The 71,582-nt window shown below is 46.7% G+C and overlaps 1 protein-coding gene across 1 annotated transcript; it reads left to right on the forward strand.

Moving 5' to 3' along the window:
• The first annotated feature begins 232 nt into the window (after positions 1-232).
• Positions 233-40,472, forward strand: LOC131092221 (heparan sulfate glucosamine 3-O-sulfotransferase 3A1-like). The gene is made up of 3 exons (XM_058038842.1): positions 233-252; positions 7,486-8,037; positions 39,854-40,472. The coding sequence occupies exons 1-3, from the start codon at positions 233-235 to the stop codon at positions 40,470-40,472; spliced, it is 1,191 nt and encodes a 396-aa protein (XP_057894825.1).
• Positions 40,473-71,582: the final 31,110 nt, after the last annotated feature.

The following is a 71,582-nucleotide window of genomic DNA, read 5'->3' on the forward strand; positions in this document are numbered from 1 at the left end:
ATCCCCTTCCCGTCCTCAGTTTATAAAGTGGTTTTTGATGGTGCTTAGGCAGTTTACAGCAGCTGTGTGGACAGGCTGGAAAAGCTGACTGCATGCTCCAAGTATTCCGTGTCTGCTCTTGGGGAGCAGCAGTGATGAGGTGCCCTGGCAGGTTTTGTTGATATTAGCAGTCAGAAAGAAGTAAAATCCATTGAGGCAAAGAGACGGGCAGCTGGAAAGCACAGCTGACCTGATGGCACCTCCCTGTCCACTGCATTGCTCAGGGCAGGGCTTGGGGAAACCAGGATGAGGGGAAAAAAACCCAGAGGTGTGGTGGTGTTCATAGGGGTCCCAGGATGAGGGAAGAGACGAGAATGTTGACTCCATGTTTCAGAATATATATATATATATAAATTAATATATATATAATAAATGTTTCAGAATATATATATAAAATATTATTATACATAATATATATTTATTATATTTAATATATATAATATATATTTATATATTATTATATATAATAATATATATTTATAATATTTATATAATATTTAATATGTATGATTATATTATATATAATATATTATAATAATATATAATCGTTATTATATATTATAAATCACAAATTTATTATTTATTTATATATATATGTTATTGAAACTATACTAAAAAATAGAAGAAAGGAATTCAACAGAAGGCTTGAAAGAAAAGGAAAGGAATGGATGATAATAAAATCTTGTGACCGACCAGAGAGTCTGAGACAGCCAGACTGTGATTGGCCATTAATTAGAAACAACCAACATGGACCAATCACAGATGCACCTGTTGCATTCTACAGCAGCAGATAATTATTGTTTATATTTTCCTCTGAGGCTTCTCAGCTTCTCAGGAGAAAAATCTTGGCAAAGGGATTTTTCAGAAAATATCATGGCTACACAGAGGGACACAGTGTGTGGTGATCTCCATCCTCTCTGAGATGTTCTTCATCATGGAGCTGTAGTCACTGAGGTGCCCACTCAGATATTGATGTGCTTTAAATGAGTGTGAGGCTCTTTTTCTGAGAATATCCATGCAGAGAAAGCCTTGAAGAAGCAGAGCCCTCAGTGAGAACCTGCCTGATGTGCTCAGAGCTCACACAGTGCAAGCACATGGGTGTCCCCCACAGCAAAACACACACCCACACCCCTGCCTGTGCTCTGAGTGCTTTGGAACACAAATATTTACACAGAGAGAGGAGAATCCCTTGGCAGCACAGTCCCATCCTGATCTGCCCTTTTCCCTTCTGTGTCCAACCTGCTGGCAAGGGTTTTACACCCAGACCATTGGTGCATCCCTGGCTGTTTTTTCCAGCCTTTTGGAGGCCTGGTTCAGCCCTCAGTGCTCTCTAAGCATGGCCTGATACCAAATTAAGTCCACTTAAAGACTGCCCTTATTTTCAGAGCTGCTTGGTTGAGGTTTCACAGAGAGACAAAGCATTTTATGGAGGAACAAAGTCAAGCTGGGAGTGAGCAACTCTCACCCCATGTAGGGCATCCCTTTCCAGTTGTTGGGGTCATTTTTTCCAGCTGGAATGTCCATCCTGGACTGGGGAAACCCTACCAAATATATATCCTCATCCAAGCCAACCCCTGTCCACAAAACACACCACTTTGCCCAAAAGCACATTTTTAACAGAACCAAACCATTTTATCAGCAGTTAGTAGCCAGCCTTCCCTGTGTGTTTAATGAAGAACCATAAATGCAGATTTAGGGTTTAATTTTCCTTGTATTGTTTTCATTGCCTGATTTTTTTTTAATTTTTTTTAATGGAGAATAATATTAAAAAGCACAAAAGGCCTGGAAGGTATTGATTGTTGTTCCACTCACAAGTGTATCAAAGCCAGAGCAAGGCAGCACGCAGAGCACAAATAAAACGAGGCACAAACAAAGGTAATAAAAGAGACAAGTATCTGTTTCCAGAGCACTGGAAGAGCAGCAGGAGTGTAACTACTTCATGTTCCAGCTAATATAGCTGTCTGCAGTGATCCTCAGGAAGCTCCACCAGGCAGCACTTTATAGGTTCCCCTTGGAGAGCTCCTGTAAATATTTGCCTGCAGTGGCCGAGGGCTGTTGGGAACATCCCAGGCTGCCAGCCCCACAACAACCCCACAGATTGGGGTGGCCAGAGCACCCCCAGCACCCTGTGGGTGTGGATTCAGACCTTACCAGGATATTCAGCATCTTCCCAGTCTGATGGATTTATTTTCACTGGATGAAAGAAAGAGAGGAGACTTTGGGTACCAGAGGGCTGCTTAAAGCATCACCCTCAGCATGGATATGGAGTATTGGACTCTTGCAGCTGCTTTATTTCTGAGCAGGGAGGATTTCTTGAAGGAAAAGGAGCTGGGGCAGTGGAGGGGATGGAGCTGTTTATATATATATATATATATATATATATATATATAAAGTTCAGGCAAGAGGGGAGAACATGGTCCTGCTGGCCCCAGGGCTCCATAGCCCTCTCCAGCCTTTGGGAAACACTGCTGCTGGCATGGCAGGCTGAGCCATCAGCCAGGCTCTGCCCTCCTGCATGGCACAGGCATCCCCTGAGCAGGATGGGCACTTTGGGAAGGGCAGGACCCCATTCACAGCAGCCAGGCACCGTGGAGCTCCTGCCATGGCTCAATTCAGCCTCCTCCTCTTTCTGGCTCTTATTAATTCATGCTCCTGCTCTGAGGTCTCCCAGATGTCCCCATGCCTTGTGCCAGCTCTCTAATCAAGTTGGCCCCATCCCAGCTGGGCAGGAGCTATCAGGACAAGGTGCATTCACTCTGTGCCATGGCCAGGCAGCAGGGACAGGGATCTGTGGCCTCCAGCCCCAGCCAAAGCAGGACTCAGATTTCACTGGCTTTCTGCTCACAGCTCTGCTTGCTTTTGGGCACAGGCAGTGCAAATTAGACAGCAGACCAAGTCATCCTGTCAGGTTAGGAGAGTGCAGAGTGAAAACAGTCTCTCAAAACTTTTCATTTTTCCTTTTTTCCCTGGTCTACATGGTATTTCCTGTGAGTATTTTTGTCCTTCAAAAAGAAAAAAAAAATATTAAAAACCAAAGCCAAATCTCATCCCTACATTTTTAGTGTCTCTGGCTCAGTATTTCAAGACATCTTTTCAACAAAACTACCAGGACTGGAGTTGATGATCAGCTCTCCATCACCTGTCCCATCTGCTTGGACTCTGTGGATGCTCCCTGGGGATACAGCTCCTGTTCCCAGTGTCCTCATGGCCTTGCTGCTGCCCTGAACACCCTGGGATGTGGCAGGGCACAGCAGGAGCAGCTCCCTGGGCTGGGACATGGCAGGGCACAGCTCCTCCAGGGCTGGGACATGGCAGGGCACAGCAGGAGCAGCTCCCTGGGCTGGGACATGGCAGGGCACAGCAGCAGCTCCTCCCTGGCCTCTCAGCCTGCCCCAGGCTCTCCCTGCACACCTCAGTGGCTTCCAGAACAATGCCTGTTCCTACAATCTGAAAGCAAAAAGCCCTTGAACTTTCTGTCTGTTTTCAAGGGGGGGAAAGCCCAGGAGATTATTGGGATCAATGGAGGATTTGGGTAGAACAGGAGCTGTCATTGCCTCCTCCCTCTGCCCTGGCTCTCAGATCCTTGCCCACTGCTGGTCTGTCCCCATTAGCCATTGTTCCTATTCATTTTAGATGAAGGGGCTTTTGTTGTGGGAGCCGATGTGGGGTCACATCACCCCCTGGTTATCAATCTGCTTCCCTCTGCTCTGTCCCATACTCCATCTCCCCAGCACAAAGGGATGTTTTCTTCAGCAGCAGCTTCCTGACAGGCAGGGCTTCCCTTTCCCTTCAGACCTTATAATCACTTGTTAAGTTGCTCTAGCCCCGGGCTCCCGGGCCCTTTTCCACCACAGTCCCAGTTTAACCCCTGATCCCATCTGTGCCACGGGTCACTGGGAAAGGGGAAAAAATACAGCAATCCCAGTGGGGCTGGCACGGGCTGCTCAGAGCCTCCGAGGTGTGAGCCTTCCCCTTGCCCAGCTGTGTGGAAGCACCTGGAAATATCAGATGGTGGAAGCAAAGCCTTCAGCTCTGCTTTGCCAAGGGGACAGATAATTTTGGTTTAAGCCAGAGGTCTCTCCTGATGAGCAGGTGTGTTTTTTTCAGTGAGGAGCATCCCAAATCAGCCCGTTTGGAGAGGGAAGCCTTGCTGCTGAAAGGAGGATTTTGGCACCAGGCAATGCCAGGAGAGGAGCCCCACTCACCCCCTCAACACCCCAAAATGACTGGAGCAGGGTGGAGGCATTCCTGGGGGGGAGGCAGGAGTGCAGCAAGCACTGTAATAAATAATAAAACTGCAGATAAAAGTTTAAAAAAATAATAATAAAAACGTAAATAGATAAAAGGAGAAAGGAACGGGGAGCAAATGCAAGCAGGAGCACAGAGGAGAGGGAGCCTGCCATGCCAGCAGCATCCCATGCCAGCAGCAGGGCTGGTGCCAGGGAGCTGTGAGTCACAGCCATGGGCACAGCCACACTCCCCTCCACCCTGTCCCACTCTGGGGACATGAGCAGTGCCCATGGGGCCAGCACAGGCTGCAGAGCCGCCCTGGGATCCCCCCCAGGCTGGGTCTGTGATGGGTGCAGTGAACAGCTCTGAGATGGGCAGACAGAAATTTAAGGGGCAAAGAAAGAGCCTGCTCTGAAAATGTTAACTCAGTTGTGCAAGGGACTGAGTGAAATGAAAAGCAACTTTTGCTGCAAGCTCTAAGTTGTTAAAAACCCCTGAAGTTATCCCTGAGAAGGGTTATTTTTGCAGCAGGGCTAAAATAGATAAGAGGAGTAAGTTCTCAGCGCTCGATGTCATGATCTCAGCCACATAATTTCTCTGGCTTTATAGTACACTGTTCATCAAATGCTCTATGTAGCAAGAAAAACTCATCCAGAAATAAGGTCCAGAGCAGTCTGCTGCTAGTAAAGAATCTCAGATTTGCAGCTGTACTAACAGAGCCCACAGCAATACGGGTGGAACCATTTCCCTGTATTGCCCTTTCTAAAGCATTAAGACACCTTCCTTCTTGGAGAGCTGCTCCTGGCTGCAGAATTACTGGTGCCTTCAGCCCCAGGAGGCAGAAACCATGAGTCAGGGGCTGTAAAAATATCACAAGTTTGCCTTAAATATCGTTGGGCTCTTTTAAATATAGATATATTTAGCTTATTGCTTTCTAGACACTGAAACTTTTTATACAGGCTCTGGTCATATTTTCCCCAGTCAGCCAGTGACTCTTTAAAGGAAAGCTCAGATTCACACAAATATTTCCAGGAAAAATGCTGCAAACATAAGTCTTGCAATGCAATCCCAGCAGATACATGCTCTAAGCTCTTTCACACCAATTTCCCTTATCTTTTCTGGTTTTCTCCATTTGAAATTACCATTTTTTTTTTCAAACAGAAAGTGTAGCACTGTTCTAAGTGTCTAGGAAAAAAGTATCATAATGAGAATAATAAGAAGTGAAATCACTTTTTCCCTTCTGCAGGGCCCAGTCCAAAGCCCATTGATGTCAGCAAAGTCTTTTCATTGACTTCAATGAGCTGGATCAGAGCACAGATTTATAAAGGCATTTAGGTTCCTAATGATGGAAGTAGTTGCCTAGAGGTGTTGGTGGCCTAACCTGCTTACAGCATTTTGTAAATCTATTTATATTTTGGAGCATTGAAATACCTGAAATGCTACAGTATCTTACAACAAAATCTAGTAGAGTAATTCGCTGCAAATAGCATTTGTTATTAATTTTGCTCTGTTTACTATTTGGAAACACATTTTTATTAGCCAGCCAGCTCTGCAGATGGCTGATTATAATTCAATGCAATATTTTCTCCCCTCCTTTCATTGCATAATTTGTGGATACACCAGCTTTATTTCCAAGTAGTTGAAGTTTAAGTCCTCAGCTAGGTCCACACCAAACAGAAGGAAAAAAAAAAGGATCTAAGTCAAGTGTTTCATGTGCGAGTTTGTTTGAAAATTCTATAATCTATGACAAACATTTCAAATTAAGAGGGCATTCCCACAGGCAATGAAATAACGAAGCCCTTAGAATCAGGCAGCCACGGAGCTGAGAGCTATTTCCACATTTTATGTACTCTCAGAGGAGAAGAGCAAATTCCAACAGCAATATCGTGTTGCTTTTGTAGATATTTCTTACCGATCATGGGCCAGATTCTGCAGCCAGCCCGGGGGCAGCTTGTGCAAATTAGGGGGGAAAAGTCTGATTTTGGGTGTTTCTGTGCTGTGTTCTGTACGGAGCTCGGCGGAACTGTTGGTTGTGATACCATGAGTGTGTTTTACACCCACCAGAGCTTTAGGGGGTCTGCTCTTCCGTGCAAAGGTATTTGTGTGTGCCAGGGTGGATTATTGGGCACACCAGGAATTTGTTCTTGGGTCCGGAGGGATCCGGGGGGGGCTCAATTAAAACCCTGAGTGGCCGGACAGGCAGGTGGACAGGGTGGCCAGCCAAACACCGGGGTCTCATTGCACCACACACGTGCTGGACGGAAAAGTCCTGCGGGGTTCGGCTGCCGAAAGAGGCAGCCCGTGGGCAGCAGGATGTCCCTGTCAGCACCGAGAGGAAAGCTAGCAGAGAGTTCCCAGCTCTCCTCCCTGCCCCGCGGGATGGACTCAGGGCATCCCTGCTCCCTCCACAACAGATTCTGGGGCATCTCCGCGCCTCCCGGCACAGCCTGCGGGCATCCCTGCATCAGAGTACCTCTGAACAGCCTCCTGGCCACTCAGGGCATCCCCGCACCATCCGTGACAGCTTCTGGGGCATCCCTGCACGTCCCAGCAGAACCTCCGGGGCATCCCTGCATCCCTGTACCTCCGGAACAGGCTCCCGGCCATTCAGGGCATCCCCGCACCATCCGTGAGAGCCTCTGGGCACCTCAGCACCTCCCGGCACAGCCTCCGGGGCATCCCTGCATCCGAATACCTCCGCAACAGCCTCCCGGCCACCCACGCATCCCCCGGCACGGCCTCCCGAGGGGTTCCCGCATCCCCCGGAGCATCCCCCGGAGCATCCCCCGGAGCATCCCCGCATCCCCCGGCACGGCCTCCCGGACCCCCCCGCTCCCCCCTAAAGGGCTCAGCAGCGCTTTCCCGGCGGGTCCGCCCGCTCCGGGCTTGGCTTGGCCCCCCGCCCCCGCCGCGCCATTGGCCCCGCCGCCGGCCGCGCTCCGCCCCGCTGCCGGTGATGCCTCGGCCGAAGTTTTCCGCGGCGGGCTCCGCACGTGGGAGCCCCGCTCCCGCATCCCCGCCGAGCCCCCCGCCGCCAGCCGCGCTGTCCCCGCGGGGGATGCCGCCCTGAGCGCGCCGGGGATGCGGCGGCGGCAGCGCGGAGGAGCCGCCCGGCCCCGCGGAGCGCAGCGCGGAGGGGCCGCGCCGGGCGGCGGCCGCGGAGCAGGAGCATGGCCCGGGCTCCCCGCAGCCCTCTCGGGGTAGCATGGCCCTGAGCGCGGCGGCCGCCCCCGCCGCCGAGCCGCTGCCCCGCAGCATCTTCAAGAAGTTCCTGGTGATGCTCTGCTCGCTCCTCATGTCCCTCTACGTCTTCTACTGCCTGGCCGACCGCTGCCAGACGCTGCCCGGACCCATCATCGCCGCCGGTGCCGCCGCGTCGGAGGAGGACGAGGGCGGCGGCGGGGAGCTCCTGGGCGGCTCGGCCGAGCTGCCCCCCTGGCAGGCGGCGGCGGCGCGGCGCAAGCGGCTCCTGCAGCGCCTGAAGCAGCGGCGGCGGCGGCAGGAGGCGGCTCCGGGCGCCGAGGAGCCGGCCGGGGGCGGCGGGAGCCGGGCCGGGGGCTCGGGCGGCGGGGCGGGCACGGCCGGCACCCTGGCGCTGCTGCTGGGCGAGGGCAGCAAGCGGCTGCCGCAGGCCATCATCATCGGAGTGAAGAAGGGCGGGACGCGGGCGCTGCTGGAGTTCCTGCGGGTGCACCCCGACGTGCGCGCCGTGGGCGCCGAGCCGCACTTCTTCGACCGCAACTACGAGCGGGGACTCGCCTGGTACAGGTACGGGACGGGGATGGGACGGGGATGGGATGGGGATCGGGACAGGGACGGGGATGGGGATGCAGCCGTGGCCGAGCCGCCAGTGCCCCCCGCTGGCCGCCGCTCCTCGCTCCCGAGCCGCCGCCGAGCCTTTCTCAGCCCCGCGTTCGTGCCTCCGCTCATGGAGCTCTCTTCCCCGCAGCCTCTCGCTCCACCCGTTCTTCCGTCCCTGCTCTCAAACCCTCCAGCCCTCCTCTCCCGGCTGTCCCCAGGACCCTCCTGTCCCCGCATCCCTCCCCCGGGCTGTGTCCATTCCTCGGTGCCCGCATCCCTCTCCCGGCTGTCCCCATTCCAGAGTGCCCCAGGACCACCAGCGCTCCCGGGGTCCCTCCGGCGCTCCCCGCTACAGCTCGGCTATTGCCTGCTCCCAAATCCTCCAGCCCTCCTGTGCCCGCATCGCGTTCCCAGTTGTCCCCATTCCTGCGTGCCCCAGGACCCGTCTGTCCCCGCATCCCCCTCCGGGCTGTCCCCATTCCGGAGTGCCCCAGGACCCTCCTGTCCCCCGGCGCTCCCTTCTCCAAAGGGAGAAGCGCTGGGTACCCCGCTGGTCTGGGGACTGCGCGGGGATGCTGAGGCACAGCTAAACCCTGCCGTGAAAAGCACAGCCCCTCAATATCTTTATGCTCCCCCAGCTCTTTGCCAAACCTGTGGCTGACCGCTGAGTCTCAGCCGAGCCCAGGCTGCCTCCCCATCGCCTCCCGCAGCTCCCAGCCCGGCGCTGCAGAAGCCACTTTTCCTGTAGTCAGTGTGGATTACTTTTCCTGTAGTCAGTGTGGACAAAACCCCCTTATTTCCCACGTAAATGTTTCGGCATCCCACTAGTGACTAACCAAAAATGTCACTTTCAGGAGCACACCCCGCATGCTCACCTTGCCTTTGAAATACGAGCAAAGGTGTTTCTTTCAATGAATTAGTGTTTTGTTAAACAAGCCAGTAAATGTGAAAGCCAAGAGGGTTCTCGCTGAAGTTCAGGTTTTTTTTTTTTTTGTTGTGTGTTTTAAAGTTAGCAGAGGAGCGTTTTCCCGGCAGCTTGGTTAGGGTGAGAGTGAAACTGCTGTCTCCAGAAGTGTGTCCTGTGTTTGTGGCTCTCTTGAATGAACAAGCAAACAGGAGAGGATTTGGGTACCCCTGGAGTTTGTTTTACTTTCACATAAAGCCCGGCTATTAGCAGAGAGAAGAGGATTTTGGCTCAGCTTGTGGTGACAGCATTGAAATGTGGAGTAGGGTAGTACTGGCAGTCCGAGTGTTGATGTGAAAGTCTTAACACGTGGAAGGGATGAGCTTCCTTGTGTATCTGCCAGTGTCAGAAACACTCTGGGTTCCTGCAGCCTGCAAAGTGTGACTTCTCTTGAGAAGGAAGATTTCCTTTTGTGTGGGCTGAAGCTGTCTGCAAAATTATATTTTTAGTCCGTGCTTATCCGATTTCCACATGCTGACCCTGTGGCAGAAAGGAAACGTTAAAAATGAATCTGAAAAACCTCAAGAACTCTAATCAAGCCTTGACTTTGAAAAATAAACACATGGCTGTGGGGTGGCATCTACTGAAATTTATGGTGGATATGCAGAAAAGCTCATTTGTCAAAGATGCTGTGGAAGCTTTGAGGAGCAGATGGCAGTGGGATAGAGCTGCTTGTGGAGCAGTCCCTGAGTGAGGAGTGCAGACCTAGACAGAGGAGGAGCCACAGGCATTTAGGGCAGGGGATATAATTTTCCAGAGGTTTGGTCTTGATCTTGCAGCTCTTTTTGCCTGGCTGTGCTGCCCTGTGTGCTGTTTGTGTAATCATTATGTTTTGGCACATGAGCTCTCCCATTAATTGCCGCAGTTTGTTTGTTCTGGTATTTGATGTGCTGAGTTCAGTTTCATCTTTTTTTTTTTTTTTTCCCTTTCCTTTTTGTTTTTGTTGTTTTATTAGCCCTTTGGAGGCTGAGGTACAGTGAATTCTTTGTGTGGGATTATTCCTTTGAGACCTAATCTTGCTGGCTTTGCTTGTGTGAGTAATCTTTGCTAACACAGGATGGCAGAGCCGTGGTGCCAGCACTCTGGCCACCACTCACAAATACTCATTTACAAACCTACCTGTCTGTCTGCAGGCTTTGTTGTGATCTTTGATGAGGGTTCAGGGCTGGGGAAACAGCCAGATGTTTGCCAGAGGTCCCCATTCCTTATCTTTGCCATCAGAGGCTTAGGTTTCATGTGTGCTGCTGTTTCCCAGCAGTCAGACTAAACAGGTTTAGGGTCATTACAAGGTATAAACACTTGGGTTTGTTTTCAGTGCCCCAGGAAGCCAGCACAGGCAGCCAGCACCCAGGGAACAAAAAGCTGGTGGCTGATGCAGAGATGGAAGGGGCAGCCAGCCTGTGGAGCTGTCACAGGGACAGGGTGGCCGTGGGGTTTTGGCCATGAGGAAAGCCCTGATTTTTCCCTGGAAATAAAAGAGCTGCTCCCTTAGCAGGGGGAAGGGCTGGGCTGTGCCTGCAGCAGTGGTGATGCTCCTGGAGCAGCCAGCCAGGTGTGCCTGTGGGGTTTGTGAGGTGTTCACAGGGGGCTTATGGTGAGGGAGGAGACGAGCATCTGACTCCATGTCTCAGAAGGCTTGATTTATTATTTTATGATATATATTACATTAAAACTATACTAAAAGAATAAAAGGAAAGGTTTCATCGGAAGGCTAGCTAAGAATAGAAAAGAATGAATAACAAAGGCAGCTCTCTCAGACTCTCTCTCTGAGCCAGCTGTGATTGGCCATTAATTATAGACATCCAACATGGGCCAATCACAGATGCACCTGTTGCATTCCACAGCAGCAGATAATCAATGTTTACATTTTGTTCCTGAGGCCTCTCAGCTTCTCAGGAGGAAAAAATCCTAAGGAAAGGATTTTTCATAAAAGTTGTCTGCAACAAGGCTTGGTGACATGCAGGTCACCTGCTGGGGTGCATGGAAACACCCTCCAGGAAATAAAAGGAGTAACAGTGCAGCCCCTGCTCCCCTGGAGAAGCTGACTTTGTGAAATCCATCCGTGGGATTTCATTTGGTGAGTGTGACACCTCCGTGTGTGGGTTGAACATCAAGGGCAGTTGTGTGCCCCAAGGAGCTTTTTCTGCTTTGGGTTTGAGTCCCCTCGTGCAGTGGGGACAAAAGGAGGGAGGGGACGGCCCACAATGCTGGCATTGACTTCAGTGCTGAGCTGGCTGCTGCAGCCCTGAACAAGGCTATTGAGCCAGCAGGGTTCAATAGCAGGTGAGCACGGGCTTTAATAGAGTTCAGCTGCCAACCCCCAGCCCAAAACGGCTGCACAGCCTGGGGAAAACTCCCAGGAACAGGGGCTGAGCCAGGCATGGAAAAAAAAACCTGGATTAAAGGGAAATATCTGTGTTTGCGGCTGATACTGCGAATGTGGCTCTTTCCCTCTGATCTTTTGTTAGTCTGCACTGATTGAGCTGCCTGTTGGAATGCCATTATACTGTCACTCAGCCCAGGAACATTTATTTCATATGTTTTAATCTCCCTTCTGAAGCCGAGTTAATGTCATTAGATTCCATCTGATGCAGGGGAAGATGAAAGATAATTCAGAGTTACTCCGTCAGGTTGGGAGTTTAAATATCTCTCCTCCTCAGTGCTTCCAGAGCTGGGGAGTTCTGACTCCTAATTAATGTCCTCTTGGGATTTATTTCCAGGTGTTTTTTGTGGGTTTTTTTTGCTTCTTTGTAATCTAGGCAATGACATTTCTGAGTCAGAGGGAACAGAGAACATCTCAGATGCTGAAGAGGTCTGAGATGGAGGAAAAGGGGGAATTTTGGGGATCCAGCTGTGAGCAGCTGGATCCCACCTCGAGCTGTGTCCCATCCTCTGTTGCCTCAAACCAGGGTGAAATCGGAGCCTGATGGGGATGGAGGAGTCAGGGGCTCCCTATCCCTGATGGGGATGGAGTTAGGCTGCTCCTGGGGCAGGGCTTTGAGCTCTTTGTGATCATGCAGAGCATTCTGTGAGTGAATTATTGTGGGAGGGAGGAGAGGAGTGTGTGAATGATGTTGGAGGGACATCAGGGCAGTAAATTCAATTTATGGAAGGTGGAGCAGGACTGGGCGGCCTTCAGGAGGAAAGAACTTGTTGCAAACGCCCCTGTGTGAGGGAGGTGCTGCTGCAGGAGTTGCCTTGAAGGGATCATCTCCCCACCTTCATTCTGCAAGAAGCACCAGCTCAGCTCTGTGCCTGTGTTCAGGGTGTGCCCAGCACAGAGCATTGCTTGTTTTATTGGACATTCAACCAGTTTGGGTTTTCCACTGCCAGCTGCAGGTAGGAAGGGCTGGTTTAGCAGCACCTTCTTGTCCTGGGAACATCTCATCCCATCTCATCTCCCAAACACATTTGACTCACTAATAGCATCAAGCACAGCCTGGAGCAGTTTGCCTGGAAAATGCAGCCTTGCACAGCCACATGCTGAAGAGGATCAAGGTCCTTGTTTATTTATTAGCTGTGTAATCAAACACCTCCTGAACCGAGCTGGCAGCGCCAGGTAATGTATAAAAAGGAAACAAAAGGTGGTTGTGGCCCCAAAGGGCAGCAAATTAACTGTAAACAGCAGATGGAGATGGGCTGAGCCTGTGCTGGGTCTCCTGGGCAAGGAGTCCCTGCAGGTGGAGGATGAGGAGGGTCTGGGGGTGGCTGAAGGGACCTTTCTGTGCTGGGGAAAGGAGCTGGAAATGCTGGGGAAATGAGGGCTGGGAAGACAATAACTGGCTCTGGTGCTTTGCCACTGCCTGGAATTGGATATTCCAAGGGTTTTCAGCAGAGATCTGAAGCAGTTTGGAGGTTTGGAGAGATGTGGTGTGCCCCAGTTGCTGCAGGGCTGGAAGCAGCAGGGCTGTGGTGGGACACACCTCTGCAGCACAGAATGAGGAGTCGCAGGGATTCTGATGGGTTAAACACCACCCAGAGCTGTTGGGATCTCTCGCTTGTCAGAGTGAACTCAAGGAAAAGTTGGAAAGTCTCTTTTCCCAGCCCGGCACTTGAAGAAGGAGTCAGGGCTCTTCATTTCTCGGTCTCAAGGTTGTTCATTTTACCTTATCTATAAAATTCTTTCTCCTGCCCTGCCCAGGTCCATCCAGCAGGACAGTTCCAGGCTCTCTGCCTGCCCACAGGGCAGTGTTATGTCTTTATACTAAAAACTACATGTGCAATGTTTACAATTACTTCCCAATACCTATCACCTGTGTTAGACAGTGAGCTTCTACTCTAAACCAATCCAAAAGTGCCAACATCACAGCAGAAGATGGAGGCCAAGAAGAAGAAGAAGGAGAAAGGCTGGACACTCCCAGATCCCTCCATCTTGCCTCCTGAACCCCCATACCAGAAACCCCAAAATCTACATTTCCACCCTGTGATAAATTCACTATTATTCTACCTAAACTGTTGTGGCTTGCAAATTACCAACCATATAAGGTTGGTAATTTGCTCTACCAGTCATAATCAAACCCTGAGGTGTTTTGGGCTCTGTGCCAGGGTCTGTGAGACCCCTGGCAGGGGTCTTGGCTGCTCAGGACAGCCAGAGGGATGTTCTGGGTCCTGACAAGTGCTATTTAACCCATCAGAAACCTTGGCACAGCTTTGGCTGTCCCCTTGCACCTGGATGCACCTCCAGGGATGGCACTGCACAGACACTCCTGCAGAGAACTGGGCTCTTTCCCCTCTTACTCCTTAAACAGACCCCAAATGGTTATTGGTTTTTGGTGGGTTTTTCCAAGCAGTTTGTGTCTCTACATATCCCTTCTGTTTTGTGTTAATGGAGGAGTTCATATCTGGGGTTTGTGTCTGTTCCTGGTGATGGAGTGAGCTCTTGAGTTGGCATATTAGGAGAAGTCAACCACATTCCTATCAGAAAGCACCAAAATAAATACTTCAGATTTCACTGGGCTCTTCTTTCCGGATGCTGTGGTCTGAGCAGGGGAGTCTCAGAGGTCTGTAGCCCATCCTCCTCTTCAGTGCTGCTTCACACCCCAGTCCTGGAGAGAGCAGCACCTTCCTCACCCACTGTGGCTCTGCTGAGATGTTTGCAAATAAAGCTCCCCTGGCCCTGTCTGCTGGTGCTGAGCAATTGGGAAAGCATGGCTTTGGCTGTCCAGGAAGCTGTCAGTGAAATTCTCACAGCCAGCTCTCGTGGAGAGCAGCACAAAGCTGCAGCTGGCTGGGGTGAGAGCTCGTCTATGGCAAAAATTGGGATAAACTTTAGAGAAGCAGCAGATTCACCTGCTCTGACCACTCTGGCTGGGTTTTGTGAGTGTCCAGCTGTGCTCCCAGCCTGTCCTGCTGCCCTGGGGGGCTCCTGGGGGTCATTCCATGGAGTGTGGGACTCAGGGCCATGCCCTGGCCACACCATCCCTGTCGCAGACGTCTTTTCATTAAAATTCCTTTCCTTAGGATTTTTCCTCCTGAGAAGCTGGGAGGCCTCAGGAACAAAATGTGAACAATGATTATCTGCTGCTGTGGAATGCAACAGGTGCATCTGGGATTGGTCTCATGTGGTTGTTTCTAATTAATGGCCAATCACAGTCAGCTGGCTCAGGCTCTCTATCCGAGCCACAAATCTTTGTTATCATTCCATTCTAGTCTTAGCTTAGCTAGCCTTCTGATGAAACCTTTTCTTTTATTCTTTTAGTATAGTTTTAATGTAATATATATCATAAAACAATAATCAGCCTTCTGAAACATGGGAGTCAGATCCTCATCTCTTCTCTCATTTAAGAACCCCTGTGCACACCGTCACACATCCCCACCAGGATGTCTTTACCTCAGCCCAGCTTGGGTTTCTCCTTTTGAAATTTAGAATAGGAGCAGAGAGGTCTGGGGAGGGGGAAGGGATCTGGTGCACTTCCAGAGAGTTCAGGGCAAAGAACCAGTGATAGAAAACCTGAGAACAGCCCCCTGTGTGAGGCAGGCATTGAAACCCCTGAGCTGCCAATGGTGCTTTTCCCCTGGAGGATTCTGAGCTAACCCAAACTGCTTTCACAGGGAAACTGCAGATGCTGGAGAGGGGCAGCAGGGGCAGGGTGTTGTGGCCATAAATCTTTGGAAATTCTCATTATGTGCAGGTATTATGGGAGGGGAGTGAGTTAGGTCAGTTAAGTTTGTGTTGCTGGGGTTGGGTACTGGTGATAGCGTTCAGGAACACATAATCACAATAATGATTATATGCAGGTGCTTTTATTGAAGAGCTCTGGGTGTCAGGGGTACAAACCCAAATCTGACTCCAATATGGGTTTGGGATGAACATGTTTTATATTCTATCACTATATAACTTTCATGTTAATTATTAAACTTATATTGTATACATAGATTTCATCCAAGCATAGGCTCCTCGTGGTCCTCCTCAAACTTCTAACATAGTTTCTCATGATTCTTCTTATGATTAAACAAAAATTATATTTAATTACTAAACAATCATCAATCTAACAATTATATCATTTATCATATACTGCTTATGCAGGTGCAATTTCACATGATCTGGCAAACACAAAGCCTAACATTTTCAGAGTATTTTTAACATTTTTCCAGGGCCCCACTAAGTCTAGCTTTTTTCTAATTCCCCAAATTTTATGATTTGAAAACCTTTTACTATCACTGGGGCCATCCCAGGGATTGTGACAGTGGCTGGGGTTTCTGCCTTTCTCCTACATAACCCACCTCCTGAGAAATTAACTTTTCCATGTTTTGGGGTTAAACACGTTCAGCTGTACACCCACCTGAGCCCTGTGAGCAGGATGGTGCTCACAATGAGGGTATAAATAGAGCTGCTCGAGGAAGTGAATTATTCCTGGCATTTCTTCCATTGAATAACGAGATTCTGCAGCAGGAAATCTTTCAGCAGAAGGAATTGCTGGTTCCCTTCATGCATGGCAATGCCATCCTTCTTGCTTCCTGGAAGTGAGGAGCCTCGTTCTGTGCTCCACCATCTGTTGCAGGGTTTGAAGATCCCTGCTCAGACTCCCCCCGGCTGCTGGGTTTGTCTCTGGTGGGAAACAGAGGGGGAAATTCTCCTCCCTGCTGCCCCAGGGGAGCTTTGGGAGCCTCCTGTGGTTGTTTTCCCCAAGTGTCACATAAGGAAATCCCCCTGGGGTGATTCCAGGCATCTGGGGGCCTTTCTTGCACCAAACTCCTGCAGTTTCAGTGGGATCCCGCTCTACCCCTTGTCTGCAGCTCCTGAGCACAGCTGTGAGCTGGGATGTTAACAGCTGGATCATTTCCATCCACAGCCACCCTTCTCACGTCATCCCCCCTGGGGAGAGATGTTCAGGTTCAGCATCACCATGAGAAGCTGGCTCTTTATCAATTTAATTATTTATTTCTCTCTCTCCAGCGGGGTCTTTTTTTGTTAAAATTTGCAAAAAAGCCAGGCTGATTTGTTCTGCCATTGCCTGTTGGAAGAGGGCTCCTTCCCATAAACCAAGCTGTCTGGGGAAGCCTTTTATGGAAAAACACCAGATCAATAACTGTGCCTTCTGTGTTTTGCCACGTGTGGCTCTGTGTGTTCATATCTGCAGCTCTCAACTCTCAGTGTCGCATTTTGTCGTTACCATTTCGCTTCTGCCTTCGTCATCTTGTCTGGTAACACAGAGCATCTTTTGAGCATCACTTTAGCACAGTCTGAGCTGGACTGTTTGGGAAGCCTGATTACAGAGAGAAATCCCAAGAACTGGCTCTGTAGAACAAGTGAGGAAACATCTGGATTTCCCAGCTGTGTCCTGACTCCTCCAGCTCAGAGTTAGTGAGTGAAGGGCTGGAGATGGGATGCCCAGGAGAGATGCTGTGCCAAGGAGGTGCCTTGTTGTATTTGCAGGGATGCCCTGATGAAGGAATGAATTATGAATCTGACTCTGTGTTCTTAGAAGGCTAATTCATTATTTTTATAATACTATATTATATAAAAAAACTAAACTATATTATACTAAAAAACCCCCTTACTAAATACTAAAAAAAATTAAAAATACTAGAAAAACCCCCTTACTAAATACTGAATAAAAATGCTAAAAAATTTAAAAAACTCTTACTAAATGCTAAAAAAATACTATAAATTTTTAAAAAGCCCTTACTAAATACTAATAAAACCTCGTGGCTCTTTCTAGAGTCTCGACACAACATTAATTTATAAAACAACTCACACTAAAATTTAATAAAACAATCTCCAAACACATTCCACACATAAACACAACACAAAAAAACCCAAATAAAATAAAAATTATTTTCTTTTTTTCTGAAGCTTCTCAGCTTCCCAGAAAAAAAAAATCTTAAACAATAATTTTTTTTTCAAAATATATAAGTACCACAGGTGTTCAGTGTGTGCTGAGCTTCCCTTGGCACCAGGCACATCCTCCAGGCTGCTGCTTGTGCTGAAGGTCAGGAAAAGTTCCTCTGACACCTCTCACAAGAGTTGAGGGTGCTAATCCTCGTGTCTGGGCTAAATTCCATCTCTGGTAATCCTGGTCTGTGTCCCTAGAAATGAGCTCTGCTGTTTGAGCTGGCTCCAGTTCCTTTGTTCCCTGCCCATGGACCTGCTGGCAGAGCCCCACCACAGGGCTTGGGGTGCTCTGCTTCTGATTGCTGAGAGATGGATGTTCTGAAAGCCAGTTTGGGTTTTTCTGCATGCAAAGCTGCGTGTCACAGCAAGGCACAAAGTGAATATTGCACAATTATCCTCCTGCACTGCTGAACTCTGCTGTGTGAATGTGAATATTTGCCCTTAAATGTTTGCCTGGCGTTCAGCGTTCTTGTGCGTGTGTGGCAAAGGTTGTTAGAGCCTTCATCACCTCTAAAGGAGGATAAAAACACAAAGGGAAAAATCTCAGTGCCTGCAGCAAGCAGAGAACAGGCAGTGACATGCAGAGCTGGGGTTTGGGGCTGTGCAGGGCTTGGGGAGCCCTGGCTTGTCCTTGTTTGTGGGAACTCAGCACATCCCTTTGGATGTCCAGAGTTGCCAAGAACCTCGTCAGGGTGCTTGGAGACCCTGGCATGCTGCCCAGACACCTGGAGACTTGATTTTGACCCTTGCAACGAGTTGCCAGCTTTGTGTGAGGACCTGAAAGTCACACAGGTTTGAATGGTGTAATAACAAGGTACTCACGGGGTGAAAATGTAGATTTTAGGATTTTTGGTATGGGTGTTATGGGGACAAGATGGAGGAATCAGGGCATGTCTAGTCCTTCTTCTTTCTTCTTGTTGTTCTCCATTTTCTGCAGTGATGTTGGCACTTTGGGATTGGTTTAGAGTAGAAGTGCACTGTCTAACATAGGTGATAGGCATTGGGAATTAAGTGTAAATATGTTATACGTAGTTTGTAGTATAAAAGGACAACACAGAGTGCCTGTGGCTGCCCTGCTGAGCAGATCTCGGCTGGGCAGAAAGAAAATTTTTTAGATAAGAATTAATAAACAACCTCAAGACCAAAAAGTGAAGAGTCCAGACTCGTTCTTCAGTTGTGCAGGCTGAACCAGAGACATCCTGCACATCTCAGGGCAGAGAACATCAAGAGCAACCAGAGACATGTTCATTCCAGGGAGGTTTCATAGGGTGGTTTCTGAGGCACCCTGGCCTCCCCCTGTCCCTCCTCCCCCTCTCAGGTCTCCATCTGTCCCATCAGCAACAGGTTGGAAAGAAGCAGAATTAGAGACTTCCTCAAGCTGTGTGAGGTTAAGCTGTGAAATTGGCTGCCATGGGAGGTTTTTAGCTAAAAGAGTCTGAAAAGTGCTTGGCAAAGAACAATGCACCAGGAGCTGCCGAGTGTGATGGACCAGAAGCAAAGCCCAGCTGAGGGAGCTGCCAAATCTTACCCTGGAGGGACCCATGGTTTGCTCCTGCTGCTGGTGCAGGAATTATCCTGTGGATCACAGGGTGACCCAGGGAGCCTCATCTTCCCAAATGTTACTCAAGAGGGCTGGGACTGGCTTTCCCTGCTCTGTGTTTGCTCTGACCACAGGCAGACACAGAAGGTGCTCAGAGTCTTGCACAAGGAGTCACACTGAGCTGAAATCTTGTTTTTACATGCCCAGGGTGTGATCCCTGATCAGCCCAGCACAGCACCCAGAGCTGTTTGTCACCAGCTGTGATGGTGCTCTGCCTGCTCCTGGCTCACCACAGAATCACAGAATAATGAACTTGGAAGAGACCTCTAAGACTGTAGCCATGATATTTTATGAATAATCCTTTTGCGAGGATTTTTTCTCCTGAGCAGCTGAGAGGTCTCAGAGGAAGAGAAAAACAATAAATATCTGCTGCTGTGGAATGCAACAGGTGCATCTTTGATTGGTCCATGTTGGTTGTTTCTAATTAATGGCCAGTCACAGTCGGTTGGCTCGGACTCTCTGAGAGTCACAGGCCTTTGTTATCATTCTTTTCTTTCCTTTCAAGCCTTCTGATGAAGTCCTTTCTTCTGTTCTTTTAGTATAGGTTTGGTATTATGTATCTATCATAAAATGATAAAATATTATTATTTTTATAAAATAGAAATATATCTATATTATTATAAATACATTATCTATATTACTATAAGCAATAATATTTCTATTAATTATAGAAATAGAAATTACTATTTCATTATAATAATAAAAATATTATTATAATTTCCATACTAATTATTATATTGATAATATAACAATACAAAATTATTATCTTATATTATAAAGTATTTTATATATAATATATAATATATGAAAATATATATTATATATAAATAGATCAATATATAACTATATAATATATATTTTGTATTTATATATAAAACATATAAAATATATAAATATAAATATATATTATATATTGTATATCGTATATTAAATACATTAATATTTATACTTATAATTATATTATATTTATATTTATATTTACATTTATATTTATATTTATATTTATATTATATTGTATTATATTATATTATATTATATTATATTATATTATATTATATTTATAGTATATTTATATTTATATTTATATTTATATTTATATTTATATTTATATTTATATTTATATTTATATTTATTTATATAAATCAGCCTTCTGAAACATGGAGTCAACATTCTCATCTCTTCCCATGTCAGGATTGGGAAATTCCCATGTAAGATCATCGAGTCCAACCTGTGCCCCAACACCTCAACCAGACTATAGCACCAACTGCCATGTCCAGTCTTTTTTAAACACACCCAGAGATGGTGATGCCACCATCTCCCAGGGAAGAGCATTCCAGTGCTTTATTATTCTTTTGGTGAAAAACTTTTTCCTAATATCCCACCTATCCCTCCCCTGAGACAGCAGTACCTCCTCTGGAATAGGCTTCTGAGGAGTTCAGCAGGCAGGTTGGAGGGGCTGGGGCAGGGAAGGGCTCCCAGGCTGACCCAGATGCAGAGCAGAGAATTAACACAGAGTTAATTGAGTTTGACCGTGCCCGGTGCCCCCCGGTGGGCTCAGCCCCAGCCCTGGAGCTGCTTTGTTTGCTGTGGGACAGCTTGAGCTCTGCCCTGCCTGCACGGGGGGCCGTGGCCCCCTGTCACATCCAGGGACCTGCTGTCCCCGTGGTGTGATGTGACAGCTCAGTGAGCTGTGAGCTGTGCCTTTGGGGGGCTGCACTCTGCAGTTTGCAGCTTCATCTGCCCCCAGCCCCCTGATTGCACTCGGGCTCTTTGGCACAGGGACAGCATCTCGGGGTTGCTGCTGCTCACAGTGACTCTGAGATGTGTCACAAAGCCTCTTTTTCCCAGCCTGGTGGTCGAAGAAGGAGTTAAAACTCTTCTATTCTCATTCTCAAGGTTGTTTATTGTTTCTTATCTATAAAATTCTTTCTCTGGCCTGCCAATGTCTGCTCAGCAGGTCAGACAGAGGCACACTGGTGTTATATTTTTATACTAAAAACTACGTGTGCATTATTCACCATAACTTCCCAACACCTCTCACCTATGTCAGACAGTGAGCTTCTACCTTAAACCAATCTGTAAGTGTCACCATCACAGCTGAAGATGGAGGACAAGAAGAAGAAGGAGAAAGGCTGGACATGCCCAGATTCTTCTATCTTGCCTCCTGAACCCTCATTCTAAAAACCCAAAAATCCATTTTTCACCCCGTGACAAACTAATTATTATTCTACTTAGACTTTTGTGGCTTGCAGATCCTCATACAAGGCTGGTCATTTTTTCCATGGGTCATAATCAAAGCCACAGGGGTCCTGGGCTCTGTGCCAGGGTCTCTGAGCCCCCTGGCAGGAGTTTGGGCCATCCAGGACAGCCAGAGCTTTGGGGAGAGATTTACAGCTCAGCTGGGGTAGGGCTGTGGGTCAGAGAGGCCCAGTGATCTCCTGGTGATGTTCCTGCTGGAGAGGATGCTAAACCAACGTGGCAGCAACAGATCTACCCCCAGCTTTGGAGCCAAGGGAGGGCAGGGACAGTGGGGACACCCCCTGAGCCCTGCTCTGCACAGGCACCAGCCTTGGGTCACCCTGGCATTGCTGACTCAGCCATGGGCCCTTCCCTCTGCAGAGATTTCCAGGAATGCCCTCCTTAGCATCTCCCACTAGGCAAATCACAGCCAGCACATGCTTAGGGAGAAATTGGATTTACCCTGTAATCTAATCAATGTTAAATAACAGTAATTCTAACTCCGAGCTCCGTGTTTAAAGTGCTGTTGGTCTCTGGGGTTCACTGGAGTTATTTAATCTAATGAAATCCCATTACTGTCTCATGAGGGTGCACCACAGGATGTCCTTCCTAGGAAGGAAGGCAATGGTTAAAGAATTGGGACAAATATTTAGGGACAAATATCCAGGGACAAATATCCAGTAGGGGAAGGGGCTGAGTGCAGTAAGTTGGGGGTTTCACCTGGCAGGAGCTCACAGCACTTTGGCTGCATCACTGCAGTGATGCTGTCATTGCTCAGGACATGGTGGTGTCCAGGTTCCTCCTGTCACCTCCCTGGGCAGGCTGTGCCACCTTTTCCCTTTTCCTGGCCCTAACAGGGGTTGTGTTCCTTAACCCATCTCAGTACCCCACCCAGCATCACACTTGCTGTGCTTCCTGCAGTGTTGGGTTCTCAGCACTGGCTGTGTTGGGCTTTGATGGAATCAGAGAATCACCAATGGTTTGGTTTGGAGTGGACCTTACAGAGCAGCTCCTTCCAATCCCCTGCTGTAGGCAGGGTCACCTCTCCTAGCCCAGGTTTGTACCAGCCCCATCCAGCCTAACCTTGAACACTTCTGGGATTTGAGATGTTTCCCCCAGTCCTGCTGTACTTTCCCCATTTGCATCGAGCAATTTTTCCTAATCTGCTTTACAGAGGCAGATAGGAGCTCTCCCAGGTCACGTTTCCCAGCTGGATTTGTGACAATTTCTGAGCCTTCAATCAATTCCATCCCAAGAGAGTCAAGCTGAGCCCTTTGCACCAGTTGCTTTCCTGCATGCTGAGCTCATTGTATTCAAATATCTTGGAATTCTCTCAGCAGAAGGCAGGGGCTGTGCTGCTGACAGATCCTGTGTGCTGGGGGAGTGTTCCTTCCCCTGCAGCACGTGCTCCAGTTTCCCTTTATCACTTCTTTAATAAGGCTGATATTTACTCTGCATTGCTCATTTGCTGCCAGAATTGGAAGCATTAGAGCAGCAAGTGATAATTAATTACCTTTAGAGCAGTGTGGGGTAGGAGCCCAGCATGGTGCTGCCCCAAAGGAGAGGGATCAAACCTGATTTTGGGGTGTAAATTCCCGTCTCACTCTATTCCTCACTTTCTAGAACAGCTGGGATGGCTGTCAGGGGTGCTGAGCATCCTCTAGAGGAAAGATTGCACCCAGAGGTGCTGGGAGAGGACACAGCTGGCTCAGTGGCAGTGGATGGGATGGGAATGAAGGGTTGTGGCTCTGTGCTGCTGAGTTATCTTGGGACATCTTCAGAGCTGCCCATCCCCAGGGAACAGCTTGTTTCCTTGAAAACCATCTCCATGCTGGAAAAAAAACCCAAACAACATTAAAAAGAAGCAAGTCTGGTAATTTAATCATGTTAAGTGCTCCTAAAATCACGTCTGCACTGCACAGCAGCATGCCAGAGCTCTCTGGAGGAGCAGATGTGGCAGGGTTGGGTGCAGAGAGATGGGGCTGATGCCTCAGGTTTTGGCTTTTCTATTTTTCACATGCTGCTTCAGTGTGTGGGTCTGGGCTTCACATGAGGGGATGGTGAGCTCTGTGCACAGAGCAGGGAGACAAAACAATTCCTGCTCCAGCTGGGCACCAAGGACAAATGATCCAAATCTCAGCCCAGGAGCACAAAAAACGTGGGCTGGAGAGAGAAAAACAAGGATGGGACTGCATAAGCTAAAGGCATAATTAGACAATTAACTGCAAGATGCAAATGGAGCAGAACTGATCAAAGTAAGAGACCCTGTGAATGCTTGTGAATTTTGGGACCATTTTGGTTCACCTTGGGTGCAGCCCTGGTGTGGCATATTCACATGCCCTCTGAACAGACAGAAGCTGTGAGACAAGCAGAGAAGAAGGAAAACACAATTCTTAGCTCGTTTGCTGTGCCTGTGTTGTGCTAAAGCAGAATGCAATGTGGAGATTGTTTACCCACAGTGAGGATGTTTTGTTCCCTTGGCCTGTCAGGGCCAGGTGTGTGTGTGTCAGACTGGCACGGGACAGAGATGAGTGCAGTTCTGAGCAGTTGTGAGCAAGGGTGAGTGCATGGCAGATTCAGTTTAGATGAAATGTACATAGTACAGTACAATAAAGTAATTCTTTAGCCTTCTGATGATGGAGTCACATGCGTCATTCTTTCTCCCCTTGGTCGGAGTTGCCTTTGATTTACAATAGCCCTGGCTGGGCTCTTGTGCTGCCAGGGTGGATCCATGGAGGAGATCCTTTTACTAAATCCCTGCTTTATTCTCTAACTCTGCCCAGCCTCTGCTCCAGCTCAGCCTTCCCCAGGCATCAGGGCAATGGATGGAGGTGGGGGGGCGAGATGCCCTGTGCTTTGGCAGCACTGCAGGAGCAGCCCTGGTCCCCTGAGGGGTGGCTCTGTGTCCCCAGCCCCTGGGGGAGGCTGGCAGGGTCCCCTGGCCCTGGGCTGGCCTGGCAGCAGGGGCAGAGCTTGCTGTGCTAACGAGGAGCTGCAGTCCCACCGTGCCTGTGCTCATTACGCACGTCCCTCTCACACCGCCCTCATTATTCCCCTGCTATCTAGTGTCATTAAGATATCAAGTTCATTTAGGTACATCCACATTGGCAGTTTAATTATGTCTGGGTACTACTCTGTATTTTATTCATGGACTATCTGGGGGCGGTTGTCAAACACAAGGCCAGGAGATAAAGGTTTGGTGGCTGCAGAATGCTAATGTCCTGCTGGCTCCCTTTTGACAAATACACATGCCAGTTATTGCCAAACTGATTATTTAATTCATTAACACCACATACATCAGCTCCCTTCACCCAGCATTATTGTGTACATTCATCTTTTCATAAACAATTACCTGACAAAGTTGAGAGGGGCAAGGATTGGGGAATGAGAGCTGTGCTGGGAAGTTGTGGTGTGGGTTAGGAGCGAGGTGCTGGGGGTGTGCAGGACGCTCCCTTAGCGTGATGGCTTCATTAATCAAATTAGGGACAATGGCATGTCACATGTGTGCCCTGCTGCCCAACAGCCTGCTTGTGCTGGGCTCCCTCCTGGGCTCCCTGAGCAGTTTGTGGTGATGGGGTGGGTGAGGTGGAGCCCAGGGGACCCTCTGGGAAGGCTTGGAAAGCAGCCAGAACATGACCTGCATTTCTCATTATTATTTTTATTTTTGGTATTATCATTACTATGATGAGGACTATTTGCATGAAAACAAACATTCTTTGTTTATTGTTTCTGTCTCTTTTCCAGCTTCCTCATACTGCTTTTTCCAAAATTGGAACCATTAGAGCAGCAAGTGACAATTACCTTTAGAGCAGCGTGGGGTAGGAGCCCAGTGTGGTGCTGCCCCAAAGGAGAGGGATCAAACCTGAATTTGGGGTGTGAATTCCTGTCTCACACTGGAGCAGCTTCCTAGGGACAGCTGGGATGTCTGAAGTTGGAACCCTGTGCAATAGGATTAGAAATATTGGTAGGAATGATTAGGACATCACAAGTATGTAACCAGCTGGGAACAAAGCCCCCAGCATGATTGCTTTCTGCAGTTTTTGACTGTAAAAGCTGGAGATGGAGAAAAAAATTAGCAAGGAGATGAGAGCAGTGAAGAGTAACCAAAGTCATGAAATAAGTGAATCCTGAAGCTTTCCTAGAGATGGTGGTGAGACCCTGTCGCACACATCTTTTATGAAAATCCTAAATCTTTTAGGATTTTTCCTCCTGAGAAGCTGAGAGGCCTCTGGAACAAAATGTAAACATTGATTATCTGCTGCTGTGGAATGCAACAGGTGCATCTGGGATTGGTCTCATGTGGTTGTTTCTAATTAATGGCCAATCACACTCAGCTGGCTCAGACTCTGTCCAAGCCACAAACCTTTGTTATCATTCTTTCTTTTTCTATTCTTAGCCAGCCTTCTGATGAAATCCTTTCGTCTATTCTTTTAGTGTAGTTTTAATAAAATATATATCATAAAATAATAAATCAGTCTTCTGAAACATGGAGTCAGATCCTCATCTCTTCCCTCATTCTCAGACCCCTGTGAGCACCACCAGAAGCCTCACCAGAGGGACCTGCCCAGAGGAGATCATTCCCATCTCCAGCTCCTCATGTCCAGCACAAATCCCTGTGGAAGGGGTCAGCCCTGGAGCTGCTCCGGCCATGCCCTGGAACACACAGCCCCGCTGTTCTCAGTGAGGTGTTTTGTTTTATTTCCTCAGATGCTTTGTGCCCTCAGCTGTTCCTGCAGGCAGAGTCTCCCTGGTGTGGAGGAGCAGCAGCTGCAGGAGGCCACCAATAGAGCCAGGATCAATTCAGCCTCTCACTCAGGCAGACACGCTCCAGAAGCAATGCTGCAGGGGTCACGCTGCTCCAGTGCACCATTTGCAAACTAAATAAAGGATCTGAGTGAGTTTTAAGTGCCTAACTCCCTTAGGCCCCTTTGGAAAAAGCCCCACTGGAGTAACTAAGAAGCTTTCAGCGTGTGTTTGCAGGAACATTAATCCCCCTTGCTATGTCAGCTCTCTTTGATCACACTTCAAAACCTTCATCTCCAGGGGTCCTGTCTGGGCTTCCCAAAGTGGCTTAAGGGCAGAAGACCTGGGCTCCCAAGGCTCAGGATCCTCTTCCAAATCCATCCACATTGGAATGGAGGGATCACACCATAGCAGGGGTCTGCCCTGTCCCCTTCCCTGCAAGGTGAGACGCACCATGGGTGATGGGTGAGTGTTGTGGTGGGTTTAAAGTCTCAAAAGTGTCAGCCTGGGCTTGGTCAGTTCTGCCTGTGCTTCCTTGCTGTTCCCAGGGAGGTGTGATGGAAGAGGAAAGGGGGTTTTGTCTTTGGATGCTGAGAAATGAATGGTGAAGGAGGGCTGGTCTTGCCAAGCAGGGCAGGGCTGGAAAAGGAGAGGCTGGAGTCACCTTCAGGAGCTGATCTGAAACCTCCAGCCCATGTTCAGAGCTGGGTGAGGAGCAGCAGTGTCTATTGACCTGGATCCAAATGACCCAAGTTGACTTATGAACTTGATGTCAATAATTGGGGTTTTTATAGTCCATCCATATTCTGGAGAACTCTTCCTTCCTTCCTTCCTTCCTTCCTTCCTTCCTTCCTTCCTTCCTTCCTTCCTTCCTTCCTTCCTTCCTTCCTTCCTTCCTTCCTTCCTTCCTTCCTTCCTTCCTTCCTTCCTTCCTTCCTTCCTTCCTTCCTTCCTTCCTTCCTTCCTTCCTTCCTTCCTTCCTTCCTTCCTTCCTTCCTTCCTTCCTTCCTTCCTTCCTTCCTTCCTTCCTTCCTTCCTTCCTTCCTTCCTTCCTTCCTTCCTTCCTTTTTTATTTTTTATTTTATTTTATTTTATTTTCCTGTATTCACTCTGAACAACCTCGGTGTCACTGCCCCATCCTGAGCCTCCACATCCCCTCCCTGTGACACAGAGCTGAGCATGGTGCAGACCCGCAGAGCAGAGCTGGCTGCTGTGCCATTTACTCCTGAAATCTGCATCTGCTGCAAACTAAAACTCCCTGAAATATGTCAGATGGCTCTGGTAGTGGATCAGACAGTGATGCATTCCCTGGAGAAGGTGGAATTGCTGAGCTCAGGGAAGAGCTCTTGCTACAGGATCTTGTGAGAAATGGCCAAATTCCCTGCCTTGGCCCTTGCCTTGCCCAGAACTTGCACATTAGGCCAGGAAGATTTTTTTTCAGCTTTCTGGAGACTTTTCCCCCTTTTGCACCTGACTGCTTTGCTCTGGGAATGAAAGTATAGAGCCCTTTCCCAGCCCTTAAAGTTTCATTAGGCAAAAGGACAAAGAACTGGCACAGGAAGGATGAAGAACCACTGCAAGAGTAAACTTGTGTGACTCTATGTATTTTAGATCACAGCCTGAGGTCAGGCTCCCTTTTCTGTAATACAAATAAAGGGTTTTTGGCCATGCAGCAGCAGATGTGTAGTGACACATAAAAAAAGTCACTTCTCAGCAGAATTTAAGAAACAGCCTCTGTTCTCAGCAGTGAGGTCTTTGAGGTGTCTGGGTGTTTCATAAACCCCCAGCAGGCACAGATACACTCACAGATGTGCGCTCAGCATCTCCAGCAGCCCAGGGCATGCCACAGGAATTTCCAAAATTTATCATAATCTCTGCTGAACTGTTGAGGACTCCACAACACTATCCTGGCTGGCAGATCCTTTTGCCTCTGTAGATAAGGGAGAAGATCCATCTCCCTGCTCCCCAAACCCCAGCAGCCAGTTCACAATCTCCAGAGACACAAGGGTGCCCAGAATCCCCAGGTGTGGCTGTACAGCCCAGTGGGTCCCAGCCTGCTGCATCCACTGCCCTTTTCCAATATTATTTCTCTACCTCCAGCTTCAGCTGCCTTTATTTAGCCACTTTAGTCCCTGCACTCATTTTCAGTCTCTGAGATTTGGTGGCATTTCTTCAGATGGAAGGAGAATGGAGGAACATTGGGTTTGTTGGGATTTTTTGGTTGTTTTATTTTTCACAAATCACCTCCATTTAGTGTTTTTTCTGTGTCCTTCCAATTTTCAGACAACATTTTACTCCCCTTTGCGTTGTGTGCAGCTTCTCAACCCCCACCCCTGTCTCCAGCTCCATTTCCCACCCCAGCTCCTCTCCTTCCTTCTCCTTTTCCATGGCAGGAGCAGTGAGTGCGCATGGCCTGCCCAGGCACCAAGGAAAAATGAGGCAGACATGGAAAAGGAGCAAATTGCATTATTATGTATTGCAGGCAATAATGCAGCTCCCAGGGGACAGAGATAATGCAGTGAGAGACAAAGGAACAAGAGTTTTTGCTGGCCTGAGCACTCACTTGATTGTGGCCTTTCTGGAATTATTCCTGACTTTTGCTGGGTGATTGTTTGTGTCACCCTTTTGACTTTTCACTTTTGTCTGGCTTGAATTGAGCCCCAGGGTATTGTATTTGTGGGGTGCCCTGTGGCAGGAGTGATGAATCTGGCTCCATGTTCTCAGAAGGCTGATTTATTATTTTATGATACTATATTATATTAAAGAATGCTATACTAAACTATAATAAAGAATACAGAAAGGGTAATTACTGAAGGCTAAAAAGATAACAATGAAAACTCGTGAGTCTCTCCAGAGTCTGGACACAGATTGGCCAAAGAGTGAAAACAACTCACAGCAGAATCCAATGGAACACTCACCTGTGGGTAAACTATCTCCAAACACATTCCACATGAGCACAGCACAGGAGAAGCAAATGAGATGAGAATTGTTTTCCTTGTCTCTGAGGCTTCTCAGCTTCCCAGGAGAAAAATCCTGGGCTAAGGGATTTTTCCAGAGAATGTGAATGCCACACAATGGTTTTTGCTGGCCTGAGCACTCAGTTGATTGTGGCCTTTCTGGAATTATTCCTGAATTCTTCTGGGTGATTGTTTGTGTCACTCCTTTGACTTTTCCCTTTTGTCTAGCTTGACTGGAGCCCCAGGGCTGTTGAGGGATCAGGTTGTGGGCAGAGGCATCCCCCAGCACGAGGGATAGGGGTTATTTCCAAGCTGGCTGTGATTTTTGGGGTTTGTCTGTCTGGGGGACGTTTTTTGGAGACCTGGTGGTTTGGGCTCCCATTTTCTGGTGGGAGCAGATGTGCCATTGGCAAAGGGAGGGAAGCAGTGGAGATTCCCTGAGTTTTGGGTGCAGAAAGAGGCATCAGGATGGAGCTGCTGGCATCAGCCATGCAGAGTGTGTGTCCCAGGCCACATCTGGGCTTGGGGCTCCTGCAGGACACAGTGGGGCTGGTGATCCATGGGTTTGCAGGGCACTGAACTCTCCCTGAGATGGGGATGGGTTTCCTCAGCAGCCCAGGTGCTGAGAAGCTGCCCAAATCAAAGCTCCACCAGCTTTTGGAAAAATCCCATCTGAGATGTTTGCCTGGGGGCTCCCCAGGGTCCCCCTACAGAGACAGCCAAGGCTCTAAGATGTGCTTTGGACTCTTCCTCTTCCTCTTCCTCTTCCTCTTCCTCTTCCTCTTCCTCTTCCTCTTCCTCTTCCTCTTCCTCTTCCTCTTCCTTTCTCCTTCTCCTTCTCTTTCCCTTCTTTTTCTCTTCTCCTTCTTTCTCTTCTCTTTCTCCTTCGCTTCTTCCTCTTTCTCCTCTTCTCTTTCTCTTCTCCTTCTCTTCTCCTCCTCTTTCTCTTCTCTTTCCCTCCTTCCCTCTTTTTCTCTCCCTCTCTCTCCTCTCTCTTTATCTCTCCTGCTTTTTCTCTCCTGCCTTTCCACCTTTCTGAGACATAAGCAAATTCCAGGGAGGCATCAGTTGTCTTTAACACCCAGAGGAAAAATCGAAGGGAAGGGTTCAATTACCCACATGAAAAATGAGTCTCCTAACAGAGCTCTATCCATTTGCTAGTTGTGCTTGTTTTAAAACTGAATTATAGAGACTGCACATTTTTCCAGAGACAAATGCATTAATTTTTCTCCAAACAGACAAGGGAGAAGCAGAGGGAAAATAAGATAATAAGAGTTTCCACAGTGATTTATATGCCTTTGTGAGAAATAATGGGGGCAGGCAGCAGCGTGCTCCAGCAGCTGGGAGGAAGGGGCAGGGGGGTGGCAGGGACAACTGCAAGGAAAACTGCCAGAAGTCCAAGTCTGATTGTTGGTTTTAGATGATATAAGATCACTTTATGTCTCTGACTGGCTTGAAAAGTCTCTCTTCCTCTCTCTCTCTCTCTCTATATATACACATATAAAATATAGACCATATGATGCACTTAAAGCCAGCCCAGACTGTGGTGTTTATACAGGAAAGGATTGTGTTTCTGGCCGACCTCTCCTTCTCCTGACCAAGGATAAACTGGGACCTTTAGAAAACAAAGTGGTGGCTGCAATTTTTAACAGATTTGCTCTTGTATATATTTATACAGGGCAGGCAGGCCCTTCCCCAGGGCAGCCTGCTTGTGCCTGTGGGCAGAAACCAGGGGGGTTGAGTTTATTTTTTTTTTTTATCTGTTCACTTGGGTTTGATTTATATGGTAAAAGAGATATTTTTATTATAGTGCACAGTAAATTGGGTTTCTTTATTGCTCATGAGAGCTGTTTCCCAAAATTGGACTATTTATATAGCACACTGATTGCAATGTATTTCTGATCTTGATGTCTAACTGTAGGGAATAAAAAAAAAATTACAGAAAATCAGATGTTTTTTAAGAAAACCTGCAACTTCTCTTGAAATAAAATAAAACTTTTTCTCAAGATGATGATGTAGCTCTCAGCAGCTCCCAGGAAATCATCTTGGGTTGGTGACTAAAGACTTTTGGTGGGAATTGGAGGCTCTGAAGCAGTTTTGTGGTTTGTCCATTGGTGTAATCCACAGGAAACACATCCGTGGGGCCAAAGGCCACCCTGGCTGTGGTACCTCCACTGATGTTTCCCTGCAATTACGGGAATGATTCAATGAATGAATTCCCACTTGGCTTCCCAGCAGAAAATCCTGCAGCGTTCAGATGGACGTGAGGGTGGAGGGAAGTGATGCTTTAAAGCAAATCTTAAATCTGTTCCAGGGCAGATGGTTAATTGTGGAGTTCCATTTATTTGCCTAGTGCAAATCATGTCCCATTTGCCCATGGCGCCAGGGGAACCAGATTCCTGTTTGTTTTTGCTAAAAGCTGGATTTTCAGGGAATATTCTGCAGCTCCCATTTATGGCCACAGAGGAGGATGACTTGCACATAGGACAAGCAGTGGTTCCTTGGAAAGGTGCTGGGATGAGAAATAAACCCAAATTTCTGTTTGTTTTTGCTAAACAGGGAATTTTCAGGGAATATTCTGCAGCTCCCGTTTGTGGTCCCAGAGGAGGATGACTTGCACACAGGACAAGCAGTGAGTCCCATGGAAAGATGCTGGGATGAGAAATAAAGCCAGATTCCTGTTTGGTTGTGCTCAAAGTTGATGTTTCAGGGAATATTCTACAGCTCCCACGTGAACCTCCCATTTATGGCCTAGGGGAGGATGACTTGCACACAGGACAAGCAGTGATTCCCATGGAAGGTGCTGGCATGGGGATAAGCTGCCCACACCCTGTTGGTTTGCAGAGTTCAGCCTCTTATTCTCATGGTTCCATACCTGAGAAGGTGCTTTGGCTCCTCTTTTCCCATCCCCAGTGTCTGTGGGCCTGGATTCCTGCCCTGGGCCATGAGGGTGTTTCTCAGGGAACTTCCCAACAGGGCCTAATTGAAGCCTGTAGAGATTTTTTTTCACAGATTCATGGCTTTTCAAAGGAGAAATTTGCATATTAATAAGAAGCTGTTCAGACTGATTGGCTTAATGTGTTTGGTGTAAGTATAATTAAATGTCAAGGGAAATATATCATGAAGTAATGGATCTGGAGTTAATTTATCAAAAAGAAGTGAATCCTAAAGAGGGAGACACTTCCAATAACAAACAGTTCTTTAACCTTCCTCCTTGAGATGATTTGCTTAGTCAGGGCTGAAATGTGGTCTTGGAGATCCTTGAGTGAGGGAGAATGAAGTTGGTTTGGGGATGGAGGTTTTTCCACAATCTCCCATTTACAGAGCCCTTTTTCAGATCCTGCACTGCTTTAGTGCATAACTCTAACCTCCATATAAAGTGTCAGCTGCTGCCTTCACATTTTGGTCAGACAAAACAATTCCTCTGGGCCTGAAACTCAAGTACACCCTACAGCCTCAGGCATCAAAAAGTACAAAAAAAGTGAATTCGGAGGGGAGAGCAAACTGAGGGAATAGGACTCCATTACCTGAAGCTGTAATTGGACAATTAACCCCTGATATGTCAATGGACCAAAGTTAAAATTGTCTGAAAAACTCATGACCATCATCCATCCTGGGTGCAGCCCCTCTGGGAGGCTTTTGAGCGCCCAAGGTGTGTCTATTGAAGGCCTTTAATAAATACCATGATAAATTGAAGGTCTTTAAACAGAGGGTTCCCCCAGGTCCAGGTGGGGAAGGTGCAGCCCTGCTCCCTCCAAGCCCAGCAGCAGCTCCTGGGAGGGTTTCTGGGTGGATGTACCCCTGTGAGACTTCAGAGATGCCCTTAGAGGGGAAGAATGAGATGGAGATTTATTTGTATCAGGTGCTGGGCCATTTGTAGCCGTTTTTTTGGTCATCCCTCAGTCTTTGCTCTTTGAACTTTTCAGAGCACGTGCCATCTCCCTGCTCTGTTCACATCCTAGCTGGGCACAAACCCACAGCCCACACAAACAAAAATCTCAATGCAGGTGCCAAAACTGGGTGGTTTAAGATTGTAATTGAGGGAGGTGAGGTGCAGGCTGAAGGCTGTGCTGATCCCTTCAAGGCTGTGTCTCCTGGCATCCATCTGTGGGATGGAAAGAGGCTGGGAGCTCCCTCTCCATGGGGCAGTGGACAAACAGGCCAGGACTTCCATCAAAACTCTGCTTTAGGCGGGTGTGGGTCCATGGATTCATGTCCAGCCATGTCCTCTGCTGGGATGAGAAACAGGGACTGACCCTGCTGTGTGCTGGGATGGCAGAAGGGAGCTCTTGATTTGCACTTGCAAGGGATGTAAAAGGATCATGTCCATTGTCTCAGCTGGAAAATCCTCCTTTGGCATGACAGACATAGAGGGGAGTCAGCAGGTTGTGATAAAGAATCCCTTTTCATTTGGGAATGGCATTGAAAATGTGATGAAATCGCTGTGAGCCTGCTTTTCTCCCTTGTAAGAATCAGCTGGTGCTGCAAGAATTTGGCAAAGCTCCTTGAGTGATGCTCTGGCCACTGCTGGGGTTAAACTGGGCATGGTGCTGGGGAGACCAGAGGTGATGAGTGTTGGGTCCAGGAGGAGTTTGTCCTTGCCAGTGCATGACTGGAGCTGCTGGGAGTGCTCTGGGTTAAAGAGCCCAAGGGGATGTCACAGAAAGGGCAGTGACACCAAGCACTGCAGACATGGCACAGAAAGATCCTTCAGAAGATGCCTGGTGGTGTCTCCATTCCCATACAAAGGTTGGACACGTGTTGAAGGAGCTGTGACCAAGAGCCCTGGGGCTCCTCATCTGTTCCTGGTGGGCAGAGGGGCTGGGATTTACCAGCAATTACCCATTGGAGAGAAAACAATCTGAAACACCTTTCTCCAGAGGCCAGCTGGATGGCCCAGAGGAGCTGGAGGTGCCACCTGTGATTGCCTCAGCCCCGATGAGTTTCTTGTTCCAGCAGAGAAAATCAATGGCTTGCAGGGCTAATGGCACCAGGGAGTTTCTGCCTGTCAATAGCACTTAGGCCCTGCTGCTCTCCAGATGTGCCTTCCAGCAGAGAGGGTTTTTTGGGAACCTCTTGGCACAGTTTGCTCTCCCAGACTGGTCACGAGATGCTGGGACACAGGGGTCACCTCTCAGCACAAGGAGACCCCAGGGCACAGCACTCCCCATACCTGCTGCCCTCAAAGCAGCAGCTCGGCCCCTCAATAATTCATCAGAGCAATTAGACAGAGGGTTTGCGTGCTGTAATGAGCTCTGATCCACACGCTCTCCATCCCAGAGGAGCAGAGGGGCAGGGGCTGAGCACGGGAGGCACAGCAGGGCATGGGATGGAGAGCAGAGCCCCCTCCTTGTGTGCAGCTGCTGCCCCTCACTGCACTGCCCCGAGGCTCTGCAGACAGGGCAGTGACACCTTGGCACCTGTGACCCTGCTCTCCAAGATCTTCCGTGCCTTCTGATGTTTACATTTTTATAATGAAACTTCCTTACACGCTTTTCTGTAAATAATTATTGTTTGATGTTCTTTCCTGGAGGAGGAGATGGACTGTTGGTTTGTCCAGTGTCATTGGAGAGGTGGCACTGCCATCCTCCACTCCACTGTCACTTTTAGAAATCTATAAATGTTGGAGGCAGAAATTAAACTGCCCTTCTTCTTACCTTGGAGATTCCAGTGCCCACGTTGTGTTATTTTGTGTCCTAGAGGGAGAGACACCAAGGATAGGGACACCAATAGGAGTGACACCTGTCACCCTGCTCTCTAAGTTCTTCCAAGCCTTCTGATCTTTGCATTCTTCTAACAAACTTTCTCGTGCGCTTTTCTGTAAATAATTATTGGTTTACGTTCTTTTCTGGAGGAGGAGAAATTTGATGGACTGTTGGTTTGTCCAGTGTCATTGGAGAGGTGGCACTGCCATCCTCCAATCCACTGTCACTTTTAGAAATCTATAAATGTTGGAGGCAGAAATTAAACTTCCCTTCTTCTTACCTTGGAGGTTCCAGTGTCCACGTTGTGTTATTTCGTGTCCTAGAGGGACAGACACCAAAGGGAGTGACACCAAGGGCAGTGACACCAAGGGCAGTGACACCAAGGGCAGTGACACCAAGGGGGTGACACGAGGTCACTCTGTGCTGCTCTGGCAGAGTCTCTGGGGGTGTGTGACCCCCTTATCTCAGGGACACTGCTCTTTCCTGCCTTGGCTCCCTGAGGGGCAGGAAGGATCTTCACCTCTGGAGTGATCAGCAAACAAGCTGCATCCTCCATGACATTCCTTAGATGGATTTCCCAGCTCCTCAGGAAGGGATGAGGCTTCCTGGCTGTGACCTCCTGAGAGCCGGGTGTGTCAGGCAGTGAGATCCCTGCTGTGGGTTGTTTTTAAATGCTGAGGTTGTTCAGCCCAATGGTGGAAGGAGTGGAGGTGCCCGTGGCACTGGGTCTGCAGCTGGGAGGGTCTGCAGAGGACTGGCACAGACATCTTTTATGGAAAATCCTTTCCTTGGGATTTTTCCTCCTGAGAAGCCGGAGGCCTCAGGAACAAAATGTAAACAATGATTATCTGCTGCTGTGGAATGCAACAGGTGCATCTGGGATTGGTCTCATGTGGATGTTTCTAATTAATGGCCAATCACACTCAGCTGGCTCGGACAGAGAGTCCAAGCCACAAACCTTTGTTATCATTCCTTCCTTTTCTATTCTTAGCCAGCCTTCTGATGAAATCCTTTCTTCTATTCTTTTAGTATAGTTTTAATGTAATATATATCATAAAATAATAAATCAGCCTTCTGAAACACAGAGTCAGATCCTCATCTCTTCCCTCATCCTCAGACCCCTGTGAACACGGTCACAGAGGACCCCTGGATGGGAAATGGATTTGTAGGGAATCCTCAAAACCTGACAGAAGGCTCACACAGTGTGCATCTGTGTGCAGATCTTGAGATAAGAAATGCTGACTTAGAAATGCCATGGGATAGGACAGACATTGCCGAGAGAGAAATGGAGCTAGAAACAAGTTTGGATATATATAAGATATATCATATATATATATATATATATATATATGGGTTTTTTTGTAAAGGATGGCCTTGCAAAAAAACCCCATATATATATAGGATATATCTATATGATATATATCATATATATGTATGGAGAAGAAATCGTGGGCAAAGAGGATTTTTCAGAAAATGTGGCAGTGACAGGAGGGACTTCACTGTCCTAGGACGATGCCTGGGGGGCAGGACAGCCACATCAGTACATCCTGAGGGAGTAAATAATTCAGAGATTGTTTCCTGACAGTGGGAGTGATGCAGAGCTGCTGGAAACCTTTCTGACCACAGCCAAGGGAAAAAACCACAAATATTTCAGCAGGTGACACCCTCATCCTGCCTGGCTTGCAGTGCTTCCATGGGGATGGAAGAGCAGAGACACAGGAAATTCCAAGGCCCCTGACTTGTTTTGTGAGGGTGCAGCATCCCCTGAGAGAGGGCAGTTGTGTCACAGATCCCTCCAATAACACCAGAATTTCCCTGAGCTGTATCTTTGTGCAGAGAGAATGCCTGAACAGCAGGATGGGGAGGGATAGGAGACACCCAGGGCTCCTTGTCCTCTCCCAGGGCTATTCCTGCCTCTTGTTTTGCTCCAAGCCCAGCTTAATCCATCCTCATTAAAATCAGTGGCAAGAGCGTCCTTTTGCTATTGGGTTTGATTTCACATCCAACGCCACAGTGAGTGATTTTCTTTTTTTCCTTGCGGATCTCTCTGATCTTTTGCCCCTCTCCTTTCAGCATGCTCGGTCTCGCAGCTTTTCTTGGAGGTTTTTTCCTTTAAATTTCTCTCAGTTTCCTGAAATGCATCTTTCCCTGTATCGATTTCACGTGAGATCTGAGGGAGGGCAGAGCAGGAGGCTCAGCTGACTCCCATGCACACTCACAGCTCATCAAAGCAAGCACAGAGCCCTGTGAGCTGCACAGCCCCTGGGCTTAGCAGCTGGCCTCATGGGAGGGAGGAATTAATCTCTTTAGGCAGCATTCCTGAATTTATATGTCCATCCACGCTGCTGGTGACATGGAGTTATCACTCTTTGCTAGAGCATCTTTCTTTTCAATCGTCTCCTGAACACGCTGCAGTGGCACTTCAGGGAGTGTGGGCTGGGCTGGGGGAAGGGGAGTGCTTGTGAGAGCTGGGTTTGGGTTTTTTATAAATTCCTCTTGCAGAATCACTGCTTAAAATGCTTTGGAAGAAAAAAGAGAGATGGTGGGGTGTGGGAATTCAGGACATTGCTCTGGCTGCCCTGGAGGACCCCAGACCCTGGCAGGGGGCTCAAAGACCTTGGCACAGAGTCAAAACCACCTGTGCCTTTGATTTTAACCCATGGAAAAAATTACTAACCTTATATGAAGATTTACAAGCCATGATTTTAATTAGAATGATAGTTAATTTGTCACAGGGAGGAAAAGTAGAATTTTGGGGTTTTTAGAACGGGGGTTTAGAAGGTTCAGAAGATGGAGGGATTTGGGCGTGCCTTGTCCTTCTTCTTTCTTCTTCTTCTTCTTCTTGTCCTCCATCTTCTGCTGTGATGGTGACACTTTTGGATTGGTTTAGGGTAGAGACAGAGTGTCTAACATAGGTGATAGGTACTGGGAAATTATTGTCAATAAAGTACACGTAGTTCTTAGTATAAAAAGCCAACACCACCCCAAGGGCAGAGACTGTGCCAGAACCCGACCAGCTGGACAGATCTCAGCAGGTCAGAGAGAGAATGGAATAGATAACAGAACCTTGAAAAGCAGAACTGGAGAATCCTGACTCCTTCTTGGATTGCAGGGCTGGGAAAAAGAGACTTTTAATACCTTGGGGTCATCTCAACCACAGAGAATCTGAGAGTTGGGGAAGAAGAAGACAAAGAAGAAGAAGACAAAGGAGAAGAGAAGAGGAAGAAGAAATAGAAGAAATGAGTTGCTGGTGGCAGCAGTGACCCAGGGAGCTGCACACACCCCTGTGGGGCTGTCAGCGAGGTTGCACCAAGCCAGGATGCTGGCTGTGCCTCAGTTTCTCTGTCCGGCTTGTCTGGTAGCTCCATGCTGGAGGGAGCTCTGTGTTCCCCCAGGGCTGCCAGCCCTGTCACCGCCGTGCCTGGCTCCTGCCTGGGGACAGGATTCTGGCACTGGTTCTGGGGAGGAGTCGGAGATGACTCCTCAGATGCCCCCTCAGACAGTTCATTTTCCCTCTCTGCCCTGCTGCTCCACCCTATCTAGAGGGTCCCATCCACCCTGTGACCTTGTTGCATTTCTGGGAGCAGATCTGGCCCCTCCTTTCCCTTTTCCACAGCACCCAAGGCTGATTGCAGAGCTGTGCAGCTCTTTCAGAAAGAGCAGCATTTCTTTAATAAGTTTTCCCTGCAATGACCCTTCAGTGGCACCTCCTTAGAACAGCACTTGCCACCACGACAGATTTCCTTTCCCACCACTGCCTCAGGCTGGGGTCTCCAATGCCAGCCAGACCCTGGACATTTCTCCAGAGGAAAATCAAGCTGCAGCAAAGCAGGGAAAAGCTAAGAGAGGGCTGATTTCCCCTTTGCAGTTTGCTTTAAGGTGTTACCACATCCACCGGCAGCTCATCCCAAGCCATGAAAGCAGGAAGGTGCTCTAACACCACATTATTGTCAGTGGGGATTCCCTTTACCTTCACATCTTCAGGATGCATGAGAGATCTTTCATACTCCTCAGCTTGCTTATTCCCCAGCCTGAATGTCCCAAATTCCTGGAGTTTCCCCCAGAGAGAAACCCTCAGCAAAGGTTTGACTTCTCTGGGAGCACATCTTTGCTCAACCCGTGTCAGGTGGTTGCAATTGCTTTAGGAAGGGCCATTCCTTGCTCTCTCATTTGTAACATAACAGCCTGGGGTTTGGTTATTATTGCTGTTTTTAGCTGCTGTTGGCTTTTCATTGTTGCTTTTTTGATAGATGGGTTCAATTTTGCTGGCAGGTTGCTCAGGTTTGCAAAGCAGATGCTGCTGCTGCAGGACAGGGAGCATTCACCCCATACACGGGGTCAGAGCCAAGGGGGCAGGGTATGGGGGCTGCACTGCCAGGAGAGCTGCTGGTGGCGTGGTGGGGAACCTCAGAGGGGCTGCAGCCACCCCCCAGCCCCCCTGGGAAGGATGGGACCGTGGGAGATCAGCTGGGGAGAGGGAAACTGCTGAGGATGGGTTTGTGTGTCACCACATGATGGGTGGGAATTTGTAGATGCTCCTGAGAAGGCTGACCTAGAGCAGAGGCTGGACAGAGTTAAAGAATAAAGCAGGGATTTATGAAAAAGATCTCCTCCATGGATCTACCTTGGGCAGCACGAGAGCCCAGCCAGGGCTGCACCCAAGGTGAACCAAAATGGTCCCAAAATGCACGACCGGGCACGGGGTCTCTCACTGTGATCAGTTCTGCTCCATTTGCATCTTGCAGTTCATTGTCCCATTCCAGCTTTAGCCCATCCAGTCCCATCCTTGTTTTTCTCTCTCCAGCCCACGGTATTTGTGCTCCTGGGCTGAGATTTGGATCATTTGTCCTTGGTGCCCAGCTGGAGCAGGAATTGTTTTGTCTCCCTGCTCTGCACAGAGCTCACCATCCCCATTTCCATATTGCATTCCATTTTGGCACAACACAGGCACAGCAAGCGAGATAAGAATTGTGTTTTCCTCTTCTCCTTCTCCTTCTCCTTCTCCTTCTCCTTCTCCTTCTCCTTCTCCTTCTCCTTCTCCTTCTCCTTCTCCTTCTCCTTCTCCTTCTCCTTCTCCTTCTCCTTCTCCTTCTCCTCCTCCTCCTCCTCCTCCTTCTCCTTTTTCTTTCCTCCAAGAGATAAGAATTGTGCTTCCCTTCTTCTCAGCTTGTCTCTCTGTTCCGAGGGCACGTGAACCCCACACATTTTGGCACTGACATGTCCCTCGTTCTCCCTCTGCAGGGAGCTGATGCCCAGGACCCTGGAGGGGCAGATCACCATGGAGAAGACCCCCAGCTACTTTGTCACCAAGGAGGCCCCAGCCCGCATCTCCTCCATGAGCAAGGGCACCAAGCTGATCGTGGTGGTGCGCGACCCCGTCACCAGAGCCATCTCGGACTACACCCAGACCCTCTCCAAGAAGCCTGACATCCCCACCTTTGAGAGCCTGACCTTCAAAAACAGGACTACAGGCCTCATAGACACCTCGTGGAGCGCCATCCAGATCGGCATCTACGCCAAGCACCTGGAGAACTGGCTGCTGCACTTCCCCATCGGGCAGATCCTCTTTGTCAGCGGGGAGAGGCTCATCAGGGACCCCGCGGGGGAGCTGGGCAGGGTCCAGGACTTTCTGGGCCTCAAGAGGATCATCACGGACAAACACTTCTACTTCAACAAAACCAAGGGCTTCCCGTGCCTGAAGAAGGCGGAGGGCAGCAGCAAACCCCACTGCCTGGGCAAGACCAAGGGCAGGACCCACCCTGACATCGACCAGGACGTGGTGCAGAGGCTGAGGGACTTCTACAGGCCCTTCAACATGAAGTTCTACCAGATGACAGGGCAGGACTTCGGCTGGGACTGAGGCTGAAAGAAATAATTTAAGAAAAGGAAAATATAATATAATATATATCTATTTTTTTTACCTATCAGTAGAGAGGCGGGGGGGGGGAAATAATGGGGAGAAAAAAATAATAGCTGTGCTGAAACACACTTTGGTTTTTATCTTTTTTGTTACACTGCTTTGTTTTCTTTCTTCTCTCAGAGAAAGGGGGCTGTGCACACCCAGAAAAGGAGGCTGTGGAGAGACAGCCTGGTCCCAATGACATGGGCAGCTTCCCTCAATGATTTTTTTCCCCTCTGTAAAAAAACACAGGTGCAAAGTTTTTAGCAGTGACAGGGGTGCTGGGGGCAGCTCAGATTCTTCCTGAAAGTTCAGCCAGGTTTTGGCTTGCAAGGGCCATTTTGGCCAGACCTCACCACTTTTGACAATAAAACAAAGGTGGCTTAATACCTAATTTGGCTTTCCAAATGTTACTTTAGGGGATTTTTTTTATTGCATGAAACATTTGGTGAATTTTGCTTCCACTTATCCAATTTTTTTGTTTTACTTTTACCCCCCTTTAAATCAAGCTCTTTTCATCAGCCGAGCTTATTTTTCCTCTTAAGGAAGCCAAAACCAATAATCCTTTGTTTTGTTTTGAGAGAAAATAATTTTGGTAGCCAAAAGTGAAAGAACAAAAACGATTCTTTTGACTCTATAATGAAAATTGCCAGGTAGTCAAAAGCCTCATTCACAGGAGCTGGCTCTAAACCAGGGCTCCCTATTGCATCCATTTTCCTACTCTGACAGCAAAATAGTTTTTTTAAGGGTTTTTTTTTTCTAAGAGGGGCCCATCTGAAGGGATTTTGGGGATGGGAAGGAGGTTCCACACTGAGATGATGCTCATGGCACACCCTGAAGGTGTTTGGGGCACCCACCATCCCACCAGGGATGTGCAGGAAACTCCTTGGTGTCCAATGGACATGGTGTAAGCCATAATGAGGAATGTTTTAAGTTGGGCCAGTCTTAAATAGACTGGAGGAAGGGTTGGTTGGGAAAAAGTGAGCAATAACAATGTCCAGAAAGAGGAAATAGAAAGCAGTAGTTCTTTCCTAAAGGAGAACTGAGGGCGAACCTTGAAGGTTGTGAAGGACGTCAGGCAAAAACCTTTACCACGTGTGTTTAGCTGGTGGAAATGATTCAGTGACAGAAATCTGTTAGTGAAGCAGAGTCTTTTATTACCATGGCTTCATTTATCTGCTGGCTCTTGATCTTCAGCATTTCTGAGCTCTGGGAGCACCCAGTGACACCTTGGGGCTGCATAAACCACATGGAAGTGCTCCCTGTCCTGAGCCCAGCTCTGAAGGGGTAAAACCTGAGGGGCATGTGCAGGAAACTCCTTGGTGTCCAGTGGACATGGTTGAAACCATAATGATGAATTTTTTAAGTTGGGCCAGTCTTAAATAGACTGGAGGAAGGGTTGGTTGGGAAAAGGTGACAATAATCATGTCCAGAAAGAGGAATTAGAAAACAGTAGTTCTTTCCTAAAGGAGAACTGAGGGGGAACCTTGAAGGTTGTGAAGGGTGCCAGGCAAAACCTTTACCACGTGTTTTTAGCAATCTGCCTGTGCTGGTGAGAATGGGCATGAGCTGTACCCAAAGGGATGGTGGGGAATTGTTGGAACAAATATTCCAAGAGCAAGGTTTTGGGCAGGAATGGGGATGGACAGCCCCCCATGCTGTGCTCTTTATTCACATGGAAAAACCAAAGTGGTAGCAAGGCTGAGGCCTCAGTCACTCACAGGCATAATCAAACAGTGCCAGAACCAGTAAGGCACAAAATCTGAGGTCTTCCAGCTGAAAAGAAGATTTTAGCATGCCATTTCTTTGGTATTTCAGGGAGAATGAAGGTTGGGATAATACAGACATAGCTTTCACAAGTTATTGTGGTTTAAGCCCAGCTGGGATCTCAGCCCCACTCACTCCACAGGTGAGAAAGGGGGAGAATTGAAAGAGTAAATCTCAGGAAACCTGTGGGTTGAGATAAAGACAATTTAATAGGTAAAGCAAAAGCAAAGCAAACCAATAAATTAATTCCAGGCTTCCCATGGGTGCTCAGATGCTCATCCCCAGGACAGCAGAGCTCCCTCACAGCTACATGGCGACTTGAGAAGACAAACACCATCACTCCAAAAATTCCCTGCTTCCTTCTTTCCCCACTTTTATATGCTGAGCATGATGCCATGTGGTCTGGAATATGCATATCCAATATCAGCATGATGTCACATGGTCCAGAATATGCATATCCAATATCCAGCATGATGTCATATGGTCTGGGATATCCCTTGCATCCACCAGGGTCAGCTGTCCTGGCTGTGTCCCCTCCCAGCTCCTTTGCATCCCCATTTTCCCCACTGGAGGAGCAGGAAAAGCCTTGATGCTCTGTAAGAACTGCTCAGCCCCACTGAAAACACCCCTGGGTTATCAGCACTGGTCCCAGCACAAACCCAAACCTATTTTGTCCTGTGAACAAAATGAACCCTACCCCAGCCAAAACCAGCAGACAAATACAAACATCACTTAGGAGTGTGATGCTTTAAAAAATCAATAGAGTTATATTGCTGTTTTCTCCCACACGGTCACATTTGCACTGTCATAAAGCAGCTTTATAGGGCCACAGACTGGGCTCCCCATATTGCACAAGCTGCAGCAATACCAAGCATTTTTTACAGCTGAATATCTGCACCTGCCACCAAATCCCTGCCATTAAATCAGCAGAGCCTTGATATGTACAAAAACCCATCAAATGTGCCTTTAAAAACTCTTCCCAGCACATCAAGCTCAGCCACTTAGGAATCCTTTCCCCTAAATGCTTCAATGTTTTGCTCCCCTCATTTCCAGGGGTTTGAATACCTTGTTGCACACCTTGTAAAGCTATTTAGGGATCTGGGGCTGTGATTGATTGCTTTTGATCTGGGCCATAAGTAGTTTGGAAAATCCCTCCACGTATGAACAATGGCTTTTAAAAAGAGGTCATGCAACCAAATTGCTTTGAACTCTAATAGCATTTAAGCCTCTAAACTCTTTAGGCTTATTTGAAAATCCAGCCATGAAGTTTAGATTATTTTAACCTTAAGAAGAATTGGGAGGTAAACTATTGAAAACCACATCCCTCCTGGGCCTGCAGTGCTGGGCATGTGTATTGGAGGGGAAATTAAAAGTAGCTATAAATAAAAAAGTGTTTTTCTTAAAAAAAAAGGCAGAAAAATATAAACATTAGCCATGAGAAAATAAAAAATTTATTAGGTTAGTAAAATGGTTCTGGTCTCAATAATCTGCCATTAGGCATTGATGAAGCTCAGGCATGATGCAACGTTTTGATTTTAGAACAAAATCCAAATTTTGGATTAGTTTTCAGGGAAAAAAAAAAAAAAAAAAAAAAAAACAACAAAAAACCACACCAATCTTTCTATCAGCATCAAGTATCAAAATGATCATAAATTTTACAAAATGAGGCCTGGGTTGCCCAGGAGGTAGATTCCCCATCCCTGGAAGTGTCTGAGGCCAGATTGGCCTTGCAGCATGCTGGGGTGGTGGAAGGGAATGAGATCAGCTTTGTGGTGGATTCCAGTCCAAACCATTCCCTGATTCCATGATCTTTGAGGAGACAGACACAGCCTCAGATGGCACCACAGCTCTCCTGCACTGAGAACACAGCAGTGTGGGTTTGGGTGTGCTGAGCACCAGGATTGCCCCAAAATCTTCTGTGACCGTGTTCACAGGGGTCTGAGGATGAGGGGAGAGACGAGGATCTGACTCCATGTTTCAGAAGGCTTGATTTATTATTTTATTATAAATATTGCATTAAAATTATACTAAAAGAATAGAAGAAAAGGTTTCATCAGAAGGCTGGCTAAGAATAGAATAGCCAAGAAGAATGATGACAAAGGCTCTGTCTGGGACTCTCTCTCTGAGCCAGCTGACTGTGATTGGCCATTAATTAGAAACAAGCACATGAGACCAATCACAGATGCACCTGTTGCATTCCACAGCAGCAGATAATCATTGTTTACATTTTGTTCCTGAGGCCTCCCAGCTTCTCAGGAGGAAAAATCCTAAGGCAAGGATTTTTCATAAAAAGGTGTCTGCGACAGTCTTCAAAAATCAGTTTTTCCCCCACTTCTGCTGACATGCTTTGGCACAGGCTCGTGGACCCCAGTCCATTGAAGGTGAGATCTCCCTTTAACCCATCAGCAACAGCTTTCAGCCAAACCTGGAGGGAAGCTCTTTGCTCTCTGTTTCAACTGAAAAATTCAGAGAAATGGGGTTTTCTTTACCAGTGCAGTTTGGCAAGGCAATGCCAGGTGCGTCTGCTGCTATAAAATCCAACCCTGCCATTCCTGGCAGGGGCTGCTGTGCCCGTGGGATCCTTGGTGCTGATTTTGTGCCACGGGGAATTTTATCCTCAGCTGCTGTGGAAGTGCTGCCACTACATGATCCACACAGATAAAATGAGTTTATACGTCCTGGGGATCAGTGTGTGGCACTCCTCTGCCTGATGTCGGGGTGGCCTTGGGGTGCAGCACAAGGAGCCAAATTTCCAGCAATAATTTGGCTTTTCCTGCCCTGTACAGGGTGATTCTGGCTTGCACTGATTCCCAGTTCTCCTTCACACTTCACAGCATCAAGTCTCCAGATGAAGGGGAAACATTTCCCATTTTCCTAACCATTAAAACGTTCCTTGGTTGTATACAGCAGGTTCTGGGGTTTCTCTCCTCCCTCCCCTTCACTTGGTGATACTGTCATCCTTCTCCCTTTGGTGCTATTTCAGGATGGAAAAAAAAAATTAATTTAATTTAAGAATGAAAAAGCACACGTTTAATAAAGTTTACGGGTACTGAGAGGCTGTGCTCTCTTTTTGCTGGTGGCAGCAACCTGGAAAGAGGGGGTATAAAAAGAGGGAAAAACCACACAATTTATGGAAAAAGGAGGGAAACCACAAAATTTATGAAAAAAAGGGGGGAAACCACAAAATTACCCATTTGTGTCTGATTTTAGTGTTCTGAACCTCACTCACTCCATGGCTCTGCCTTCTGTGAACTCCCCAGTGGCATCACTGTTCCCATGACCTCTTGTCTTGCACCACACCAAGGTCAATGCCATACTCCTTTCTTTAAATTGCAAAAATCCTCAAAAATTCTGGTTTCCCTTAAAAATTCAGGTCTCCCTCAAAAATTCCTGTTTCCCTGTCTCCCCCAGTGCTCAGCCCTTTGCTGTCCCTGGCCCTGCCACGTCCACAGCATTTCTCCACTGAGATGGAAGAATTCCTGCTTGCCCTGACCAGGATTGTCCCAGTTCACAGTGAGTGAAACCCGAGGGGAAAGGAATTCCTCAAGAAATATACACAGTGGAGAAACCCCCCTCATGTATCAGCTTTGCTGTGTGGTCAAGTAAAATGATATTCTATTTACTTTTTCAGATGTATAAACAGATTAAATCCCAGGGAAAATATGCTCCCAAACTTCATAGTATTTTATTAAACCACTGAAGTTTAATATAATCTTTTGGCTTCCACAGAAAAAAAAATTTCCATTTATTTTTCTGAGTACCTTTGATTTTATTTTCTTTTAATTACGGTTATCCGGAGTTAACGATCTGGGGTTTGCACTCCACCCAGAAAGGACTATCCAGATTAGGAGTGGGGAATTCTGCTGAAATACAGAAATACAGAAATATCCATGTGGTGGTAAGAAGTCAACCACACCAGAAAACTCTGGAGAAGCCAATGTGCAGAATTAATTCTGGTTGCATTCCTCAGTTCATTTCTTACCTAAAATATTGGCCAGCCATGGCTTTTGTGAAGAGTTGTACCTCTGTCACTGTAGGACACAAAAGAACACAAGCTCACACTGCTGCTCGCAAGGTGAAGAAAAAAAGGGAGTTTATTTTCTGACTCCAACATTTATAGTTTTCCTAAAGTGACAGTGGATTGGAGGGTGACAGTGCCACCTCTCCAATGACACTGGACAAACCAACAGTCCATCAACTTTCTCCTCCTCCATAAAGGAATGCAAAACAATGAGTTATTTACAGAAAGTGTGTGAGAAAGTTCACTACAAGGATGTCAACATCAGAAAGATTAGAAAATCTTAAAAAAACAGGGTGACACACCTCCTCCATCTTCTGTCCATGCTGCTTTTCTGTTGAAAGTGAAGGGAGACGACCCATCTTTGTTGATCAGCATCGACCCCGATTTATTGATCAAATCAGTCACCTTTTATAATAGTGTTCATTAACTTCATGCATATTGCAAAATCCGAGCTCACGATAGGTTACAGAGAAAACTCTAACCCCTCCTTTTGTTTACAATACTCGTGGTTGTTTATTGAAACCAAAATTAGTGTTCTCACTAATATGAAAAGTTCTCAAAACCTTCATATCTGTTCCCAGAGCAGCCAAGGACTGTTATGAGAAGACTGTCTGAGAATCATGCTGTTTATAAAAAAGGTGCCTGAGAACCTAGTTACTTACAAAATCAAGCCTGGGAACTGCTGCTTTACAGCTACCTTTTACTTTCCCATCAGCTGTATACCTTCACGGCCTCTTTCTTTAAGCCATGCTTGAACCAGGCTCTCCACACTTTTCCATCCTGGGGAAATCTCTCCTGAGCTCATCTCCAGCTGATGAGCTCAGCCCTCATGGACACAACCCTGGATCATCCATCGGGGTGTGAAGCTGCATGAGAAGCCAACACCACCCTGAGCCTGGAACCTACAGCTGGCCCCTGACCTGCCAGTTGTGCTGGCCAAGGAATGCCCCACAGGCAGCCTGGCTCCTGGGGAAAGCTGCTGGGAGCCAAGCAAAGCCCCTCAGGAAAGACCCAGCACCTGCATTTCCATGTTATTGATTAGGAATGATGATGGCCATCGTAGTGGTGTGGTTCTTTTCCAGTTGTGTGGATTCTGGAGGGCAGATTTGGTGGTGTGAGCATTGCCCGAGGTGTTCAGGGCTGCAGAGGAGCTTCAAATGTTGCTTGTCAGCCCCACCAATGTGTCCCTGTAACTCAGATCAACTTCTTGAAATGGAGATCAGCTCTGGAAATGGAGATCAGCTTCTGGAGATGGAGATCAGCTGCTGGAAATGGGGATAAGCCCTGGAAATGGAGATCAGTCCTGGAGATGGAGAACACCTCCTGGAAATGGAGATCAGCTCCTTCCTGGAAATGGAATCAGCCCTGGAGATGGAAGGTGCTCCTTCACACCAGCCTCACTGAGTTTCCCCACTGGTGCCCAGGCAATGGTGAGGCTGGAGGTCAGACTTGCCTGGCCAGAGTTTCTCCGGCTCATTTCCTTTGTTCTTCCACCAGCTGCTGTGATTTAGGGGTGTGGGCAGCAGTCTAAAGGAAATGACTGAGAGGCATTGGCTGGAGGGCACTCACCTTCCCTGGGAGAGAATCTATAGATTTTCTATCCAGCTCCCACTGGGGACCCCCAAGGCTGGGCACAGAGGAGGTGGCAGGGCAGTGGGAACCTTCTCTTGAGCAGGACAGGATTGAGAACACAGGGGAAAGAGGCCAAATGCATCCTATTGACAGGGCAAACACAGTCACCATCTAATTCCTCACCTTTCTGCTCCCTCCCAGCTCTGCAGGACTCTGCCAGTGCACAGTGAGCACCAGTGGTGTCCTGGCATCCAGGGCTTTGGGGTGTGCAGGGCTGGTGGAGGCAGAGGGACCATCCCACCAGGCCTGATGGAATGCCAGGAGCCATCTCCCTGCTGGGTTTGAATCAGCTCTGTTCACTTCTGAGAGGGTCTGCTGGCCCTGCAGTCCAAGAAATGCAATTTAGGGGCACCTCCTCTCCCACCCACCTGCCACAGGAATTATAAAGAAAAACCCAATGGCAATGATACACCATGACTCAAAACCACCTCGCTGCTCCCCTTTCCTTTGACTCTGAGACCAAAACTCCTTCATTTTTCCACAAGGGGAAGAAGATTCAAGGTTAAATGAAGAAATTATTTGTATGACTTCTCCTGGGAGCTGCTGGGGCTCAGGGCACAGCCAGCTCTGCCTGCAGAAATTGGATATTAACCCTGAGTGAGCAAGATGGGAGCTCTGCCTGACCTGCAGTGAGCCTGGTGTCTGGGAGATGCTGTTGATGGAGTAAAGGGCTGCACAAACACTTCTGGGGTCATATCTGGGCTTCCACCAGCTTGGAAATCTTGTAAATTGGGAGGTAAACTATTAAAAACTACATCCCTCCTAGGCCTGCAGTGCTGGGCATGTGTATTGGAGGGAATTTAAAAGTAGCTATAAATAAAAAAGTGTTTTTCTTAAAAAAAAAGGCAGAAAAATCTAAACATTAACTATGAGAAAATAATTAGGTTATTAAAATGCTTCTGGTCTCAATAATCAAATCTGCCATTAGGCATTGATGAAGCTCAGACTTATACACGATGCAACATTTGGATTTTAGGAGAAAATCCAACTTTTGGATTTAAGAAAAAAAACCAACTCACACCAACCTTTCTATCAGCATCAAGTGCCAGATTGACAGAATTGACCTTTTGACAGAATTGACCTTTTTCCAGCAGAGCCTGGTCCTGGATGCAGCATTCCACAGCAGATCCCAGAATGGTTTGGGTGGGAAAGGAGCTCAGAGATGATCTCATTCCACCCAGGCAGGAACACCTCCCACTGTCCCAGGCTGCTCCAAGCCCTGTCCAGCCTGGCCTGGGACATTTCCAGGGATGGAGCAGCCACAGCTTCTCTGGGATTTCCAGGGAATGGGCACCCAAATTCAGAGTTTGGTGTCTGAACGACCTGAACCCCTGTCAGACACAATGTGCCCTGGATGGGGATGGCTGGGGGACAGAGAGGGGCTCGTGGTGTGTGACACACACAGGGGTCTTGGGATGAGGGAAGAGATGAGGATCTGGCTCCATGTTTCAGAAGGCTTGATTTATTATTTTATGATATATATTACATTAAAACTATACTAAAAGAATAGAAGAAAGGATTTCATCTGAAGGCTAGCTAAGAATAGAATAGCAAAGAATGATAACAAAGGTTTGTGGCTCGCAGAGTCTGATCCAGCAGACTCTGGTGATTGGCCATTAATTAGAAACAACCACATGAGACCAATCACAGATGCACCTGTTGCATTCCACAGCAGCAGATAACCATTGTTTACATTTTGTTCCTGAGGCCTCTCAGCTTCTCAGGAGGAAAAAACCCTAAGGAAAGGATTTTCCATAAAAGTTTTCTGCAACAATGGTGAACATTGGACCCTGGGCATTGTCACCCCAGAGGGCAATGCCACCCTCTGCAACCCCTGCCTGGACAGCCAAACCACCCCATCAGCCTGGGAAATTCATCCTGCTTTGACACCCCATATTTTACCAGCTTCACTGAAGGGAAAATTGTCATATGCTTCCACTTTTCGAGGAGCTGAGCTGTCCTTTTGATAGCAGCTGCCAGCATAAATATACATGAGAAACAGGTTTTCAGTTCCTGAAAAATGTCTAAAAATTGTAAACAATCCCCAAGTCATATGGGGATAAACAGTCAGAATTTTAATATTGTTTATAGTTTAAAAAAGCAACAGTTGTCTGAGTCGAGTCAAGCCAAGTCCTTTTGAACAGATAATTTTCAAACATTTGGTTTCAATTCTCCCAAACCTTCAGCAGAGAAGTCCCATTCATGGAATATTTAGCTTACAATTCAAAATGAAAAGTATTACAGAGTAGAAAATGGGATTTTCTATTTCAAAAAATAAATGGCCTCAGATACTGAACCATCTTGAAAACCCTTTTTAGAAAAAAAAAATTAAAGGAGAAAAAAAAAACACTCAGCCAAGAAGTTTATTCAGGCTGTTCTGCTGCTGAAAATTCCAGTTTTGCTGAGTTAGTTGTTTGTTTCACTTAACAAACAGGAATATTCAATCAAAAACACAGTTCTGCTTGTCAGGCTGAGAACAGACCTGGCCCTCCTTGTCCCCCACCCTCCAGCACAGAGATTCTGACAACTGGGGAGAGTGGAAAAGAGTTCTTTAATTTCCTTTTTGCATTAGAGTTCATTAGGAAAAATCCCCCTCATTGTGCCTGCATTTGCATGTCTTCTGTGGATGTTTAAATTATATTTTCCTGTGGTTGTTTGGGTTTATTTTTTCCAGTTTCATGTGTCTTTCCTCTATCACTGACACTGGATGGCTTCCCTGCTCACAATTAATTCCTGAAATAATTTATTTCACTTCTGTCACTGTTTCTCAGCTGGATGGCTCACACAAACAGAATTTGCTAGTTGTGTTGGTGGGAAATTATTTCTTTAAGCTATTGGTATTGGGGAATAATCAGTCAAGTTTCATGGCAGGACTCCTTTTCCCAGACTGGATAAGACATTTCTCAGGCAGAAAGGAAAAGCTACTAAAAAGCTTTACTGGATGCATTTTGGATGCTTCACTTTCCCTTATCATAGAAAATAATTAAGTTTGGAAAAGCCCTGTAAGATCACCAAATCCAACCATTAACCCAGAACTGCAAGGCCCACCACTAAACCATGTCCTCAGGGGCCACATTTGCACGTTTTTAACACGTCCAGAGATGGTGATTCCACCATTTCCCTGGGCAAAAATGCACCAGATCTGATGAGTTTTGAACCAGAATTTGTTTTTTATTCAGAGGGTGGGCAGGCCCTGGCACAGGGTGCCCAGAGAGGCTGAGGCTGCCCCTGGATCCCTGGCAGTGCCCAAGGCCGGGCTAGACAGGCCTCGGAGCAGCCTGGGACAGTGGGAGGTGTCCCTGCCCATGGCAGGGGTGGCACTGGATGGGCCTTAAGGTCCCTTTTAAAAAAAACCATTCAATCAATTGACATTTTGGTGTGGATTATTGCTGCTGTCGTCCGCCCCAGATCTCCTGGATGCACACAGAGGGGTTCATGTGGGACACTGGATGAGTTGGAGCTCTGGCAAACCGTCTGTGCAGAGCATCAGGGAGTTCCTGCCCTGAAACACAGCAGAAGCAGCAGAAAAAAAAAAAAAAAAGAAAGAAAAGAGCTCCCAGATGTTCCACTTAACTTTCTATCAGGCTCTTTGCTACCTGTGTGGCCTTGGCAGAGCCCTGGGGTTTCTTGGACGTGAGCTCCCCTGCTCCTGCTGGATCCATCCCAGGCTGGGAGCTGGCTGGTGCTCAGGGAGGAGCAGCCAAGCTGCAGCTATTTCCTCCTTCCTCTCCCAGCCCGTGGGCTGTGCTCCAGTGTCTCTGCTGAGAGGAGAAGTTTTTCTGGTTCATCACATGAAATAAAGATTGGAGGGATGAAAGGGAAGGTTCCAGAGAGCTGCAGGTGGGGAGACCTCACATAGCTGGAGGGCAGCTGTCTCTGTAGGGCTCAGTCCTACAGAATTTGTGCTTCACCCTTTTCCCTATTCCATCTCCAGGAATGAGAGATTTTTCCACTCTTCCTTTCCCCCAGCCCTTCTCCCCCTCACACCCAGGGCTTGGGCATTGGCTTGTCACAGACATCTTTTATGGAAAATCCTTTCCTTAGGATTTTTCCTCCTGAGAATCTGGGAGGCCTCAGGAACAAAATGTAAACAATGATTATCTGCTGCTGTGGAATGCAACAGGTGCATCTGTGATTGGTCTCATGTGCTTGTTTCTAATTAATGGCCAATCACAGTCAGCTGGCTTGGACTCTCTGACACAGAAGCTTTTGTTATCATTCTTTGTTTTTCTATTCTTAGCCAGCCTTCTGATGAAATCCTTTCTTCTATTTTTTAGTATAGTTTTAATCTATATTTTTATATAGATTTATGTGTTGTGGATGTATAGTTTATAGTTTAATGTATATTTTAGAGTTTAGTGTTATATTGTATATAACATTACACTGTTACATACATTATATTGTATATAACATTACAATAATAATGTATCTTGTAAATTGTATAGTTTAATGTATATTTATATATCATTTTAATGTAACCCTTCTGAAACATGGAGTCAGATCCTCGTCTCTTCCTTCACCCTCAGACCACTGTGAACACTGTCACATCCTCCCAAGCAACTCTTCCACACAGTGGAAGAGCTGAGCACTGAGCCCCTCTGGATGTGAAGGTTTCCAATCACAGACCCACCTGTTGCATTCCACAGCAGCAGATAATCATTGTTTACATTTTGTTCCTGAGGCCTCCAGCTTCTCAAGAAGAAAAAATCCTAAGGAAAGGATTTTCCATAAAAAATGTCTGCGACAGGGGGACCTGGAGCTCCTGCTACTGCTCTGAAGAGCAAGGACCAAGGGATCTGTGTCTCCCTGGAAGGATTTCCATCCCCACAGCAGATTTTCAGCAGCATTAACAGCCAAAGCCTGCACAGAAAAATGTCTGTTTGTGGGTAATAAAGGCAGACAGATGCCCGCTGCATGCAAACTGCCAGTGCCTCGGAGACAAGAGGCTCTAAATAAATAATAACAAATCCTAGAGCTGAATGCACAGTTCCTATTTGCATCATAAATAAATGAGGAGGCTTTTATTTACTCATTCTGGGGGCAGAGCACAAACCAGAGGAAATCCTCAGAGCTCCCAGAGATTGTCATTAGCTCAGCACAAGTGCTCTGTCCCTTGCAGCTGCTGCCCCAGGAGATGCCCTCAGTGCTCATCAGTGAGAGGGAGAACCACACATGGCCTTCGTGAGGATGGAGAGCTTCTGGAGAGCCGGGAAAGGGACCTGGGAATGCTGGTCAATCCTGGGCATGTGTGATTTGTTCACAGGGGTCTCAGGTTGAGGGAAGAGACAAGGATCTGACTGCATGTTTCAGAAGGCTGATTTATTATTTAATGATATATATGACATCAAAACTATACTAAAAGAACAGAAGAAAGGATTTCATCAGAAGGCTAGCTAAGAATAGAAAGGAACGATAACAAAGGCTCTGTCTCGGACTCTCTGTCTCAGTTGTGATTGGCCATTAATTAGAAACATTCAACATGGGCTAATCACAAATGCACATGTTGCATTCCACAGCAGCAGATAATCATTGTTTACATTTTGTTCCTGAGGTCTCTCAGCTTCTCAGGAGGAAAACTCCTAAGGAAAGGATTTTTCATGAAAAAACACTAACCCTTCTCCTTTCCTTTCTCCTTTCCTTTCTCTTTCTCCTTTCCTTTCCTTTCTCCTTTCCTTTCTCTTTCTCCTTTCCTTTTTCCTTTCCTTTCCTTTCCTTTCCTTTCCTTTCCTTTCCTTTCCTTTCCTTTCCTTTCCTTTCCTTTCCTTTCCTTTCCTTTCCTTTCCTTTCCTTTCCTTTCCTTTCCTTTCCTTTCCTTTCCTCTCCTCTCCTCTCCTCTCCTCTCCTCTCCTCTCCTCTCCTCTCCTCTCCTCTCCTCTCCTCTCCTCTCCTCTCCTCTCCTCTCCTCTCCTCTTCTCCACCTTCCCTTCCCTTCCCTTCCCTTCCCTTCCCTTCCCTTCCCTTCCCTTCCCTTCCCTTCCCTTCCCTTCCCTTCCCTTCCCTTCCCTTCCCTTCCCTTCCCTTCCCTTCCCTTCCCTTCCCTTCCCTTCCCTTCCCTTCCCTTCCCTTCCCTTCCCTTCCCTTCCCTTCCCTTCCCTTCCCTTCCCTTCCCTTCCCTTCCCTTCCCTTCCCTTCCCTTCCCACCTAAGCTTTTGCATGGCAAAGCAGGAGATGCTGGAAATGCAAAGGGAGCCTCCATCAGCTGCTCCTCCTCTAACCAGCCACCCCTTGACCCTAAATCTGACCCAGGCAGCCCCTGGGGCAGGCTCATGCATTTTTCATGGTCCATGATGTCCATGCTTCACCCCTGGGGATGGTGGCAATGAGGAAATCCCCAGTGACCAACACCAGCTTGCCTCTGGCAGCCCGGGCTGTGCTGTGTGAGTGTGTCAGGATTTTCAGCTTCACAGGAAGAAAGCCAACACTGTGTGCAGAGTGGGAGAGATCTCAGAGAAATCCCCTCAGCCTGGTGTTCCTTTTACTGTGCCAGATACTGAAACAGCCCTGGGATTTTCCTTGTGAGCATTGATTTTGGAGGTTTCCCTCAGCTGAATCATTTCTCGTTATGGCACTGAGCGACTGCTCTGCCTGGCTCTGTGCCACCTCCATGGCAGGGGCCACGTTCTGTAATGCTTTATGTTTCCCCATTAGAGGAGAGCAAGCCTGGCCATGTTTCCTTGGCAGAAAAGCAGGCTATGACATGAGGTCTGTGGCCAAGAATCACCATAAACCCAAAGCTGTTTCATTTTAAATGACAGCTCCATTTACACTGTGGTGGGAATGAAGAAAGGCCTTCCCCTACAATCCTATTTGTTTATTTTTCCATGCTCATTGCTAACAAGCGCAACAGCAAGTTTTTAACACTGGCCATGTCAACCCATCCCATTACAGTAAATTCCTGTGTTGCATGAGCAGCTAGAGACATGAATAATTTAACCATGGTTTAAACAACATTAAACTAAAAGTTTAATCAAGACCAACTATGACATCTTTCCCTAAAAGAATCACAGAACAAGGCCCTGGCTCTGGTTTCACTGCACCAGAAGGACACACAAATCCTCAGTGAGGTTTCAGACAGACCAGGGAACATGACCCAGGTACAGCAGGAGGAGCAAGGGGAGAGGCAGGCAGGAGCTTGGTGCTCCTGTGCTGCGCTTGCTGCAAGGATGGAAATACCATGGAAAATGCAGGGAAAAGGGACAGAGTAGCTCAGCTGGTGGATATGAAAATGGCAAAAACTCTTGGGCTAAACAGAGACCAGTGGGGGGAGCAACCATGTGCAGGAGGCAGGAAAATCAGAGCCCAGGCAGGAAAATCTCAGCTCAGGCAGGAAAATCACAGCCCAGGCAGTGGGAGAAACCTGGTGAATCAAACAGTGCAGGAAGGATCATCCCTGAACATAGAGACAGTCATCCATGAACAGAAACAGACAGGATCATCCATGAACAAGCACAGAAAAGATCATCCATGAACAAAACCAGACAGGATCAGCCATGAACACAGAGATGGTCATCCATGAGCAAACACAGAGGGCCATGCATGAACACAGAGAAGGAAATATCATGGAAAGATGGAAACAAACACAAATGAACAAACACAGAAAGGGTCATCCATGAACAGAGAAAGGATCACCCATGAACAAACACAGAAAGGATTATCTATGAAAAAACACAGAGAGGGTCATTCATAAGCAGAGAAATACCATGGAAAGATGGAAACAAACACAGATGAACAAACACAGAGAGGGTCATGAACAAACACAGAAAGGATCATCCATGAACACACAAAGGACCATCCATGAGCACAGAGAGGATCGTCCATGAACAAACACAGAGAGATCACCCATGAACAAACAGAGAAAGGATCATCCATGAAAAACACAGAGAGGGTTATCCATGAACACAGAGATGGAAATACCATGGAAAGATGGAAACAAACACAGATGAACAATCTCAGAGAGGACCATCCATGAACAAACAGAGAAAGAATCATCCATGAACAAACACAGAAAGGGCCATGCATGAACACAGGGATGGAAATACCATGGAAAGATGGAAACAAAAACAGATGAATGAACACAGAGAGGACCATCCATGACCAAGCACAGAGAGGATCATCCATGAGGAGAGAGATGGAAATACCATGGAACAAACAGAGAGGGCCATCCATGAACACAAAGAGGGTCATCCATGAAAAAACACAGACAGAATCATCCATGAACAAACACACAAAGGACCATCCATGAACAAATACAGAGAGGATCATCCCTGAACACCTGCTGGTCTCACCAAAGGGCCAGAGAGCCACATTCCTCTCATTCAGTGTGGGAGCCCTCAGACACCTGAGGTCACAGTGTGTGGCACAGCCTGGCACATTTCTAATGCCACCAACATCAGGGAAAGCAGATGCTGACATCCAGCTCCCCTCGAGCAGCATCAGCCTCTTCAGCTGGAACCCACATTTCTCCAGAGGATTCTGGAGGAGAAAAATTGACCAGTTCCAAGCCGAAACTCAACGGCAGCCAGGCAAATCCTCCCTCTCTGGACCTTTCAAATCACTTTCTGAAGCCCTTGTGCAGCCCAGGCCTCTCTCTGCCCACGAGCTCTGATTTATTAAGTGTTTTAAAGGACTTTATGGCTGTTTCTGCAGTGGGAGATCACCACAAAGGCTCAGGCCACACTGCTGGCTCGGGGCTGCATGTTTGTGCCTCTCCAAAATTCACAGCCACGCTGATTTTATTCCAAGCAGCCAGGGCATCCTGCAGTCCAAATGGTTCATTATCTCCCTTTCTTTAAAAGGTCAAGAAATGCTCTCTGCTTGGCAGATGGACTAGGGTAGGAGTCGTGGAGTCTCAGGATTTGTAACATAACAAGGTTATTAAACTGCAAACCCTGGGCAGAGGCAACAGCAAAAATTTGCCTGAAGTTTTAAAGAATGAAAAAAAAAGTTATATTTTGAGAAAATTATTTTTTCCCTTTTTTTACCAAAAAAGCTGGCTCTCAAAGCAAATAACTCTGCTTTCCAAGTAACTTCATTTCTCATTCTTTATTTCTTCTCTGACCTGTTGCTCCAGGCCCTTCTTCCCTTTTGCTATATATTTTTTTCCCTGCTGCAGCTACTGGAGAAAAGAAGGAAAAGACAAGAAAAGAGTAGGAACTCCCTCCCCTAAAAGTTACTTATTCAACACGTTCAGCTCCCACTGCCTTTGTGTCAGATTGAGAAATCCAAAGCTCATCAGGACCAAGTACAACACCCAGCTGAAGGTGCAGGAGGAGCTCCTGGTGCTGCAAGGGAGCATCTTTGGGTCCAGGGCTGTTTTGGGATGGATTGGCACCCACACCCTGTACTGATGTCTCACATGAGCACCAGGAATGGGATAAAAAAGAAATAACAGCCCAGCATTAAAAATATACATCCCATCTTCACCTCTTTGCTGCTGAGTCTTGCTGACTGTTTAAGCTGGAAGGGACCAAATGAAGACAAATGCACTTAATAATGATGAGTCCCCAAATCAGAAAACCTCTGAGAGTTTGTGGTGCTTTTCTACTGCTGAGAAATCCAGCAACAACACTCCTTGGCTCTCTTGGGTTTCTGGGGTTGAAATGGCTCCTGAGGTATTAAAAAGTCTCCTTTTTCCCAGCCCTGTGACCAAAGAAGTTGAGATTCCTCCGTTCTGCTTTTCAAGGTTGTTTATTTTCTCTTATCTGTTACATTCTTTCTGTGACCTGCTGAGATCTGTCCAGCAGGTCGGGTTGTGGCACAGTCCCTGCCCTTGGGGTGGTGTTGGCTTTTTATACTAAAAACTACGTGTACTTTATTTACAATAATTGTCCAATACCTATCACCTATGTTAGACAGTCTGTCTCTGCTCTAAACCAATCCAGAAGCGTCACCATCACCCAGAAGATGGAAGAGGAAGAGGAAGAAGAAGAAGAAGAGGAAGAAGAGGAAGAAGAGAAAGAAGAGGAAGAAGAAGGAGAAGGAGAAGGAGAAGGAGAAGGAGAAGAAGAAGAAGAAGAAGAAGAAGAAGAAGAAGAAGGAGAAGAAGAAGAAGAAGAAGAAGAAGAAGGAGAAGAAGAAGGACGAGGACAGGACATGCCCAGATTCCTCCATCTTCCTTCTTAACCCCCATTCTAAATCCCCAAAATTCTACTTTTCCACCCTGTGATAAATTCACTATCATTCTACTCAAACTCTTGTGGCTTGTAACTCTTCACACAAAGCTGGGGAATTTTTTCCATGGGCTACAATCAAAGGCACAGGTGTTTGTGACCCCGTGCCAGGGTCTCTGAGCCCCCTGCCAGGGTCTGGAGCCCTCCAGGGCAGCCAGAGCAATGTCCTGGGTTCTGACATGCTGGCAAACAAGTTTGGCCCCAAATTCCACGGGCTGGGTGCTCAGGAGCTGTTCCTGTACAACCCTGATTGTCCTCATTACCCTTGGTACCCCCAGCTCTCCATGGAGCATTGGCCAGGAGCCAGGAATGCCAGCCCCAAATTCCCAGCCTGGCAACGCTCAGCAGAACTCAGACTTTCACCTCTGCAGGGCTTTATGCAGCCCTAGCTGAGTTTTATTGACTCCAGTAGCTGCCTGGACAAAGCATTCTTTGTAAACCCCATTAAGCTCCTGCTTCCAGCAAACACTTTTTCCTTCCACGTTGTAATTATCTGCCAACAGAGCAGAAAGCAGGATCCACTCCGGGGGCTTGCAGCACCCGTTTCTGTGTCACAGGTGCCTTGTCAGAGTGGCACGATGGTGCATTTCTGCAGTCATGGGAGGAGGAACAGAGGGAAGGTGCAGGGGGAGGTTGCAGGCTGGAGGAAGAGGAGCAGGAGGAGTGATGATGATCGGGATGAAGCTCCTGCCCAGATTCTCTGCTTCACCTGTGCTGAAGCAGCACAAAGGGTGAATGTCACTATGGGACACGAAATAACACGATGTGGACACGCAGCTCTTTCAAGGGTAAAAGAGTATATTTAATTTTTGACTTTAATATATATAGATTTTTTAAAGTGACAGTGGAATATATTATATTATATTATATTATATTATATTATATTATATTATATTATATTATATTATATTATATTATATTATATTATATTATATTATATTATATTATATTATATTATATTATATTATATTATATTATATCGTAAGAAATTATATACTAAAACTACACTAAAGGAAGAGAAAGGATATCTCAGAAGGCTAAACAAGAATGAATAATGAAAACCTGTGACTGACCAGAGAGTCTGACCCAGCTGGCTGTGATTGGTCATTAATTAAAAATAATTCACATGCTGGGTAAGCAATTCTCCAAATCACATTCCAAAGCAGCAAAACATGGAGAAGCTGAAGCATCCCTGGAAAAGAAATCCTGGTGAAGGGATTTTTTCATAAAATACCACAGTGATAGGGTGTCTGTGCTGTCCTTTAGCTCAGAGAGGACTTTCCCCTGGGAGCAAGGCCTGCTGGAGCCCAGGGAAGCAGCCCTGGGAATGTCCAACTTTGCTCAGGGTATCCTGGCTCCTTTAAACAGCCCTTTAACACCTTCTCCTTTCTCCCTGCTCACTTTCTTTGTGTCACCTGCAAATTTAGATTAACAAGGAGGTTTGACAAAGTGCTGCTGTATATGTTAATAAACCCATTAGTGTCGGCCTGCCTGACATATAACCTGCAGAGCCTCCTGTGTTTACTAATATGATTGTCAAAGCAGAGGAACATTACTTTTTAATGACATTTCATATCACTTCAGTTGAAGTAATATCCTGGGACACGATAATCAGAAAGCCATTTAGCCACAGAACTATGTGCTGAATCGAGGCTGGTGCATGAAAAAATGCTCATTTTGTCAGAATTAAAACATTTGTGTTTGCTTCATAAGTTGTAAGTGCACTTGTGGAGGAGAAACATGTTGTGAAATATTTATTGGAAGCAGGCAGGCTCAGGTAAATGGGGCTTCAAAATGAAATGCTGGGAAGGGTTATTATTCTAGTCGCTGTCTCTTTTGCATGTGATACATCAACTGACAATTCAAATGCATGAAATGCTTAATAAAGCAATGAGATTTTAGAACTTCTCTTTAAAGAGAAGTTCTGAAGGGCTATGAATGGCCATAACCAGCCCAGCTGAATTTATTGCTGCTTTCAGAGCCAGGCAATGGCTGCAAGATGGACTGAGAGGGAGTTTGATTTTATAGCGCACCTCACATGCTCCAGGTGATTCCAAAATGTAAAATAAAATGAGTGTGGTACAAAGGCAGCAGGGAATGCTGCCCTGCTGCTCTCCACAATGGTTCTCTCCCCAGCCTGGCTGTCCAGGGCCATCTCTGAGCTTTGCTCTGAGCTTTAGAGGCAGCAGATTGAGGAGCAAAGGAGGAAAGCAAACTGGGAAACTCCTAGAAACACCCTCAGGGCTGCACTGAAGTCATTGAATAAAACAAAGAAATCATCCTGGTTTAGATATAGATAAATAAATTATCAATAACTTCATAATTTCTCCTTTTTTTTTTTTAAATAAAGAACCAAGGGGATCCCTCTTTCAATGTGGTCAGAACAACCCTTCTGATAGAAATCAGCAATTGATTTAGTTCAACTCTCCTCTTGGATGGTGGAGAGAGCTGATTAAAGCTATGCATGTACTCCTAATAGGAGCAGGATGCCTTTCTGTCATTATTATTAATTATGCTACTGTGATTACTATCTGTTCATCCATCCACTCATTCCCCTTTCTAGCATCCCAGCACTGGACACGTATGTATGAATACAGATTTTTATTATCTTTTTGTTCCAGGTTTTCCAGGGAGAAAAAAATAAGAAACAAACCAAAAAACCCCACCAAAAAAAAAAAAAAAAAAAAAAAAAAAAAAAAACCCAAAAAAAAAACCAGAAAGAAAACAACCCAAAAACCACCCCAAAATTTCCCCAAAAACAGGAACAAAACAAAAAAAAACAAAAAACAAAACAAAACCCAAAAAACCGAAAATATACTCCCAAAAAACCAAACAGGAAAAAAACCCAAAAAACCACCAAACCAAACACAAAAAAACCCCAAAAAACAAACCAAACCCCTGAATCTAAAGGATTTCTTTGCAGAATGTGTGAGAATGTGAGTGTGTCTGTGTGAGAAAGTGGTGGGAGATGCGTGGGTGTGATGTACGTGGGAGCATTTGGCTGTGACAAATGCACAAAGGGAAGGTTAAACCAGGAAAAAAAAGAGACTTTTTGTTTAATTTGGACCCACTGGGCTCTTCCAACCTCCCCTGCCACAGAAGAACCTGGGTCTGAGCCCTGGGAACCTCTGCCACTCTCATTCTCCCACCTGGCACTCAGGTTTTCTTGACTGGCCCCAGGATGGGCAGAAATTCTCCTTCACCAAATAATTAGGCTGTGATAAGAGGAAACAAAGGAGCAGTGAGGGCTGCACTGAGATGAATTATTAGGCCAAGATGGAAATCTCTGTTGATAAATGACTGGCCCCAAGCAAGGAAGGACTCAGCAGAACACAGCGACACCCTTGTTGTGACACGAGGAAGGAACAACATCAAAAGGCACAATAAAGACCCTGTGCTGCCACCTTGACCAACTGATTAATCAAATGCTATCAATATTTCCCTCTCTTTTTTTTTGCATCAGTTCCAGCCGTCCAAATGTGGTGTGCAGGATGCTGTGTCCAGTCGTGGAGCTGGTTTGAAACCATGCAGAACTCCCTGGCAAATACCACGAGAGAGTGAAGCTGCCAACACATCCCAAGGATTGCTGCCAAAATCCAGTGGATCCTCACAGCACTTCAAAGTTAACACTCCACCACTGAGCCACAGCAGTCTGGGGACAAAAAAAAAAAAAGAAGAAAGAACCAGTTTTTTCTATTTCTCTCTCCCTCAGCAGGGTGGGTGATGCCTTGTCCTCCAAGTGGAAGAGCTGCCATTTATTAATGCTCAATTCCTGGGATTTTTAAATCCTAGTTTAGAGCTGGGGAAACATCTACTGGTGTCACTGAAAACAAACCTGACACTGGGTAAAGCACTGGAATCAGCAGGTTTTGACATTGCAGCTACTCCTGGGCTTTGGGAGGGGAGGGGCAGAAAGTTTTTATGCCAACAAGGTGCAAGAAGAACCCTGGGATTGACACCAGCCATGATCAATGACACTATTGGAGCTCCCTGTAGACTGGAAAGCAGCTATCCCTGAGGATTTTTTTTTTTTTTTTTTTTTTGTGGAAGAATTAATAGAAACAACTAGCAGAATGTACATGTATGTATATATTGTGTATACCTATATACACACACCTTTAAAAAACTGAAATGGCTTGATCTGGAATTTCTAAACTCTTCCTTTCCTTTCCTTTCCTTTCCTTTCCTTTCCTTTCCTTTCCTTTCCTTTCCTTTCCTTTCCCTTTCCTTTCCTTTCCTTTCCTTTCCTTTCCTTTCCTTTCCTTTCCTTTCCTTTCCTTTCCTTTCCTTTCCTTTCCTTTCCTTTCCTTTCCTTTCCTTTCCTTTCCTTTCCTTTCCTTTCCTTTCCTTTCCTTTCCTTTCCTTTCCTTTCCTTTCCTTTCCTTTCCTTTCCTTTCCTTTCCTTTCCTTTCCTTTCCTTTCCTTTCCTTTCCTTTCCTTTCTTCTCCTCTTCCAGCAACCACCACCAAAATCCACCTCTCCATTTAATGAGATTATCAAGGTACCATGCTAGATCTTTATTAGTTAAAGCCGACCAAGCTGCAGAACTTAGCCTGAATTGTAATGAGGTGACTGCCAGAGTGAGGAGTGCAGCCAGCAAGCAGATTTATTCCAAATGGGTCTCTGCCTTAGGGAATATGCTTCCTGCTCTTTAACTCCCTGCAAACTGGTATTTTTCAGGGAAAACCCTGAAAGTTCAGCTTTCCTTGCCTGTGGTGCCACTGCTTCATGCTCGCACCAGCTTAATTCCACTGCTGTGGTGATTTGCATGAGCACAAGGTAAGACAGAAATGGATTTATTTGCTCTGATGGCTCACAGCAGGATTTAGCATTGAGGACAACTCTACATGGCAAGTCCTGCCTTCTCTGCTTTACTTGACTGGCAAATTGGAGAGACCAAAATATCAAATATTAATACTGTTGGGTGTTGATATCAGCAGCATTTATTTTTACAGCCATCTTCTGCCCTCAAGCCAGTTAGTTTGGATCCCAGTGTTTTATTTTGTGTAAAATGGGGACAGGAAGGATCAAGTTAGAGAAAGTTCTGCTATCAAACAAACAATGCTGGCTTTGCACAAGGGAGAGATCTCCTGGACATCCTTTGTACAGGAGCCCCAGAGGAAAAAAAGCATCTCTGCAACTGGATCAATTAAAATTGTCATGGAGGAGAATTGTATTTGTACAATTTATAAAATTTTATTTGCAGGGAATGTCCCAATGAAGATAGGAATGATGCATCTGACTCCATGTTCTCAGAAGGCTAATTTATTACTTTATAATACTCATAATATAATGCTATATTAAATTAATATAAAACAATAATATAATACTATATTATATTAATATAATACTATATTAAAAAATACTTACTATTCTAAAGAATACATAGAAAAGATACTTATTTCCCTAGCAGGGTGGTGATGATGATGATGATGATGATGATGATGATGATGATGATGATGATGATGATGATGATCCCAGGCTGACAGGGGCTCAGTATTTCCATCTCCTTAACCAGGCAGACTCTAAACCTTTCCATATATTGATTTTTATGGCAGCAGTATTAGTAACAGTGCCTTGTGTACTCCACTGTGTGCAGCAGGTGATGAATAAGACCATTAAAGAAGTTTTTACAGTTCAAGAAAGAGGGGGAGATGTGAGAAATGGATTTGTAAAGAATTCTCAAAACCTGACAGAAAGCTCACACGGCCTTGTACATCTGTGTGCAAACTTTGGGATAAGGTGTGCTGGCTTAGGAGGGCCATGGAATAGAGATGACATTGTGGAGAGAGAGATTGAACTGGAAAAAAATTTCAACAAGTTGCAAAATGGAGCTTTGCCAAAACACCAGATATTTTAGAGAATTAGAACTGGGGAAAGATGCATTGTAGCAGGACCACATGGGGAAAAAAATATAGGTGATGGGTGTTAAATATAGGCGAAAATATAGATAAAAATAGAAGTGATTGGTGTTAAATATAGGTTAAAATAGAGGTGATTGGTGCAAAATATTGGTTTGAATAGAGGTAAAAATAGAAGTTATTGGTGTTAAATATAGGTAAAAATATAGGTGATTGGTGTTAAATATAGGCTACAATATAGGTAAAAATAGAGATGATTGGTGTTAGAAGTAACAGCAGCATTCTGGGGCAAAAAGCTAATAGGCTGAAAAACATCTCTAAGGAGGAAATGGATTAGCAGGAAATGGATTGGCTTCTGATGGAATGGAGTTGAGTTTTACATCCCTTATGTCTCACCCTTGATCGAGACTGATAATGGAACAAACTCTTTTAAAATGCTTCTGATTTGCCCCATCTCTGTAAAGACTGGGAAAGCCAAGCCCTGCTCTTCCCTGAGCACACTGGAGGAGGCTGTGATTTATCCAGGGGCACGGGGGCAAGTGGCTGATCCTCCAGAGGCTCAGTAACTCGGACCAGCTGCACACTGACTGCCAGGCAGCTTCTCCCCATCCCTTTTTTTCCTCCACGGAGGACAAGGAGCAGCCCAGACCTGGAGGGAGGTGCAGCTCCAAGCAGGGCTGACGCGCCTCTGTGCCAGCGTGGGATGGATTAGAATTAGTTTTTGCTAATTTGCTCCACATGGAGCCTTCAGTTTGAATTCTGTCTCCTGAATCAAGAGGCAGACCACCCTCTTGGCATCCTGACTGCTGTATTTCCCAAAGTGGGGGATGGATTCCTCATCCATCCTGTGCTTCAGGCAGGGCTGTACCCACTGCTCCAGGGAAAGGAGTGTGTGCATTTAACTTCCCCAAACCCCACAGCTGATCCAAACTTGAGCAGTCATTGCAGAAAAGTCATCTGGAAAGATGGGACTGCATCACCTGGAGCTGGAATTGGACAATTAACCCCAATATCTAAATGGACCAAAACTTATATAAGTGTGAAAACTCCTGACTCTGAGTCCGTTTTGGTTCATCTTGGGTGCAGCCCTGGCCGGGCTCTTGTGCTGCCCAAGGTGGATCCTTTGAAGATCTTTTTAATAAATCCCTGCATTATTCTTTAACTCTGTCCAGCTCTGTTCCAGGCAGCCTCTCAAGGCCTCACTGTCACAGGCTGTCCACTTTCACTCTGCTTTCCTTCTCCATCTGTAACTGAGCAGTCTGATATTTTTGTTTGTGTTTTACAGCACAAAAACCCTCATGCAAGCTGGAAAGGCTTTACCATTATTTCCCCAACACTGAAATATGTGTCTGCAGTGTGGTGCTTTTTAGCACAGCATCCACTCAGATGGTGGGGAATTCATCACAGCCCAGGGTGAGTAATTCCAATGGCTCATTACTCTTTCAATTACAAACTGGCACTTTCTTTGCAGTCTGAATTTGTCTAATTTTGGTTCCGGCCACTGGATATTGATATGGCTTTTTCTGTTAGATTAAAGAGAGTTCTGTTATATCTCATCTTTAGTAAGTGCTCTTCATCTTTAATAAGATGCTTCTTGATGTCCTTTTGATAAGCTGAATTATTAAGCACCTTCAGTATCTCCGTGTGAGCAGCTCAGCTCCACCCCACAGCCCTCACTCTGTACCTTCATTTTCCTCCTGGATTCCTGCTTGGATACTGCTTGGTTGCCCACTAAGCCCATCATGCCACCATGAGACCTCAGTGTGGAGCTGCCACATCTGCCACATCTGCAGGGGCACTAGATGTGAACATCTGCATTTAGGCACCTGAATCAAGCCCTCAAATTCCAGAAAGAGGAAAGAAGATCCATCTCCCCTAACCTGAACCACCAACAGGTATAGCAGTAGAGCAAACCTGTCACCTCCTCTCCTGAGGACATCTTGCTCAGTCACAGCTCACAAGTAGTTTTTTGGTATTTAAATTAACACTGATTTAAGGTGCCAGTGTCCAGAGGGTGGCTGTGATGCATCTTGTTGTGGTTATGGAGCCACTGGTGTGACTGAGACCTCTGGGCCTCTGTCAGCTTTATCCCTGTGGGTTTGGGAGGAGGACATGCTGCTGGTGCAGGCCCCTGCCCTGCTTTGACAGTAAAATCCAGCAGAGTTAAACTGTTTGATGCTGTTTATTGTGGCCTCAAGGACAGAGTGTCGTGTCATCTTCTGTTGTTTGGTTCTAGGTACTTCAGAAATCATCCCAGCCTTTGTGCTGGGGTTCAGACATTGGCCAGGAGCTCTCAAGGACAACCCCCAGCCATGTTCTCCACCTGCACGTCCACCTGGGGGGGACCTGAACAGCACTGCCAGATTTCTCATGGCTCTTCCAAATCCCTTGGCTTGAGATGGCCCCTGCTCTGATGGTGTTTCAGAGCTGTTCCACAGGACTGTGGCTGTTAGTTGTGTAATTTGGATTTATATAGAGTGACTGATCATGTGCCAAGAGTTTTATTATGGACAACAAATCCCATTCAATCAACAGCAGAGCCCAAACAGCCATTGTTGAACCCCAGTGCTTAGAACAGAATTGGATGACTCCAGGCACGCCAGATGGGACCCACCACCCTCACTGTGCTCTGTGTGAGCTATCAGCATGTGGAGGGGCTGCAGATTCCCTCGCCAGCTGTGCTGGGTGGGAGCTGGTTCCAGGCCCAGCTGGAGAGTTCTGCTGCCTGGAATGGTTTGAGTGCAGGAGGTTGTGCAGTGTGCAGTGAGTCAGCCAAGGTGGGACCTGATGGGAAGCCCTTGTCAGAGTGCAGCAGATCAGAGAGCCTGGCTATTCTGCCCCACCAGACAGTTTATGTGGGAACCCAGAGCATGGGGAACATTGCTCTGTCTGCTCTGACCCCCAGAGAAACAGTGCCTTTAACCTGCACGCATGGAGAGGGCTTCTGAGGCTTCGGGATAGGTTAGAATTTACCAAGGCGTGAAATAGATAATAGAGGGTAGCACAGTAAGTCACTTGGGTGAGAAATTTAGGTATTGGGATTTTTAGTATGGTGTAGCCCCTGTCGTCGTCATCTTCTTCTTCTCCTTCTCTTTCTTCTTCTTCTCCTTCATTTTCTCCTTCTCCTCCTCCTTCTCCTTCTCCTCCTTCTCCTCCGGCTCACATTATGGCTCAAGATGCCTTTACCTTTGAATGCTACTGGAGAGCCTCCAGAAGGGAGTGTCTCCAGACATCTAAACCTCTGCAGAACTCTGCTTCTCCTCCTTTTTGTCACACTGTACAGCAAGTAAATTACTAGGGACCTTAAAACACGGTGATATATTTCCCTATTGGTGTCAGTGAGAAACCCTGGAGACAAGAAGGGGACGGCTGATATTGATTATTGACTGATTGGTTACTGTGGGTGCTGCTCACTGCCCAAACTACCTTCTGCCTGTAGCCATGATATTTTCTGAAAAATCCTTTCCTTAGGATTTTTCCTCCTGAGAAGCTGGGAGGCCTCAGGAACAAAATGTAAACAATGATTATCTGCTGCTGTGGAATGCAACAGGTGCATCTGGGATTGGTCTCATGTGGTTGTTTCTAATTAATGGCCAGTCACAGTCCAGCTGTCCAGACTGTCTCAGTCAGTCACAAGCCTTTGTTATCATTCTTTTTCTATTCTTAGCTAGCCTTCTGATGAAATCCTTTCTTCTCTTCTTTTAGGATAGTTTTAATATAATATGTATCATAAAATAATAAATCAAGCCTTCTAAAACATGGAGTCAACATTCTCATCTCTTCCCTCATCCTGGGACCCCTGTGAACACCGTCACATACTGCCCTTTCAGCTCTGCTAGAGAAAGGCTTTTCTTCTGCCTTCTGGACTATTAAATCCAGATGCCATCCACCAAATAATGTCTGGATAGCCTGCACTGTTCCTTTGGAGTGGCCATCACTCAACCCAGCTGCAAATTCACTGGAATTTGTGTCAGCCCACACCAGAGCCACTCTGTGGGCACAGCCCAGCACCCTCTGGATAACCCAGAACCTTTACAGGAACTACCATTTTATTTTCCTTTCAGTGGAATGCACGAGGGATTCTCAACACTTTCCTTACCCCCCTCCTCCTCCTTTCCCCCATAAAATAACTCTCCAGCTTTGCCTGCTGAATGCTGCTTTGCAGCTTTGCTCCAGGAGCAGTTGCACTTGGAAACACCCAGACAAATCTTATCCAAGAGTTTATGAGGCATAGCTCAGAGGCAGCCTGAAAAGTGCAGCGTGCTACCTAGAGTGCTGCAGATTATTATTACTTTTTTAATCTTGGTATAGTTCTGGGGAAGGTTTTAATTGGGCATAGTATTTCAAAGCCAAGGAGCAGGACCTATGCAAAGCACTGGATGGTTTCTGTATTAATTGACCATCAAATCCTTCCCCTTTGCATCTGCATTTTATTATTAGAGAATGTAAAGCAGTTTATAGGGCTTTTAACCTCTTCAAGCAAACACTCTGTGGAAGTTATGCTGCTGCAGGGACCATATTAGCTTTATAGACTTTGTTTCTAATCCAAGGAGGGGGGAAAAGCGGAGAAGAGACAGAGCAAATGAATGATTTTTGATGGTATAAATTCAGCTGGTGTAAATCAGCACAACTCCATTAACTTTGCTAGAGTGATGCTGATTTATGCCAGTTTAAAGATCAGACATTTGATCTGCAATGGGGTCCTCATTCCCAGAAGGCCAAAATGGTATCAGACCAATCTTCACAGACCATTTATCAGCCTTCTCAAGCACATTCTTCCCTGTTGCATGGAAAAGCCCCGCTCAGATGCCAGGGCTGGCAAACTGGGTCCCAGTAATCAGGAAAATCATCTGTCATCAGGACCCTTCCATCACCTGAGTGCCCTCACATAACCAGGCAAGACAAGCCATGTCTGAGCTCCTCTTTGAGTGCTGTGCAGCAGGATAAGAAGGGAAATTCTGCAGGACAAGAAGGGAAACTATCTGCAGGACAAGAAGGGAAATTCTGCAGGACAAGGGAAACTATCTGCAGGACAAGAAGGAAAATTCTGCAGGATAAGAAGGAAAACTATCTGCAGGACAAGAAGGGAAATTCTGCAGGATAAGAAGGGAAATTCTGCAGGATAAGAAGGAAAATTCACCTCCTCACTTCCCTTCCTCCCCTGTTTTCTTCACACCATTTTTCCACCACCCCCCAGCAGGTGGGATTCCCACTTTGCAATTCCCTGCCCTATTTTTTTGTTCCACATTAATCCCAAATGCCACCAGACAGAGCCCTGGACAGTGATTATGAGCAGGAAAACAATGGGATAAAGGCCAGTATAATTATCTTGTTCCTAAGCACTTCACAAGGCTCCCAAATATCTTGTATTGAGTTACTTGGTGAGGTCCTGAACGTCTGACTCCCAGCCACTGTGGTTTTATTGCTACAGAATAAGCCAGAAACCACTCAAAAGCTCTAAAAGGTCTTTTCTAAATAGTCAGAATGAATTTACATTGTTGGCTGCCTGGCAAAGGCAACAGGCATTTCAAGTGGAAAGGAACAGTTCTTTATTGCATCTGCTCCTGGCATTTAGGGCACCCTGATCACCAACAATTCCTCAGCTCCACAGCTCAGAATCCTGCAGGCTGGGCACAGCCAAGGGGGAAGACAGCTGAGAAAAAAGGTCCTGCAAGAAAGGGAAAGCTGGATTCAGAGTTAGCTGGAGATTTTTGTTATGGTTTAGCAGAAAATGATCATTTTTCAATTAAGTGTCACAGAAATTCCTTGGTTTCAGACACCTGCAAGTGAAGCCTTCTCCAGATCTTCCTGCCCAGCTTTGACTCTCTGAGTGCCAGCTCACCTCAAGGGTCTGGAGGGTTTTTGGTAAAAGCTCTGGAAGGGATTTCTGAATAGTGCTGAATTTCTGAATAGTCCTTGAGTGGCCCTGCTGAGGACACAGGGCTGAGGGGGACCCCAAACCAACCTCAAACCCTTCCTCCAGCCACTTCAGGGCTACTGAACCCCCATCTCAGCCTCTTCATGGCATCCCCATCATTATTTAACCAATAATTTAACCAATTTAACCAGGGCACCTGGCCTCAAACAGCATGGGAAGGGGGAGGAAGAGCAGATGGCTTTCTGATGGTCTGAAAAGCCCAGAACTTTTGATTTTTTGATGTCTGAAAAGCCCTGGTGTTCTCTGGCCATTACTTCCCCATTCGGGGCACAAATAGGGCCATAAAAATTGTATTTCTTCTCCAGCAGCTGACAAATCTTCTACATTTAGGAAAAATGTATAAATATCAGAGCCAAGTCCTCTATCCTTCCCTTCAGAACTTCTGGAAAATACAGGTTTCCTCAGGGCACTGGAGAAAGGCAATTAGCAAAGAAGAAGGTAGTCAGGAAAATGCTTTAAAGAGACTAACTAGAATAATTTAAAGGTATTATTATTAATGATGCCTATTACAGTACTAGAAAGCTCAGTGATTTTTCAGGCAGGACTGAAAAGGGAACAGGAATAAAACAAAGCAAACTCTACAAGAGTGCAAGGGATGCACAATGAGCTCTGGAAACCAAACAAATCTCAGGGCAATCAAACCAAATTCTCTGCTTCAGGACACAGTGTGGGTTCCCAGGAGTTCAGGGGAAGAACTGTGCTTACCTGTCATGGACATATTTTCTGAAAATCCTTTTGCTAGAATTTTTTCTCCTGAATTCCTCCCTTTCTCCTGATGTCCCCAGGCATCTCTAGATCTCACATATTTCCACAGCATTTAGTGTACTCCCAAACAATTTATTCTTATTTACAGTTGTCCAGAATATATTTTGCTAATGAGACCTTTGATGTGCCTTGACGTAAACCCATGAAATACTGTGGAGCAGATTTCAAGGACTTGTTTTTCAGAAAAGGTAGCATTAAGTTACCAAAAAAAGACCCATTTAAGTCAAGAGTTTTGCAGGTTTGCTGTGGCAGGAGAAAATCTCAGGATATCAAGCAGTCAGGGGAGGAATGTGGTACTCAGCTGAGGCAATGGACAAGCAGTCAGACACAAAAGCTTTTCTACAGCTCTGACAAGCAATATCCTCCAGCCCCTGTAGGGCTTAGTTTAAACCAAAAGGACAGAAAAAGGAGACAAAACATGGAATTAAGACATTTCCCCTCTGCCACATTAACTTCAGTAATGTGGTGGCACACAATGGCATAAGAAATCTTAAAGTTCATAAGAAAAACTTGACTAGAAAGAGACACAGTGAGGATTTTTCAATTACATCCTAGAAATGGACAATCGAGGCATTTTAGACCTTTCAAACCACAGCACAGGTACTCAAGACTTTATCCACATTCACCACAGGCAGTAAGATCTGCCAGGCATCAGCAACAGAGAGCAGGAGTCCCGAGCAGCTCTCAGCAGGTCTCTGGCCCCACAGGGCTGGGGTTTAGCTCTGACCACAGGTATTTATAACCCCAAAACCAGAGAGATGGTTGAACAGGATTTATCAGGAGCAGAGGCAAATAGCAACATGGGGCTGCTCAAAGGCAACCATGTGCCAGCAGCTTGAGCCTGCAGTCAGCTGAAAGGAGGTGACACATCTCTGCTCAGGGATGGATCGGCCTTGGAACAACGCAGTGTAAAGAAAG

This window comes from Melospiza georgiana, chromosome 21, assembly GCF_028018845.1.
Source record: "Melospiza georgiana isolate bMelGeo1 chromosome 21, bMelGeo1.pri, whole genome shotgun sequence".
Classification (NCBI taxonomy): domain Eukaryota; kingdom Metazoa; phylum Chordata; class Aves; order Passeriformes; family Passerellidae; genus Melospiza; species Melospiza georgiana.

Excerpts from the sequence above, each read along its gene's own strand:
- LOC131092221 (XM_058038842.1), top strand. The coding sequence starts at position 233 with ATGGCACCTCCCTGTCCACT. Across the intron at positions 253-7,485 it reads ATGGCACCTCCCTGTCCACT|CGCGGCGGCCGCCCCCGCCG; the intron begins GCATTGCTCAGG and ends CATGGCCCTGAG. Across the intron at positions 8,038-39,853 it reads CGGGGACTCGCCTGGTACAG|GGAGCTGATGCCCAGGACCC; the intron begins GTACGGGACGGG and ends CTCCCTCTGCAG.